General features: G+C 33.9%; 4 protein-coding genes, 1 long non-coding RNA gene and 1 other non-coding gene across 8 annotated transcripts; 4 read left to right on the plus strand and 2 right to left on the minus strand.

Moving 5' to 3' along the window:
- Positions 1–4754: 4754 nt before the first annotated feature.
- Positions 4755–5598, plus strand: LOC120173397 (VQ motif-containing protein 9-like). The gene has a single exon (XM_039180583.1). It carries the CDS (start codon positions 4969–4971, stop codon positions 5509–5511), a length of 543 nt encoding a protein of 180 aa, XP_039036514.1. The 5' UTR covers positions 4755–4968; the 3' UTR covers positions 5512–5598.
- Positions 5599–23397: 17799 nt separating this feature from the next.
- LOC120173375 (elongator complex protein 4-like) lies at positions 23398–26492 on the minus strand. The gene is made up of 9 exons (XM_039180568.1): positions 26293–26492; positions 25705–25933; positions 25388–25614; positions 25207–25282; positions 24809–24965; positions 24482–24560; positions 24151–24310; positions 23969–24060; positions 23398–23830 (listed from the first exon to the last, which is right to left on the minus strand). Exons 2-9 carry the CDS (start codon positions 25835–25837, stop codon positions 23663–23665), a joined length of 1092 nt encoding a protein of 363 aa, XP_039036499.1. The 5' UTR covers positions 25838–25933; positions 26293–26492; the 3' UTR covers positions 23398–23662.
- Positions 26493–29781: 3289 nt separating this feature from the next.
- On the minus strand, positions 29782–30233 carry LOC120173373. The gene is made up of 2 exons (XR_005521051.1): positions 30079–30233; positions 29782–29985 (listed from the first exon to the last, which is right to left on the minus strand). It is a non-coding gene; the product is annotated as an uncharacterized LOC120173373 (long non-coding RNA).
- Positions 30234–45106: 14873 nt separating this feature from the next.
- Positions 45107–45879, plus strand: LOC120173371 (basic leucine zipper 4-like). Its single transcript, XM_039180565.1, has one exon. It carries the CDS (start codon positions 45212–45214, stop codon positions 45770–45772), a length of 561 nt encoding a protein of 186 aa, XP_039036496.1. The 5' UTR covers positions 45107–45211; the 3' UTR covers positions 45773–45879.
- Positions 45880–52248: 6369 nt separating this feature from the next.
- Positions 52249–52344, plus strand: LOC120173430. Its single transcript, XR_005521057.1, has one exon. It is a non-coding gene; the product is annotated as a small nucleolar RNA snoR8a (small nucleolar RNA).
- A 1882-nt stretch (positions 52345–54226) lies between these two features.
- Positions 54227–56186, plus strand: LOC120173366 (prostamide/prostaglandin F synthase-like). 3 transcript variants are annotated; one of them, XM_039180562.1, is made up of 8 exons: positions 54227–54508; positions 54878–54963; positions 55046–55092; positions 55198–55312; positions 55411–55455; positions 55537–55596; positions 55679–55774; positions 55872–56186. In XM_039180562.1, the coding sequence occupies exons 1-8, from the start codon at positions 54304–54306 to the stop codon at positions 55989–55991; spliced, it is 774 nt and encodes a 257-aa protein (XP_039036493.1). In that variant the 5' UTR covers positions 54227–54303; the 3' UTR covers positions 55992–56186. The 3 variants fall into 3 exon arrangements, with proteins under 3 accessions (XP_039036493.1, XP_039036492.1, XP_039036494.1); XM_039180561.1 differs by lacking the exon at positions 54227–54508 and having other exon boundaries at positions 54597–54963; positions 55872–56184; XM_039180563.1 differs by lacking the exons at positions 54227–54508; positions 55411–55455 and having other exon boundaries at positions 54597–54963; positions 55872–56185.
- The last annotated feature ends 15903 nt before the right edge of the window (positions 56187–72089 follow it).

Genomic DNA, 72089 nt, shown 5'->3' on the forward strand with positions numbered 1-72089 from the left:
TAGACTCTATATTTCCTTTACAAAAAATTAGAAGGTCATCAGCAAAAGTAAGATGAGTGAGCCCAATTTTTTTGCATTTTGGATGATAACCAAATAAACCTCTGGCAACAACAAGGTTAAGGAGCTTAGAAAGAATTTTCATAGCTAGAACGAAAAGAATGGGCGAAAGTGGATCACCCTGCCTAAGACCTCTTTCACCTTTGAAATATCCAATCAAAGAACCATTGAAAGAGATTGAATATCTTTCTCCAGAATAACAAGCTTCAATCCAAGTAATGAATTGAGGGGGCAGATCAATAGCTTTGAGAATGGAAGAGAGGAAACCCTAGTCCAGAGAATCAAAAGCCTTTTGAAGATCAATCTTGATAGCACACCTTGGAGAAATGAATTTTCTACCATAGCCTTTAACAAGATCCTGTGCTAGGAGAGTATTGTCAATAATATTTCTCCCCTTAACAAAGGTTGTTTGATTAAGAGTAATTAAGTCAGGAAGAATGTTCTTCAGCCTATGGAAAATAATCTTAGTTATTTCCTTATAGACCACAGAGCAACAAGAGATGGGTCTATAGTCTTTGACCTTACTAGGATTAGTGATCTTAAGAACCAGAACAATTATAGTGGAATTAAAAGCTGGTAATATGGAAGAGGTCTGAAAGAAATATTTTACAGCTTTAATCACATCTTCCCTAACCACAGACCAAGTAGTTTTAAAGAAGAAAGGAGTGTAACCATCCGGGCCAGGTGCCTTATCATTACCTTGGCTGAAAATTGCATCCTTAATCTCCTCTTCAGTGATGTTTTTTTCCAAAACTGCTAGAGCCTCAGGAGACAGGTTGAGATGGAGCAGATTTTTCAGAACATTATGATCACTTCTTTTAACATTCGAATCAGCTTTCCCCAGCTGATTTTTAAAAAATTGGATAACTTCAGATGCCATATCGTCGAAGTCCTCTAGTCTACTACCCTGATCATTCAAAATGACTCTAATTATTTCTCTCTTATTCTTAGAAGCAATTACATAGTGAAAATACTTAGAGCATTTATCACCCTCTTTGAGCCATTGGATTTTAGCCTTCTGTTTTATGAACAATTTTTCAGCATGCTCAAGAGAAGATAGCTCGCTCTGAATAATAAGCTCAGAATCAATAGAAGATGTTCTGTTAAGGGTAGAGAGCTGAATTTGTTCAAGTTCTGTTTTCTTTTGATTGGCCCTATCAGAGATGTTGCTATAGCAGTCCTTGTTTAAGTTTCTCAAGCAAGTCTTAAGAAACTTAAGTTAAGAAAGAGAGACAACATTGGATTTCCTTTCATTGGATGCTGCCAAGAATTTTGAACTTCAGTAAGGAAGTTAGGGTTCTTGGTCCAGAAGTTAAAAAAATTGAAAGGTTTGGGCCTATTAGCATGTGAGTCTTTGTTGAGCCAACCAATAGCCATACAGTGGTCTGAGGGCCCTGGAGCAAGAAATTTCACAAAGGAATTTTGAAAGGAGCTGACCCAATGAGAATTTACAAGAACTCTATCTAGTTTCCTAGCAAGATAGGAATCTTTTTGTTTATTGCTCCAAGTGAAAGTAGTGCCAAAGAAAGGGTGATCCTGAAGGAGAAGGTCATGTATAGTGTCTTGGAAATCCTTCATTTCATTGGAAATATAAGAACCCAGGTTGTCATGGTCAGAGCTTTCAAATGAGTGGAGAAAGATATTAAAGTCACCCCTAAGATCCAAGGGAAAGAGCCAATGCTAGAGTCAAGGTCTTTTAAGTGATTCCAAATATGCTTCCTTTGAGTACCATCATTGCTGCCATAGATGGCAGAGATAAAAAAAGGAATTCCATTTCTAAGAACTTTAGCAGTGATACTTTGGGCAATAGTTTGATAGAGGGTAAAGTCCAAGCCCTTTTTCCAGAGGAACCAAATCCTACCATTAGATATACAGTCATAGTTTGTGAAGCAGTTCCAAGATATTTAAAATTATAATTAAAGTTTACAACTATAATCATAAATTAAATACATAATTAAGATATTTTTATAATTATTGATACAAAAAATTAGTCACTTGAGATCGACTATACAAGAAAAAACTTAAAACTTAATCAAAAACTCAACTAAAAGATATATACAAATAGATCAATATTGAGCGATGTGAAAAACTATTAACAAAAGTAAATCGCGTATCAAAATCTTATTCGAGGGCCCAAAATAGGAAAAATCAACAAGATAACAAATAAGCGTCGATACATATTAAATTCAACCCTGAAAAAAATATAAACAAAAATAATGACCAAACGACCGATAACGTATCAGAGGTAGAAAAAATTATTCCATAAAAATAGAGTTAATACAAAATTTAAAAAAAAATAAAAGAGAAACAAAGATGTGATATAAAAATAAAAAAAATAATGAATACAGACAATCGACAATAACCCTAAGATTGATATTGTCACTTATTAACGATAACTCTAAATCAATATGCCTTTATAAGGAAGAGGAGCATTGTTGATAATACTTTGTTAGCTCAAGAACTTGTAAGAGGGTTACTCTAGGAAGTCTATGTCTACTAGATGCACTATTAAAGTTGATTTGCAAAAGGTATTTGACTCAGTTGATTGGAGATTCATTCTTTGTGTCCTTGAGGCTATGGGATTACTCTCTGTTTTTAGGAGATGGATTGAAGTTTGCATTACCACCTATCGATTCTCGGTTTATTTTAATGGCATTCTGGTGGGTTTTTTTTTCAAGGGTGTGAGGCAAGGGGATCCTTTGTCCCCTTACCTCTTTGTCCTTGTTATGAACGTTCTTTCTCATTTGCTTAATGTTGCTACCCATAATGGTGTACTTAGTTTTCATCCTAAGTGTAAAAGGATTCCCCTTACTCATCTTTACTTCGCGGATGATTTGCTTATTTTCTGCCATGGTTCAATTGATTCTATTAGGACGTCTTAAGTGTTCTTGATGTTTTTTACAAAATATCTGGGCTGAATCTAAATTCTAGTAAGACAGAGTTATTTTCTTGTGGTGTTGGGAACAATGTCTCTAGTGAAATTCAAAGCATGACAGGTTTTAAGCATGACAGACTACCTGTGAAGTATTTGGGTATACCGCTTGTGACTAGAAAGTTTACTGAGAAAGAGTGTTATCCCTTGATTGTTAAGGTTAAAGAGAAACTTGGTGTTTGGTCGAGGAAAAGTTTCAGCTATGGTGGTAGGCTGCAACTGATTAGAGATGTTCTATTTAACATTTCGAACTTCTGGTGCAGGCAAGTTATTCTTTTTAAGGGGTTTATTAGAAGGATTGAGCAGATGTGTATGCGTTTCTTCTGGAAGGGTCAAGATGATCATGCCTAGTGTGGTGCTGCGAATTGGTTGGAAGCAAATTCGCTCGTTAAAAATAGAGGGGTCCCTGGGGCTTAGGGATTTACTATGTTGGAATAGTACGTGCAGTTTTCAGCTCATTAAATGTATCTTTGCTGAGGAAGGCTCTCTTTGGGTGGCTTGGATCAACATGTATATTTTTAAAGGTGTCGATTATTGGCAGGTTAAGAGCAAGTCTTATTTTAGTTGGACCTTGAGGAGACTACTGAAGATGAGAGATGAGGCTAGAGTTTTGTTTGGAGGTGTTGTGAGTTGGGCGATTGTTTCTAATCGGTGGATTTGGGATAAGATTAGAAGCAGGAGGCCTAAGGTGCAATGACATAGGGTTGTTTGGTTTTCCCTCCATATTCCCAAGCACTCGATTGTGGCTTGGATGATCATCTTCGATAGGGTTCCTACCAAGGAGAGACTTGCAAGAATTGGGGTGGCAACGAATAATATATGTAATCTGTGTGGGGTTCATGTTGAGACTCGGGATCAACTTTACATGGAATGCCAATTCTCTTGTGAAATTTGGACCAGGATCTTGCAACTTTGCAGTCTGCAGTGGAACATTACTGATTGAAGTAGTGCTTTGCAATGGATTGTTGAAAAATTGAAAGGTAAGTTGCTTATAGTTTGTATCCTCAAATTGGTTTGGGTGAGGTTTTTGTATTTTGTATGGGAAGAACGTAAGTTTAGGCAATTTCGAGGGATTTTTAGATCTATTGAGAAAATTTTTGAATGTGTTAGAGGGGTTGTGAAGATGCGTTTACAGGTTTGTTCTATCGATAGGCTTGATGGGGTGAACTTTGTTCTATGTAATAGGTGGGAGATCTGATTTGGATTTGCTTGACTCTGTCTGTTGTAGCAGCTTTGCTCTTTCTTTGGATTAATCTACGATTGAATTATCCAAAAAATATAACAAGCGACTTAATAGAAAATCTATAAAAAAATAGAAGAAATAGTTAATCATTATATAAAAGTAAATATGAATAAATTTCACGTATGATGATATTTAAACTTAAACCCTAATAAATGTTTGAATTAGTTAACACATACATAAATATGTGTAAAAAATAGCTAGATAATCACGATTTTATCTTTTAAAACAAGGAATAATGCTTTATTTAAATAAAAATAATTAATATTACAAAAATGAAAAGATTGAGGGATTTATGAAATTAAAATGAGTTATTTTGTACCGTTGCGTGTTTACCATTTCAAAGCTTGTCCTCCTCTCCAAAGGGACAATAATGCACGCACGAATGGGCCCGAAACAGAGGATTATTTAAAACTGATTTCATTTTTTAAATGAAGGGAAATTCGGTCTAAAGTCAGGCAGCTTGACCAGGCAGCCTCTGTAATTTGGAAGCATTAGCCGGCTGCTAACGAAACACAGTTTGAATTTCTCTTATCATCAGCCCAGCCCCTGCGGATTCATCTCACCGTTGTTTGCTTTTAGTTCCTTCATTTATTTCTTGACCCCATTACTCGTATCTTTTTCCTATATATCCGTGTCTCCACGTTCTAACATTTCAGCTCATCAGCTTTATTCAAAAAGCTCTGCAATTTGCACGCAGGCAGGAGACCATAGTTTTTTCTATTAAGAACCTATCGCTATGGAAGCTTACTCTTCTTCTTCTTCTACTGCTGCTTCTGCTTCTGCTTCGGGTTGGGAAGAATCAAGAGGGTTGAAGGCACCACAGGCTGGATCACTCCATTCCGTGCGTAAGCCATTGTCAAAGCCCTGGAAGAAGCCAATTGCACCATTTCCTCCAACTCCACCTAAGGTCTACACGGTCGACCCTTTAAACTTCCGGGACTTGGTTCAAAAGCTAACCGGTTCACCTGAGTTCATGTCCCCATCTCATATCTCCACGTCCACAACTCACTTTGAGGTGCCTCATCATCAGCGTCTCCAAAGAGTGGCACCTCCCCCTCTTCACGTTTCAGCACCTCCACTGTCCAGAGCTGAAGTTTCTGCACCATTGAATATGTTCTCGGGATTAGATCACAGCAACCACAATTACTCTAATACTTCGAAGGACACCTTTACATCAAATTCACTCGGAGTGAACTTGTCGCCATCTTATAATTGGTGCACTTTCCCCATTCTCAGTCCCGGTACACTGGCCAGCTTGGAACAAAGCACTGTTCCTTAGATTACATACATGAAGCTAGCTAGCATCAACACTTGATTGCTTTATTATATGTATAAGCTGATAGTTTAAATCATGCTTAAAGAGTGTCTGTAAGATTAAAACTACATTGTCTTGTTATTTTGGTTTACGTATATGTCGTAGAAAAAGCTTCATCTCTTGATCTTTCTAATGTATGCTAGTTTACCTAGTCGTAAACAAAGCTATTTGCTTATATTGGCTTCAAAAACAGTCTCCCAAGAATATAGTTTATCGCATTTTGTTTTTGATGGTGTGCTACTTCGTTAATCAGTTTGCTAACGTTGCACCGAATATTTTGTGAACATTGAAGAATTTCTGGGGTCATTCGGGTAGGAAATATGGTGTAAAAGTGCAATCCTGCATGCATTTTCTCCTCGAGAACTTGCAGCCTGCGCATGGAAAATATGGTGCAAATGCAACATTTTTTTATTTTTATGTTGAGAATCCATCTAAAGGTTGTTAATGATATGAATTTTTTATTTTTGAAAGAATGAAGAGCCTCATTAAAGATCCCTTCTAGTCCTGTAAGGGGAAAAGAATACCCGGTAGATGTATTACCCAAAATCAATGTCATTGGATACATCAAATAGGATGACCTCAGGATAAATCGAGTCAAAAAAATAAGGTACGCCAATAACTAAGAGCACAAGAAGCTTGTAACATCCCAAAATACGGGTTAGTGACTAAATTGTAAAACTTTAGATTTTGGTGATTTAAATTGGATATTTGAATAGTTCAATGATTTGTTCAGAAATATTTCCTAAAAGTTTATAGTAATTATCCAAAGAATTAAAGGGCAAAATGGTCATTTAGCATGAAAGATATTTTCCCCCAATTATATGAATGAATCACGTGGGATGGGGGAAAGAGTTATCTGAAAACTCTTTCTTCTTCTTTTCTTCTTCTCCCAACCGTGGAAGCTAGGCAAAGGTAAGGGTTTTCTGATTTGTTGGTTATTTGTTAAATTAAAGGTTAGGTTTTGATCATTAGATGATAACTAAGCTTAAGGAAAGCTTAAGTTGTCTTATAATCAAAAGATGAAGAAGTTATAAGAGATTTAAGAAAACGAGTTTTTATATGAAATCATGGAAAATAGTTGATAAGTCGAATTTGAAGTTAAATTTGACTTGTCATCATGATAATTAAGGAATATGAAGTGTTAGAATTGTATTTAGAACATATTGAAATTTGAGTATGATTCTTGAATTTCATATGAAGGATAGGATTTTGAAGTTTTAGATGATTTTCATGGATATAAGTTGGTTTAAGTAATGGTAGTTGAGTTCAATGACATGATAGGGGTTTAAAATAGAAGAATTAAGTGAAGAATTGATGATTTTCGGGGTTAAAATACAATTTCTGGGTAGAGGGAACCGATACCCTATGAATGGGAATCGATTCCCCCTCTTGGACGAAATTTCCAGAATGTCCAGGGGTATCGATTCCCCCTGGGGGGTATCGATTCCCCCCTAAATGAAAAATGGAATTTGGTTCTTTAATCTGGCTTAAGTTGTTAACATTAAGTTTAAGGTTTAGGCTTCTGATAGTTGTTTTGAAATGTTATATTTATGTATATATTGAGTCTAAACAAGTTCCGGAATAATCAAAGGATTAGGATCGAATCAAAGAAAACAAGGCTAAGGTGAGTGCAATTTTAATTGTACTTATATTATTGAACGGACATTGACTTGCGATGAGTCAGTGATGGAGTTATTATGGTAAGAAGTGACTCCTAAAATGTTATTTAATTTGTGATTCTTATATGTGCATGAATACATGAAATGAGTATAGGTTATTATATATGTTGCATGATATGCATAAACATAAGAGCATAAAACATAAGATATATGATATGATATACATGATTATATGCATATGTGATATATGCTATGAGACATGACCAATGTGAAATGAGATAAGTTATGTGAATATATGAAATGATATATGAATATGCAATACGTGATACATGTGATATGATATGAAATACATGGTTACACATACATGTGGTATGTGACAGAAAAGAAAGAACAAGTGATGAGAAAAGTATTCATCGTAAATGCCCATAGTATATGATACGAGAGCTATAGGTATAGTTGGCATGCCAAGAGTCGAGGGTATTGTAGTCCTTCGGGACGTAGTCCTTCGGGACATAGTCCTTCGGGACGTAGTCCTTCGCAACGTAGTGGTCCTACGGGACATATATAGCAGTCCTTCGGGACGAATACTGAACAAATGTTCGGTGCCCCATGAGGGAATTTATACGAGCTGTGGTGACAACATTGGTGCACAACCTCAATATACTCACATACCTCTATTCTCAATAATATACATGTGCAATACAATTGAAAGATAAATTAAAATGAAAGTGATACAAGAAGGTAAGTTTCATGTGTGCATGGCATTATTATATATATGTCATGAAATATATATATATATGCATATTGAAATGTCATGATCAAATGGTAAGAATGCATATTTATGAATCTATTGTTACATGTTCATTTATTGTCTCACTAAGTCTATGACTTAGCGTGTAAGTGATTTACACGTAGGTACCAAGAAACAAGAAGAGCAGTAATAGAAGTGGCAATGATATTATCACTACTAGAAGATCAGATCAGAAGTAATCGAAAAAGTATGTATTTTGTTGTGTATAGAGTGTTGGCATGTAATAAGTCGTTAATTATGAGCACTCTGATCGAGTTTGTATTTTGTAGTCTCTTATATGTAAATTAAAGTATTTTGTTTTAAACAAAGTTTTTTTTTTAAATTCCCGGGGATTTTCTTTAAGTGTCAAGGTTTTAAAAGTCAATATGACACCACGGACTCGTATTCGGGTCGGGTACGGGTTGGGGTGTTACAGTTAATGGCATCAGAGCTAAGGTTTAGTCGATTCTCGGCATAAACCGGAGTCTAGAGTGTTTTATAAGGTGTACATGCCAACAAAATAGTGAAAACTTCTGATATGATGGAATAGTAAGTGTACTGTCATGCTAATAGAATTAAAATACTATGTTATATTAGATATATGATCATAAGAGTTTCTAAAGTGAAATACAAGGTGATAGACCTGAAGGTAATAGCATTCACCTGCCCTGGCCAGGCAGGGAGAAGAGCAAAAACCTCAGGGAATGCCTATATAAGATTAGAGAGTGATTCATGATGTTGAATGATATTATGATGTGTTTAAATTTTATACTTCTATAATTCATAGAATTAATGTATTGAAAAGAGTTGAGAACACCCGAGTTTAAGGGGTGAATTTGAGAAATGTTCCATTGTTATGGAAATTTGATTAAATGGTAGGAAGATAATATTAGAAAATTTTCATTTCTCCAAAGTGGAGAAGTTAAATTGAGTAGTTTTATTACTACGTAGGTAAGCTAGAAGTATGGTGAATAAATGTCACCATAAGAATGTTAAAATATCAAGTGACGTGGTTATCAATTGTAGAAGAATTTATGAATAAGTACATGAATGATCAGTTCATAAAACAAATGAAGATCGAATATATGAGATTAACAAAGAAGTTACACATGCATGTGTATGAGTATAAGTTTAATAAGTTAAACAGATTTATTGTTGTGTTAATTTTGATTAGGAAGGATAAGGAAGAACATGTGATTGGTTGTTTAGGGCTTACGCCTTAAATTAAAAAAAAGTGTTATTGGTTTTGAAATTGTTCTCATTTCTAGAAATGGATAATCGTGTTAAAGCTCTAGGGAGAATTAAGAATAAAAGGATTGGACAACAAAAATCTCAGATGATTAAGAGAATTAGTGCTTTATAGAGTTAAGTACTATCAATGAAAGATAGAGATTCTAGCTTTCAACTTCAAACCAGATATGAATTAGTTGCATTCTCCGCCAGAGAATCAAATCAGATGAGAGTCAGACATACTAAAGCGGTAGGGTCTGATATTTGAATATTAAATAAGGAGTTAATTGATAATAAGTCAGGGTTAAAGACAACCTTTGTGAATTAGGTTAAAAGCTCTGTTAGAAGTTATGAAAATTGAAGCAGGAAAATAATTATTTTAAAGGAATATAATGATTTTAAGTATGTGTATGTGAGATAAGGATTTGAATGTTCAAGAGAAGATATAGAGTAATAGAAAAGTTTGAGAATGAGTAAGTGGGTGAACAATTTATAAGATAAAGGAAGTTATAACGTTTGATTTTTTTAAACAGAAAAATAATATTGCGTGTGAGTAAAAGTCCGAGTTTGAAAAGATAAGTAAGATATAAAAAAATTGATTGAAAATATGGTATATGATTGAGTGGATAAGGGTTGTACCCTAGATTAAAAGTTAAAGATTTCGTTTAAAAATTGAATGTGATATTAAATAATGTTAAAGGATATCCACTATTCTAAAGTGGAGAATTTAGATGAGATAATTTAGTTGCTATGCGGTTGAGATAAAATATGGTAAATAAATGTTATAATGGGAATAATGGAAGATTAATTGATGTGAATATTGTTTCGGAAAAAGTTTAAGAAATAGATATGTCAGTAATTATTGTATAAGATGGAAGATGTTGAAATGTTGATAGTGAACAAATAAAATTTCATGATACATGAGAATGAATGTGGATTTGATAAGTTAAGTAAACTATGGTTGAGATAATTCTGATTGGAAAAAAAAGGGTATATGATTAATTAATTAATTGGAAATTGTGCACTAGATTAAATAGTTGTTATTGACTATTTGTAAGAGTAAAGGTGATAGAGTTAAAAGATTGGAAGAAAATATAAAGTGAATTAATCAAGTATGATATGGATTTGAATATGGTTAGGTATGTGGATCATATATATATATATATATATATGATTAAGGCAATGAGAAGAGTATTTACAGGTTTTAAAAGGCGCTTTGAGGAATAAAAATAATGCAAGTATAAGAAATGATAAAGAATAAAGTTATGTGAAAATAATGTTAAATATTAAGATTATGAAAATGTGATAGATATTATTAATCAGATATAAGTACAAGTGTTATTATGATGTTTTTCATATAGATATGGAAAACGTAATGGAGTAAAAAAATGAATGAAATGATTTATATTGCAAGGAGATTTTAATTTGTGAAGGAATTGTAGATGCTTAATTTGTCTGGGAAGTTAAGAAACCAGAAAAAACTAGAGGGAACGGTTTGTAGAGAGTGGGGGGTATTGTGAGTTATCAAAAAAACTGTAAATGGAGGAAATGGTCAGTTTTGAGGGGGGTTTTTAACCACTAAAAACTATCAATCGGGGGGGGGGGAAAAAGGAGACCATCTTGTAATCAGAGGAAAAAAACGATTCCTTCTACATCTATTTTTCAACAAATAAAAAAACAAATTTCAGAAGCAATTAAATACTATTACGAAAACCAGAGAACAGTTTTATTTATTTTTTATTTCACACAATAGAGCAAGAAGGAAGAACAAAGCAATCTTGGAAAGTAAACAGAGGTTTCCATTTTGATATACAGAGCATACAAGGGAATATTCTTCGACAGGTATTCAACCATTTCCATATTTCAGTAACTATTTTCATTTATTATTAACAGCATGTTCCAACCAAACAAAATGAAGAAGTAGAGAGATTACTTACCCTTAGTCTTAGAGACCATTCGTTCGTGTCGTCGGGATTGAGAGATGAGTAGTTGAGATTTCTGTTTTGAGTGGTCAGAGTAGAAGACCGTGTTGAATGGAGAGTGGTCATCGGCGAGCGGTGGCCGGTGTGAAGAACTTGAAGCGTTCATGGGAAGAGAGGGATGGGATCGAAGTTTAGTCTAGTGCCGAGTTTAAGTGGGCGTTGAACTTTGGAGTTATACTGGGTATCGAACGGAGTAGAGCCACCAAGACGTGGTGGCCGAGAGATGGAGCAGCGGTAGATTTCCTTTTCTGGTTTAGGCAATGTGCGAGCGTGGGGAAGAAGAAGGGAGAGATAGAGAAGATGAGAGAAACGGCTGAGGGTTAGGTTTAATATGAGTTTAGGATTAGGTTTAGTTTAAAGTAGGTTTTATGTTAGGTTATTAGGGCTAATTACTTTAAGGTCACTGCGTATGCTGTTGATTTCCATTTTAGTCCTGAAGTCGAGTATTGTTTGCTTCGTAATTTGGTCTTTAACTTTTATGCACATTTGATTTTAGTCCTAAATGCTAGGGTATTTAATTTCCCTTGTTTGCATATTCGGTCTTCTAGTTTTGCATGTTCTATTATAGTCCATTTTGTGTGTTTAATTGAATTTTGCAATGATTGTGATTCTGGCTCATTACTTTAAAAAGTTTCTATTTTGACCCCATTATTTATTCAAGTTAATATCTTGTATTTTTACGTTTGGTATGTAATTATGTTAATATTTTTATTTTAGTCCATAGATTTAATTTAGTCATAATTTAGACTTTTTTAAATTAATTCTTTAAATTTAAATTTATTTTAACATAGTCCATTCTTAGATTTGTTTTTAAGTTAGTTGTTTATTCCTACTTTGCATGCTTAGTTTAATTTTATTTTATTATGGTCCTTCATGGTAATTTTGAATGTGAAATCGAGTTATTAATAGCATGTTTTATTGTATATATTGTTTTATTCTAATGTATGTTAGTGTCGTAAATACATATGAATTTTATTGTTTTTTATCTATAAGAGTTAGAAGTTTGTTTGAGTGCATGGCATATTTTAATTAATTTTGTTTTTGCATGACATTATTTTGTATAATATGCATGATAGCTTCATTTGCATAACTCGACCATATTCATAATTGGATTAAGGGTAATATATTTTTAATTTAAAATTATTGAAGTGGGCAGTCATAACTGATTTGAGGTCCGCTTTTAATGATTTTAAAATAAAAGTGTATCCCGAAAGTGAAACAAAAAAATTGATTTGTCACCTAAAATTTGGGAATGAGAGAAAAAGAAATGTTCGTTTATTTAAATATATCGAGAAAAGGTTGTTATATCTTTAAGATCTGGTCTCGATATTTGTAAATAATCGAACATCCTTTATCTTTCTAAAATGACTTGGTAATTTTAATTTAATTTGTTTGAGTGTTTTTGAATGTTTTAAATTTACATTTTTACTTTATGGGATCAAGAATCAAAATAAACTCGAATTTGTAAAGTTCATTGCAAAGACGTTAATTAATCGACTAGGTACCGATTTAGGGCGTGGTGGGGGTGCTAATCCTTCCCTACACGTAACTGACTCCCGAACTCGGATTTTGGTAACGCAGACCTCAATTTGTTGTTTTAATTAAAATTAATTTTTATTTAAAATGACATCATTTTTGGGTGCCCAATCACACCCTAATCAAAGATTGGTGGCGACTCTTTGAATTGTATTTTTTCGATCGTAAAGGAAATCTAAAAATTTTCGAAACGAGAGGTCTTTTAAATCGCATTTGTTTTTAAATTAAAAAGAAATAATTAAGAATTGATGTGGTTTTTAAAATCTCCTTTTTTTCACCTTTAAGAAAAAATCATTTCGACAGGAATAAAGAGATAAGGAAATTAAAGGATAGAGTTTAAAGGTTTAAGAATGAAAAGGGTTATGATGAGGTGTAAAGTATAAGTTTGGTATAAAAGTAAGAATTTTTTTCAATTCTAAGTGGAAAGGATAAAGAGTTATGAATTTTGTATCAGAATTTCAGTAGAGACTAAATTTGGAGGTTTATGAAGAAACTGATTAAGTTAGTATCCTTTATCATACTGAGGTAAATATTTCTTGGATAAGTATGTAAGGTAATATGAAAAGATTGTTGGATTTTGTAAATTGTATGTCTTAATTATATCTGATGAAGATTTAAGATTATCTCAAAGCTGTAGAAATCTTTGAAAATGTCTTAGGAATTTAAATTAATTGTAGCATTGATATCTATGCATAGACAAATAGTGAGTTTAACATATGATTCATACTTTAAAAAGGGTATGTATGATTGAGTTCAAAGAATCATGGGAAAATTATTTACCTTTAGTAGAATTTGTCTATAATAATAATTATCAATTGAGCATTAAGATGACTCTGTATGAAGTTTTATTTGGGAGAAAATGTCGGACATCATTAATTTGGTTCAAGTTAAAGGATCAGAATTTTATTTTCCAGGATTTATTGAAAGTGGTTGAGGATAAAGTAAAGATAATTTAAGATAATTTCAAGATGACATCTAATCGACAGAAGTATTAGGCAGACTTGAGGCAGAAATAAATTGAATTTTATGAAGACGATAAAGTTTTTCTTAAAGTATAGTATTAGAAAAAAAATTATTATGCAAAGGGGAGAGTATAATAGAGTTTAAAAGATCGGAAAAAGAATGTCAGACTAAGTTAACCAAGTGTAACATGTATTGGTTTAAGGTTGTGTTTCTTAGCCATGTAAATATAGTCAAAGAGATAAGGATTTATTTATATGTATGAAGGAAACTTGAGATATATTTGAATGATAGTATTCTCTCTAATCAAGTTGTTAAAGATAAGTATGTTACTTTTGAGATGATAAAAAGAGTATTGACATCAATTTCAAGATTAATATGAGTAAAATTTAGAAAGAAATGTGTATAGTAATTTGAATGAAGATGGTATAAGAATAAATGTTTGGTTTATGTTGTAAGTCATTAGAGATGGATGAAAGAAATCAGTGGACTCATAATGTTGAGTGACAAAGATTGAGATTACCGTATGGATGGAACCTTAATATTTCCATGATGAGCGACATTATATTTATACGAATTTATAAAGATTAAAAGGTGTAGAATCGAATGAGTGAAAAGATATGAATGAATGTAATTCCTTGTTGATTGAAAATAAGTTTAGTAATTGCAACCACGAAGGGAAAATTAAAGACTTAAAGTCGGATGAATGTTATCATGTCATAGAAAGAGTTATTATTGAGTTTGTTTAATGAGTAATAGGTCCGCAAGTAAAGAAATATATCAAAATAGCTTTTTGTGAAGTTGTGTAAAAGAAATGCTGGACCCTATTAAGTTAGTTGAATAGAAATATTGAGATTTTGTATGGACAGATTGGATCAAAGAAGTTGAAGAAAAGTGGGAAAAAAATTACATAATGGATAGTTAACAGAAGTTCTACACTTATTTTAAAAAAAATTGGAATTTCTAGATAAGTGATAAAGTATTTCTTAATATCTTGTTCTGAATAAGATTTTCTGTTTAGTATAGCTCAATCCTACATTCATTGGACCTTATGGATCTTTAAAAGAGGTGGATCCATAATATAACAGAGAAATGCAAATAAGAATGAGTATATAGTTATCCATCTATTTGTACAGTGAAAATTCGAGGACGAATTTTTTTTAGGGGGAGAGAATTGTAACATCCTAAAATACGGGTTAGTGACTAAATTGTAAAACTTCAGATTTTGGTGATTTAAATTGGATATTTGAATAGTTCAATGATTGGTTCAGAAATATTTCCTAAAAGTTTATAGTAATTATCCAAAGAATTAAAGGGCAAAATGGTCATTTAGCATGAAAGATATTTTTCCCCAATTATATGAATGAATCACGTGGGATGGGGGAAAGAGTTATCTGAAAACCCTTTCTTCTTCTTTTCTTCTTCTCCCAACCGTGGAAGCTAGGCAAAGGTAAGGGTTTTCTGATTTGTTGGTTATTTGTTAAATTAAAGGTTAGGTTTTGATCATTAGATGATAACTAAGCTTAAGGAAAGCTTAAGTTGTCTTATAATCAAAAGATGAAGAAGTTATAAGAGATTTAAGAAAATGAGTTTTTATATGAAATCATGGAAAATAGTTGATAAGTCGAATTTGAAGTTAAATTTGACTTTTCATCATGATAATTAAGGAATATGAAGTGTTAGAATTGTATTTAGAACATATTGAAATTTGAGTATGATTCTTGAATTTCATATGAAGGATAGGATTTTGAAGTTTTAGATGATTTTCATGGATATAAGTTGGTTTAAGTAATGGTAGTTGAGTTTAATGACATGATAGGGGTTTAAAATAGAAGAATTAAGTGAAGAATTGATGATTTTCGGGGTTAAAATACAATTTCTGGGTAGAGGGAACCGATACCCTATGAATGGGAATCGATTCCCCCTCTTGGACGAAAATTTCTAGAATATCCAGGGGGTATCGATTCCCCCTGGGGGGGTATCGATTCCCCCCTAAATGAAAAATGGAATTTGGTTCTTTAATCTGGCTTAAGTTGTTAACATTAAGTTTAAGGTTTAGGCTTCTGATAGTTGTTTTGAAATATTATATTTATGTAGATATTGAGTCTAAACAAGTTCCGGAATAATCAAATGATTAGGATCGAATCAAAGAAAACAAGGCTAAGGTGAGTGCAATTTTAATTGTACTTATATTATTGAACGAACATTGACTTGCGATGAGTCAGTGATGGAGTTACTATGGTAAGAAGTGACTCCTAAAATGTTATTTAATTTGTGATTCTTATATGTGCATGAATACATGAAATGAATATAGGTTATTATATATGTTGCATGATATGCATAAACATAAGAGCATAAAACATAAGATATATGATATGATATACATGATTATATGCATATGTGATATATGCTATGAGACATGACCAATGTGAAATGAGATAAGTTATGTGAATATATGAAATGATATATGAATATGCAATACGTGATACATGTGATATGATATGAAATACATGGTTACACATACATGTGGTATGTGACAGAAAAGAAAGAACAAGTGATGAGAAAAGTATTCATCGTAAATGCCCATAGTATATGATACGAGAGCTATAGGTATAGTTGGCATGCCAAGAGTCGAGGGTATTGTAGTCCTTCGGGACGTAGTCCTTCGGGACGTAGTGGTCCTACGGGACATATATAGCAGTCCTTCGGGACGAATACTGAACAAATGTTCGGTGCCCCATGAGGGAATTTATACGAGCTGTGGTGACAGCATTGGTGCACAACCTCAATATACTCACATACCTCTATTCTCAATAATATACATGGGCAATTGACGCCAGACAGAATAGTGATTATCCTGTAGGCTAGCTCCGAAAGACGATTCACAAGAGAAAATTCGCCCAAAATCCAGAGAAAAAAGTCTCTAGGGTTTAATAAAATATTATAAAATCAAAACAATCCAAAAAGCAGTCCACAAGCCGGACTGTTATAGCCAAAAATCGTCTTTATTCGAATTTGGCCAAAAATAGAAAAATCACGAAAATCACTCTAAATTGAAATTCGAAATAAAATAAGCAATCTCCCAAAAATTCGGCCTAAATCGGATTTAAATTGACTTCCTAATTAACAATCGAAATATTACCATAAATAGTAAAAAATAACTAAATCTAGTGATCCGGAGGGGAAAATGGCAGAATTTGAGGTTGAAAAAAGGTCACATGGAGCATATCTCAATGTGGAGAGTGTGCGCGTCGAAAAGAGCTTTCTGGATTGGGGTCTTATGCGCGATTCTGACACCTGTAGCCAAAGTTATGGCCAAAAGACTGAAACATACTCAAAACGACCCCAATGAGGAACATGTCACAATCAATTCCCGCCTTTGCGCTGATCTGCCAACTCATGGTATCTCAGCGCCATCAACGTGCAATCTGACAGCTCAGCATCATTTGTCTCGGATCCCCCTGCATCAGCAATACAATTGAAAGATAAATTAAAGTGAAAGTGATACAAGAAGGTAAGTTTCATGTGTGCATGACATGATTATATATATGTCATGAAATATATATATATATGCATATTGAAATGTCATGATCAAATGGTAAGAATGCAAATTTATGAATCTATTGTTACATGTTCATTTATTGTCTCACTAAGTCTACAACAGTATCACTACTAGAAGATCAGATCAAAAGTAATCGACAAAGTATGTATTTTGTTGTGTATAGAGTGTTGGCATGTAATAAGTCGTTAATTATGAGCACTCTGATCGAGTTTGTATTTTGTAGTCTCTTCTATGTAAATTAAAGTATTTTGTTTTAAACAAAGTTTTTTTTTTGAATTCCCGGGGATTTTCTTTAAGTGTCAAGGTTTTAAAAGTCAATATGACACCACGGACTCGTATTCGGGTCGGGTACGGGTTGGGGTGTTACAAAGCTAATGTGTGAGCAACCTTATTACAATTACGCTCAACATAACCAACAATAAACGAGACATTAGTAGCTAATATATCTCGCACTTCTTGCAAATGAAAACCAAAAGTGGATAAGTCATCCATACCACAATTAAGCTTATTAACAACCATAGTGGAATCTAATTCAATAACCACTTAAGCCAATGGTTCTCGACCGAGACGCCATCACCATACCTCCTAAAGCTAACCCAGCAGCATCACGAGCTATGACTCCAATTACAACAACTAATTCATCTACGAGGGTCGAACGCTCCGTCCACATTGATCTTTATAAAGTCCCGATTTAGCGGTCTCCGTCTATCTGCAAAGGTACCTACAAATAAAGCTAGTTGCCATGTCTCCTTCCTCCGACCGTCTTCGTCAATGTTTCTGGCCATTGGGTCATCCTCTGATCGGCGATAGCATATGGTAGTTGCTCCACTAGCAGCTTGATCTATGGCCGAAAGGTATTCCCGTTGAAGCGAAAGAGTGTTGTCCGCTCTTGTGGGTACTATAAAATGAGTGCGAATATATGTGCAAGTATACACAATCGAATAAGTAATACAGTGATAAGTTGAGTATCGTATCCACATGGAATTGGGAAAATCAAATAGGTTTGTCAAGGCACTTTACTTTGTCACCTAAGTAAAGTTAGTGATGGTATGTACAAATGAGAATATTGTGGCAAAATGAAATGACTGATGTGATAATGGAATGGTGGTAGTGTGGTTGCAATTGAATATGTCGTGGCAAATTGAATGAAATGTCGTGGCAAATTCAATTGTGATAAGTGCAAACAAATAGAAATGTCAAGGAAAAATAAAGTGCAATTACTGGATTTAATATATATATATATATATATATAGGACTTTAGCTTTCTCACACGACAAGCTGCTATGGGAATGAATGATAGGAGTCACCGGGAAAATCTAAGTCTATTTCACCAAATGATATTTCTTCTATGCCTAACCTGCCCGACAGAATCTACTAAGGTGCCCTATGCTATCTCTAGTAAGGGACTCGACAGATTAAAGATGCCATGACAAAACCGATTGGCGTAAATCCCTGCAGTGATCCTATTGGTTCAGATAACATGATATGTCTCGGCAATACCTTTTTGCGGCAGCATTAACATCTAACATATCTCTCATGCACAACTCCTTTTAGTCGAATGAAATCCTAGCCTTATCTCTAAGGTGGATTAGGCTTGGTTACTATCTAGAACCCCTTGCTTATGTGGTTCCTCCCTAGTTTCTCTCGAACACTAAGGATGTGTTACCTAGATATTCTCTCGAACCCTAAGAATCTCCTAAGGAATGGCTACTCTCGTAGCTCCTACAACCTTAAGGCACTAAGCTTCATAAACAAAACAGATTATAGCATAGAAAAATAATCATTCATTGAAATAAAACTTAAACATCCAAAATGAACTCCCACCAAATAGGATTAGTTCATGGTGGGGTTCGAAATAAACAAACACAAAGAAAGTTTTATCCGTTCCTTACAACCCAAGTGATAAAATATTAAAGCAAAGAACAAAGGGAATGAGAAAAAGCCTTCGACGTGCACTGCCGAAGCTTCCCTCGACCACCACGAACTGCCCCCAGCGAACTAGCTTTTCTCGGATGTCTAGAACGCCACTCCCTCAAGCTTGTCACGGAGAAATGCCACGACAAGTAGGATTGACGAAGAAAGATGAGGCATTCTCTCTCTAACTTTTTAAGCTCAAATCTGGGTGGAACCAAAGTCTTCAACACTGTGGCTTTATCCTCTATTTACAGGGGAAAATAAATCCTAAGACTTGATATTAACTTTCCTAGGAAACCCCAAAAACCATGGTTAAGTGCTTAAGAGCTGAGCAGAACAGGCTATGATGCAGCCTGGGTAGCTGACTGATGGACCGGCAAAATCCCGTTGCAGGCGCCCAAGGACAATCAGGATCTGCAGGGTCAGGCAGGGTCATCGGCAGAACCAGCGGTTGCAGTGTCGGTCCCTCCAGGCGGATCTTCGAGGTGAATTTCTCGGGCAGAGGACACAGAGAGTTGAGGACAACTGGCTAGAAAATATCTTTTTTCACCTTGTGCGCTCTCGAAATGCCAGTCTAACTTGGCATTTTTTTTAGCTCAGCAATCTACTTATGTCACGGCATTTTCTTTCCTCTTTTCCTTGCTCTCAATACCTGCACATCATCAGACAAATACCTTTCCCATAAAGCAGCACCGCTGTAAAAGTAAAATGCCACGGCAAACCAAAATCCACCACATGCAACTAAATGCTTCTAAATGCATCTACATGGTCCTAAATGAGCCTTTAGACATTCAATAACTTAAGTTAAAAGGTCCCAAAATGTGGCCTTTTACGAAATTATCAAGCATTAAGGGCCACAATCCATGGGGGTTAATACTTAGCATCATGAACCTGAGTATTACGCTCATTCCATATTTTCCATAAAAGGACTATAAATAGCGAATATGTTAATCCTAACGACTCTCATACATACACATAATCTTTCAGAACCAATGCAAAGGAGACATACAAACAAAGGACCCAACCGAACCAATAAATCCCGCCAGTCCTAAGGACTCTCGTGCATACACATAATCTTTCAGCACATGAATGGTGGTCTCCTTTGCTACACGATGCATGGGACAAAACCATCGCCTATGTCTTCTTCACGAAGATGCTTTTCCACTAGTATACCATCATGTGCCACACGCCATGCAAATACTCTCGCCTTTGGGAGCACCTTTAATTTTGCAATAGCCTGCCAAACCTTTGAAACTGGTTTCACTGAATGTAAAGGCAGCTGTAACCACCAGTATCCTTATCGGACAAAATTTGTGCCAAAGTCGTGAAATCCCTAAATTAGTACCTCCTCTGAGCAAGGTGTGATAGTCATTGCTAAAATCTTCCCAATATCCTCAACCGTGAACATAGCTCGAACCCAAGACTCAAACCAAGTATTGTTACCTGGATGCATAAAGAATGACGCCTTAAACCGTTCTAGAGGGAAATCAGTATAATCACCAGAAATGGTTACTCTACCTGACCTACCCCATTGTTCCTGCAAAAGGTTCACTTTGCTATAAATTCCGATATGCTAGAAAAGAGCACTAGACATAGCTTGAAGTGCTTTATACATCCATTTCCAAGCATAAGAACTTGTAACTCTTTTTTTAGCATTAAGAATATCCCTGCTAGGGAAATATTTTGCTCGTAACACACAATAGAGCAAACAATTGGGGTATCGAATAAACCTCCATACACGTTTACCTAACAGTGCCAAATTAAAGGAGTGTAAGTCTTGTAAATCAAGTCCTCCTAAACGTTTCTGTTGACAAATCTTTGACCATGCAATAAGAGACCATCCTCTATCTGTAGTCTTTCTCGCCCACCAGTAACACCGCATTACAACAGTCGTGTCATTAAGCAACCACTCCGAAAGCTTGTAACAAGACATAGTGTACTGAGGTAATGCCTGTGTCACAACTTTAAGGAAAATCTCTCTACCTCCATAAGATAACATTCGTTTGTCTATCTGTCAACACGGTCAAACACTTTGGTTCGCAAATATCCAAAGGCGTCAGTTTTGTTCTTCCCAATGTATAATGGTAAAGCCCAAATAGTGACTGAGAGACTCAACTGATTGAATTTCTAAGTATGTTCTTTAATTGTCGACGATGATCATCAATGATCTTGGGGCTAAAATAGATAACCGATTTATCCAAGTTCACCCTCTAACCAGAAGTCTCAGCATAGATTTGAAGAATTTCCTTAATGTGTCACGCCTCTAATGTAGAATTTTTCATGAACACCAAGCTATCATCTGCAAATAATAAATGCGAGACACGCGGTCCACCTTGGCAAACACGAATGCCCTTGATTGTACCCTCCCTTTGCGCCTTGTGAAATAACGCCGATAATCCTTGAGTCACAAAAAGAAAAAGGAAAGATGAGAATGGATCGCCTTGCCGAAGTCCCCTAGATGGGGTAAATTTCCTAGTGAGTGATTCATTAACGCATGCCGTAAATGTAACAGAGGTGACACATTGCTTAATAGTGGCCACAATTTCACTATTAAAACCAAGTTTGACCATGACTGCTTGGAGAGAAGTCCATTCAACCTTGTCATAAGCCTTCTCAATATCCAGTTTAAGTGCCGCTTCTTTATTTGTACCATTACAGGATGAATTCAGATAGTGCAAAAACTCATGTGCACCAAAATAGTATCTGCTATTTGACGTCCCGAAAGAAAGGCTGTTTGGTTATCACTTATACATGAAGCCATGACACTATTTAATCGATTAACCAATACCTTAGAAACCACCTTATAGACGACATTGCACAAGGTAATGGGTCGGAGTTGTTTCATGTAAATCGGCTCTTCTTCCTTCGGGATGAGCGCCAGATCGTCTTCTTTACTGTTTTCATATCCATTGTGCCATTTAGCAATTGTAAACAAAAGCTAACGACATCAGGACCAACCAAATCCCAATGCAAGCGATAAAAACTCATTGGCAATCCGTCAATGCCTGGTGCTTTCACAGGATTGATGTCTTTAAAAACGATTAGCACCTCAATTTCAGAGTAAGGCTTGTTGAGTTCGGCATTCATAGATGTTGTAACAACCTCATCAATTGCCACGATAACGGAAGTGGCCATAATTGGGTTAGAAGACATAAACAGGTGAAAGTAACCGACAACTGTATCCTCCAAAGCAGCATTATTAGTCGTCCATAGCCCATATAACTAAATTAACTATTAGTAAATTTACTGTTTATAGTGAAAAAAATATCGAAACATTGTTTAATTTTTTTTACTAAAATTAACGTAATAAAGTAATTAGACATATTGCATTGAGTAATATTTTTAACCTTGTAATATTATATATGTGATAGGTTAGAGACTCTAAATATAAAAATTATATCAATATATAATTTTAATCCCATCGGTCATATTTAAGAGTTATAATCATATTAAATTTTTTTATATTTATTTAAAAATTCAAATAACTCATTAAGCGACTAAGTAATAAAAGGAGATTGTTATTCTTAGAGATTTCGAGTTTGAGCAGTTATTTCTATAAGCAATGTACATTATCAATGAATAAAAAAGATTCTGAATCTTAATTATTCAAATGAAAAAACATCACGAAGAAAATTCATAAAGATCGGTTTACTGTTTACTGTTTACTGTTTACACTAAAAAACTAATTTAGGGATGAATACCGAACAATTCAGCATGTTTGTTTGTTTGTTTTACTCTTTTCAGCCACCGTTACTAGGAGGAAAATGAAAGAAGTTAGGTTAAATGATTAATATATACAGAAAAGAAAAATCAGGGTTGATTTGTTCCTATTCTTTTCTCGCCTTTCAGCAGACAATGCCACCTGCCGACACGCAAGACGGTGAGCAGCTATGTATTGAAAGCAGTTGTCAGAGTTTCGTACTAAAGACCAAATCAAACATGGAAGACTTCACTACGATGAGTTTTGATTTGAAGAATATCTTAACTGGGCTGAGTTGTATTATTCTAAACTGTTATTGCAATTCTATTTTATTTTAATCAAACTAAATAATGCATATAGTACGTAATTGATTTAGCATGTCATATTGATGTCAAATTCACTATTCTTCCATTTAAATTTCTGGCCCTTATAACAAATTTTGAATAATTTCATGCAAGTTTGAATTTTTTTATAAATATTATTATAAATCTCAGATGAGATCTGGTCCATTTGTAGTAAACTACTTCGTATCACATGAAAAACAAAGCATCAAATAATACTCAAACTTTAATTAATAAACATGTTTTGCATAAACTTCTAAGCTGTTGTGTGGTACATGACCATAAATTCTTATATGGAAAAATGTCAATCTACAATTCCAGCAATACTCAGTGGTGTTCTGTGTTGGCATCGCTGGTTGGTTCTCAACTGCTCTTGGGCTTGCTTGCTTTTGGAAAATCCTTGGCAGCAACAAATTGTGTTCTTGATTTCCGACTGTTTCTCTTTTCTTGCTATCGTGTTCGATTATTCTGAACTATGCAGTTAAAAATCGAGGTTCCCTGTTTTGGAGGAACTAGAGCAACTACCTGATGTGCCGTACGAAGTTCCACTCGAACCATCGACAGGGGCCTGATTTAAGCATTCTAAAACCAAATACCGACGCTTCTGCAACTTGATTGAGAAGGTTGTTGCCTCGAGAATCACAGGAACCTGAGAACATTAAGGAAAAATAAGGTATAAGATTAATTGTGCAAAATTCGAGTAAAACTGACAGTTGCATTGTTATATATCTCTTAAGGAATTTGATCAAGCTGTACAAGACTGGGATGAAGATTAATGCTTACGAACCTGTGTGTTGATGCGTGCCACTTTGTGCACATTCAGAAAGCCAACCATATCTTGGTAACCAGTGAGTAGTAGTGCCAACTCCTTGTCTTCATCTGAAGGAAGAATCCAAAAGATTAACAAGTCAGTACAAACTAGGAACCAATAAATGCAAACGATGAGCACGAGGTAGTTTGACAATAAACCTTGAATTGCTTTGACTGAAAGCAACGTGTCTGCCATGTGCTGCCATCTTTTACAGAAGGATGGTGAAAGAAGGGAAGGAGTAAAGGTTATTATGGCTACCGAATTCAAAGACTGTACCGTGCTTTTGAGAGATCTAATAAATGAAAGTATCTCCCACTCCTGCAATAGTTCATATTATGACCCTTTAAAAAATGCATGCCATCAAAGTGAGTTCCAAAACTGCGACTTCTACTACTTCAATGCTCCAAAAACATCTTATATTTAAGCACTTGAAGGAAAAGAAACAGAAATTTATAATAGCTCAATAAATCCAAAAAATCTTCCACTAACCATGTTGGAATACGCACACTGTGGAGAACAAAATGATTGAATAGCGATACGACCAGCACAAGAAATGCTGCCATCATTTCTACAAGATTGCCGAAAAAGAGGAATGACTGACAAGTATACCAAATGGAAAGAAGGAAAAGAAAGGTAATGACAAGTTAGTCAAAGACACTAAAATTAAGATTTTGGAGCTTCATACAGGATTCTTCATGCAGCCATAAGGGAGACGACATAACAAGTAATAATAAAATCAAACACTAGCAAATATGCCAGAATGATCAAATAATTCCAACATCATTAATATATGAACAAGAAGGCAAACAATGATACCGCGGGAACTGAGATAAAAATGTTGCACATCGATCCTGAAGAGTGGAAAGGTCAGAAAAATCTTGGATGCTAACACAATCTATGCGCTGGCCATTGATTAAGTGCCTCTCTAGGGGCTTCCGCAAGTCAAATTCATTAGAGTACTCACGTTTTCCATCTGCAAAATGATCACATAAAGAGAGACCACAAGTACATTGGAAAAGAAAATAGCATGAACACTGATTAAGAACAGGGCATTTTTCAGATAAGTAACTGAAGAGTGATAGCATGGACATTGGTTAAGAACAGGGCACTTTCAAACAACAATAGAAAAGTTACGGTAGCTTGAGCATTGGTTAAGAACAGTGCACTTTCAAACAACAACCGAAAAGTGAGGAGTGTAACGAGGGATAAACTACCTCTTTGGCCATCAAAAGTGAGCTGATTTTCACCAAAATACTTCTTATACTGCCAAGCAATTCTCAGACCTTTCTCCTGTAATTTTTTTTAATACAAAATTCACAATCTGAGCATTTAAACACAAGATAATTCAAACAAACTTAAGAAACCAAAGAAAACAAGTGTCAAAGATAAAGAGACCTGATTTGGATCAGGTTCCCGGGATTTGTCATCTTTGGATACAGCAGGACTGGGCAAAGTACCCAAAAATCCCCTTGGATCTCTGGCTGGACTAGCATAGAGAAGAGGTTGACCGTGAACAAGTCCCTGAGCCATGAAATTCCTCAACAAAAGCATGTGATGTGGTGCTTCTGCATCTTCCATCACCATAACCAGGCTTCCCAAAGGGAACCCACCACCCAGTACCTCTGCATAACAAGTAAAAAACAATAGAATAAGAGAACACATCACTCAAGTCAGTGATAAGAGCATGTTAGGCAATTATGTGCATGCATTACTGTCAAGGTCGGGTATCCCAGAAGATAGAAAGACCGTGCCATTAGGCCCACACATAAGTCCAGGGCCTAGAGATGGGGCTGCAGTGGAAAGGTTTCGAGAGAAGCTACTCCTCCGAATCTTGGCCGTAGCCATAGCAGTAGCAACAGTAAAAAAAACGCCAAGCAATGCAGTGATCTAAGACTTTCCCGGTTCTACTCCAGCAAGATTGTTCAGACTTCAGACAATACCCTGTTGCACACTTAGTCAAAATAAAATCTAAAAAACCAACAGGTATCACTAAGAATATCAAAAGCAGCAATGAAATCATATAAAACAAAAGGCATACTTCTCATAATCACGTGATTAGAACAAAAAATTATTAAATTTATTTCAAATTTTAGCTCTTTCCATACCGCCCATCTTTGGCAAAACCAATAAACACGAAAAAGTCTGAAGTTTTCTTTAAGAACCCATATTTTGTTTTTCCGTCTCTTTACACTCAATCCTTACATAAAATAAAAGGAAAGCAGTTATGGCAAACATGAAAAAAGCTCCAAAGGTGTGTCTTTCTATCTAGGTAAGGAAACAGAGATGAATCAAATTCTCACCTGTGGTTCCAAAAGTGCGACTTTTTAGTAAACTCCTCCCTCCAAGTTCACTGCCTCTGAAGTTATGGCAACTTCTTCCAACTCTTCGCTTTCCCGGCCTCAGATTTCCGCCATTCTCAAAGCAGTTATGTGCGTTTCCGTCGCGCTTGTTCCTTTTTAAACCCCAAATCTGGTTGATGTTTGTTTTTAAGGTTTAACGCAAAGCGCTTCGCCTCATCGGGATTTTGGGCTTAGTCTGTTCATAATTTTAGTGGGCCTCATCGGGAGTTTGTTCTTTTTTTTAATAACATTTTAAATAAATATTATTTAAAATATTATATTAGTTACGTATAGTTAAAAAACACTAGCATGACTAACGTAACGGTTTGAAAGTAACAGTGAGCAGACCTAACTTCATTTTATTTAGGATAATAACATTTTTAATCCTTCATATTTACAGATTCAAAATATTTGGTCTATTTTCATTTCCTAAATCAAAATTAAAATGTACTTATGATTCAATACATATAATGGATGGTCTCTTATAATGGCGATGTCTGATTCGAACGTTTCAAGCCTTGCCCTACAGCATTGAACTATACTGCTGATCCTTCCGCAATAAGGCTACTGCTTTGAGTTTGCTTCTACAACCAGAAGAAGCAATGAAGCACTAATGGCTGCCCCTACCACAGATCAACCGTAAATTTGTTGGATCTAATCGAAACTAGATATCAAGACGATGCAGACAATACAGCTTTCCTACATTCAACATATAAACCGCTACGCAGCATATATACTATTTTTGACAAGTTATGACATTTGAGTAACGAGTAGTTAAAGCTAGACGAGCAGCGGAACAGTGCAGGCATAGGCAAAAATTATAATATAAGTCATAACAGGCAACTCCATTGAATATTGCTAGTGAACCTCAGGGAAAAAAGTTGTTTATTATTTTCATTTCTCAACAGCAAAAGCAGTATAAAGAAGGAACCCTTCACAGAACAGTGAACAAAATACTTTGATGCATGCCAGCTTTTCCTCCATTGATATCTGGCTCGAATAGCACCAAGAAGAGTTCACAAATGTTTGAATACAGGTTCAGCATCTTCAAAAGGTAAATGGATGAGAAACTTGCTTCTCTCCTTTGAATGACCAGACTAGACAAATTTTAATAAAGACATTCGGCTAACTTGAGTTGGTCTCCTCCTGTTTTGTAGCGGCATCTTCCTGCAGCTTCTTTTTCCGGTAATCATCAAGAGGAGGCCCGAATATCGCCTTCCCAGAAACAACTCCAATTCTGCGAAACACCAATAGTGAACTTGTCTATACCATTTGAGAATCATAAAGCTCCAACACCAAGATATCATTCAAAAACAAGAATAATCTATCGAGACGGTGCATTTAACGAGATGTATAATGTTTCAGAATTCGTTTGTAGTGAAATTATCTACCAGGTAGAGTTCGTGTTTAGGGTGTCATTGTACTGAAACTCGTCACGTGTTTGTAGCTATAGACATTTCTACCACTTCATGTTATTAATGGATTCTCCCCACCGGCTAAAATTTCAACACTTCATCCCTCAAGATCAAATAAAACAAGAAAAATCAGCACCAAATGGGTTTTATTTGATTAAATTTGATATGGGGAGAAATCAAACATTTTTCTTTGGGCCTTTTTTAGGTACAGACTCAAAGCAAGGTAATGAAACTTACATGACTGCTCCGATGACCATTGGGAAATTGAGAAACTTGTTGTTATGGACGAGGTTGAAGGAAAAGAAGGAAGACGAGAGAAAATAGGAGAAGAGAGATTTAGGAAAGGAAAACTTCATTCATTTCATACTGAGAGATGAAAATTCCATAATAAAAAATACGGTTTAAAGCTACTTTAAAGAATCTAAAATGTTATAACCGTAATTGGAAACATCAAACCATGTAGTATATTAAACCTTAAATAACTATATACACATTCACAAAATCATCCAATTACAAATTAAATTGAGAAAAAAATTTAAACATCGGCTTACATCAAAAGAAAACATAGCATGCAATATCGACTGTCTAGGGTTTCGAAAAACAAAAGAACAGGATTTATTTCTCCAATTAAAACGAAATAAAATAATGCTTAAATCTATGTACCGATTTTCATCTTTATAAACATACGATTAATAAAGAAATAATTAAAAGATTTTTACAATCTAAAGTATACACATAAACCCATTGGAATTGCAAAACTTTAGCCTTTCCAAGGAAGAAACCAAACCAATAAATAAATTTATAACTTAATAGCTATTCTCATGTAATTGCTTTTCAATTGTGCAGAATCGTATATACACTAAAGTAAAAAAGAAAAATTGAAACCGTAAAGTTTATTTCAATCACACCAAAAATCAAAAGTAGAATTTGAAGAATCAATCGCACGAAAAAGAAATATAAACCCTAAATTTTATACTATCATAACTTTTAAGAATTATACTACAATTTTATAGCAGAATTTTAATCCTATAAAAAATAATTTTAAAATCAATTAATTCTTAATGGTTCAACATGGCGAGGTTCTAATATCACTTGTTAGAACCAAACCATAATAAATATAAAAACAAATCAGGATCTAATCATGTCAAATCATCATAATAAAATACTAGATGCAAAATCATACTTGAATTAATCTATAAGTTGAAATCTTCGAGCATATATTTTGTTGCTATCTTCTAAGAAGTTAGAATTCTCTTGAGTATAAACTCTCTGACAAGATAATAGAAAATTGAGATGATGTATTTCTTGGGGACTATAATCATTTTATATAGCTGATTTAAGAATCAATTATGATATGTATTTATAAATTTATCTCTCATCAAATTATAAATACAATGTTAATAGTATATAAACTTTTATTTTCATTACAATTGTACTACGTTATGACTTTATAACATAATTGGTTAATCAACTTATGTCATATTTTATGATAATAATATACATTAAAAATATATGTCCATAATTATGAATTTTAATCCAATACAAATATTTTTGAAATTGTAAAAAATATTAAAGTTTTAGAGACAAGGATTACGGGAAAAAAAGCTTTAATGAAAGTGATTAAGAATTTATCCTTTAAATAAGTTGACTGAATGATTGTATGGTTTGGATTTTGCTTGGATTGCTGTCTTTGTGTATATTTGTTGACTGTTTCTTTTGCTTTTTGGGTAATTGAATTCAACATTTATTCAAAATAAAGAATGTTTTTATATATTTTTAAATCATTTATAAATTATATTTACATTTAATATACATAAAATTCTTGAAAAATCAAGCACTTCTGCTCGTGTTTTTTATATCCGACTGTCACTTAAAGCAGTGCAAAAATGATTGGTGTGCATGAGTTTTCCCATCATGATTTATGCATATTTTCCATCATAGAAGAACTATGAAATATTCACTAACCAATGAAATAATATGTACCAAAATCATTAAAGAGAAACTCAAAACCAAACCAGAAGATGGAAGAAATATATAATCAAGAAGAATATGATATATAACTATATCATATATAATAATTAACAGGGACAATAATTTCATAGTTTAAAACTTAAAACAAGAGAAAAATTATCATGGCTTGTGCTTCTGAGTATAGATATAATCGACATGAGCGGCAAGAGTTCTTCTCATCAGACACTCATCTTCTCCAACTCCATCACAGCTATCTTCAACACCATCACTCGACTGCTCAGTTTCAACAGCAAGACCCTATTAAAAAACCCAAAACCATCAAATATAAGTTTGAAGGGAGCAAAAATCAGTCAAATTTAACTAACCTCAGCTTGGGGCTGGCTAGGCGAAGCAGGGCCAAAGCGAGCGGCAAAGGATACAGTAGAAACGAGGAGAAGGGTTAAGATGAAAAAGGTGGCGACTTTAGCCATGTATATCTTTGTTAGATAATAAAGGGGAAACTGAAGAGGATTAAGGATTTGTGTAGATAAGGAGATGATAGGTGTGTGGTGATTGTGGCAAATATATATAGAGAAATGGAAGGCTAAATGACAGTGTGTGAACTTAAGAGGTGGAAAGGGAAGACTTGTAAATTCTGATCAATATTGCAGATGAAAATATAGATATATAGAATTATGAAACAGAGAATAATGTTATTAGTTTGACTTTTACAAAATTAACCAAACCCCACATCTGTCTCTTTCTAAAATGAGTTATTGACATTCTAAATATTTTTTATCTTGGAAACATATATAAATATATTTTTTAGTAATTTAGAATATTTATAAGATATTATATGTTTAAATTAGGGATGGACATTTAAAACCGACCCGACGGGTTCCGATCCGATCAGGTCGGATTTTTCTTAAAAAAATTCGGGTTTGGATCGGGTTTTTTTATGTGGTGTTCGGGTTGAGTTCGGGTTTAGGGTGAAAAAATTCGACCCGAAAAATATATATAATTTTATCCTATATATTTAGGGATAATTACAATAATACCCCTCTATATATAATTTTTTTCAATTAAGTCACTGTTTTTATTGAATAAAAATATTTTTTTATTATTTCGAGTCGGGCCGGGTCGGTCTCGGGTGGAGGCTCTCTTATTCTCGGGTCGGGTCGGGTTGACCAAAAACCCAACCCAACCCGACCCATGCCCATCCCTAGTTTAAACAATTTTAGCCTATGACAAAAAAATTTGTTTTTATTATAAAATTTTTTAATATTAGATTCTGATTAGTCAAATATATGAAAATATAAAAATTTAATAGAAAAGATATTAAAAAAATAGCAAAGCCTGAATGCAGGCGTAAAGTAATATATGTGAGAATGTAATCACATGATGTTATGCGGATGATGATTGTGGCTTAACCCAAATCTGATTGTCGAATTAATTGGTCAAAAAATTCGCATAAAAGGCATTTCGGTAGCTAATGAAAGGCAAAGTCCACGACTTAAACAAAGTAATTATGCGATTATTCTCCTTAATCGCATTATCAAAATCCAATTATATTATCTGAATTGTTTCCTCTGACCTTTTATATATAAAGCAAATTAAGTCGATTCTTCGAGAGATGTCAATATTTATTTTTCAAAAGAAGAGAAAAACTTTGGAGATTTGATTTACTAAATATTGTTATTTCATTACAATTTGTTTGCCACGAGAATCGGAAACCTAGACATGACATAGGTACAGCTAATTCAAATTCGAGCTTTTGTTCTTGGATTTTCATCACACTTATGATGAAATGAAATTTCAAAAGAATATTCTGTTACTTTTAAATTTTACGTTTTTTTAATAACCTTTATAATAATACCAAGTATCATATTAAATAAAGTTTTAATCGTAACCAACGAATTGTGCTAACAAACGAAACAGTGCACCCTTTAAGATTTAAATCAAAGAATTGTGTTAGATTTTGTTTCCTCGATAAGACTGTGAAGAGAGAAAGAAATGTCCAATCAAAGCCAGCAAGCAAGCCGATATCTTATCAGTAGGACAAAATTTGACGAGTGATCTTTCACTGTGAGAATCCATTCCAAATCCCATAGACTTTGCTGTCAAAGCATGCATGTTTTTTTCCCCTTAAATAAGTTTTCCAATTCCGTGCTTGTATTGTTTGAATCCCCTTCATTCATTCCTCATTTCTTTTCTCACCATTTAGGCACAGTGGGCTCCACGAAGAAGAAGAAATTGTGAACCAAATTTAAATAATCAATCAATTATAAAATCCATGCAAAGATCTTTGTTTCGTTTCTGTCAAAGCAAAATGTTGATATGCAAACACAAACATGCATGGCTGCAATGCATCGTTTTGTTAACCTAAGTATCTATCTACAATTCAATTGATTCATTACACTGAAAACGATCTCAAGATTTATGGACGATGAAGTGCAACGTCCAGAAAACAAACAAAAAAAGAATCGTGTATCCATTGATGCAGTTGTGTCTGTGTAATATGAAATTGTCGGTGGCAACAGTTTTTATTCGTGTCTATCGATTAAGGCGTTAGCCTTAGCCGTAGGGCAACTGCAACTCGAAATGAAAAACAGCATGCATATCTCTTCCCCGTGATAATAATAATAATGTCCATTTACACAATACCGCATGATTGAGGTTCTAATTAAAGGTTTTTTTTCTTTTGTAAAGAGTCTCCAAATTCAAAAGGAAGAAACTAATGTACTTCGCAGTATGAACATAAAACCTCAGATGTTTATGCCAAGTGAAGAGAACAAAGGATAGCAATAATTAAAGATGTTGAGGAATCAAACAAAATCGAAAGTGGGGTTAATTTTTGACATAAATTTCTTACCAAATGAGTCCCACCAACATTAATGCACACAAAAGTCTAAACCGACTTTTGAAAGGACAATGCAGAATGTTGAAGTTGAACTGAGAAGCATTGGTCTTACCCTACTATGAGTGGATGTTTTCGAATTCGACCACAAGTTCCTGACATGCATAGCCGCAATCCATCACTCATATCAGTCGAAACCAAAGCAGTGATGAGGCTATTATTAGGGCCTTAGTCAAACACCATTTCACTTCACTAAATTCATTTGTTTTGGTGTAGCTTCCGGACTAAGTACGTTATGTTGGAAAATGAAAGAAAGGGAAAGTTGAAATTGAGAAATAAACCAATCACAAAACTGTTCATGATTTTTGTTATAATGTGCTCTGTGACACATGATGGAACCACAACATCAGTTTAATTTACTTGAAAAAAAGAGAGAATAATTCATAATTAATCTATAAATTTATTATATATCTATTCAGGACATTTGATAACAGAAACTGAAAATGATTACTCGTTCTCATATATTTATCACGTCATAATTTTTTAAATTATTTTTATAAAGTTATTAATTTTTTTAAAATAGGTTTGTTAAAATTAAACGATCACAAGTGAAATATAAGAATCAGTTGGACTAGAAACCCTGAACTGACAATGTAGCCATAAGGTTTTATTTCTTTTTACAATAGGGCAAACAATTTAATTAATTAGCTTGTATATAAAAGTTTATTTATCGATCTACAACATTTACTACATTGACTTAGAACTTATCACATTAAGGTACCGAGTTCTAAAAAATATTTTCTATTCAAGTTTTTTATCCTGATGTGATAAATTTTAATAAAGAATTATATTTTATTGGAACTCATCGTTTTGATGTGACGAGTTTGAATAAAAAAATATTATTTAAACAAACTTATCACCTCGAGATGACGAGTTTTTTTAATATTGTAGCAAATACCCTAGATCCCACAATAAACTTCTATATGTCATATTAGACTAATTAATAAAACAGTTTGCCTTGTTGGGTAAAAAAAACCTGTAAGATATGATTTTGGAAGAGGCGAACCCATCCCAATAAGTGGCCCACAGTAACAGAGTGGGCTAGCAGTATCAGATGGGTAAAAGGAGTTGATCAACATAGGGTTAATCAATATCGATATAAATAATCAATACGAAATAAAAATGAATTAAAAGAGAAAAAATGAAACTAATATCGATATAAATTTATGAGTTTCTTACATTTTATACAGAATAAATAATCAACGTATTAAAATTTATATGAATGTATAATATGTTAAACACTTAGAAATTTTAGGGTAAAGTACACAAATGGTCCCCGACTATAGGGTATTATCTTATTAAGTCTCTCGATTATAAAAGTTATAAATATTCCTCCGGCTATAGAATGTTATTTTGTTATGTTCATCGACTATGAAAAGTTACAAAATGGTCTCGCAACTATTTATTATGTTCCAAAACACTCATCATTTTTCGTTAAAAATTGGCGGTTGTCTAAGCTGGACTTTAACATTCCGAATGAGATGTGATAATCTTTGAGATTCTATGATCAAATTTATCATATCACAGTCAACATGTTAACGTTCAACTCAGATTACTGTCAATTTTTTAACGAAAAATGACAAATTTGGAACACAATGAATACCGGGTGACCATTTTTAATTTTAAATAATCGTTGGAATCAACAAAGCAACACTCTATAGTCAGAGTGTCATTTTATAATTTTAATAGTCGAGGTACTCAATAAAGTAATACCTTATACTCGAGGGACCACTTGTGTAGTTTACCCTAAATTTTAACAAATGAAACGAAAACGAAAATAATATATGAATTTAATAAATACAATTGTCTTTGTGTCACTCATCATCCATTACATAAGCAACATCACTAATTAGAAAGATGTGACTTTATATGCATAATTTAATATAAAAATACACTATTTCACAATCTTATTTTAACATTAGGTTAAAAAACTCAAGTATCATCATTTAAATAATCCAATATATAAAAATGTCCTCTTCGTTGTAGTTGGTGAAAACTATTTTGGTACAATAATTGTGAAAATATAAGATAGCCACATAACGTGAAAACTTCCACCTAAATATTTTAATTAGCAACACAATTGTATTTTACATAAATCATATATGATCACTTCAGTTAGTATTAAATAAAATAATAAAATTCAGGGTTTTATTTTTTCAGTGGGTCTATTTTAATGATATCGAGGTAGTTAATTAGCCCTAAGTGATGGTTAATTATGATAATCTCGTTAAATCTTTTTATTCTTTATTATTCCGTTAAATGGTTTCCTGCTAATATTCCACCATGTATTCTTTTTAAGCATGGCTGCAATGCATTACTTGTATATATATGAAAGTGATGCTATCACATGTTGCAGAAACTGGTGTTCTCACAAAAGGGATTCAGATCTCTAGGTGAGTAGAGATGAATATAATTTTATATTAGAGATGAATTTATAAAATTTTAACTGAAAATAAATTATCGTAAAACTATCTAAAATTATTTAAATTATATAAAGATTAAAATTTTAAAAGACAGCCATCACCCGTATCAACTCCCTCGATCCGTCCTTGGTCTCTTGTGTTCATGCAGAAAAGTGGATAGTTCCGTGGCCGCATGTCACATGAATGGGGTTGCTTCAGCTTTCAATACAGGAAATAAGAACTTTATTGATCATTTAATGTCATGAAGAATTTTTAGTAGGTTATTTTTGATAAAATTATTTTTGTAATTTTTAAAATGTATAATTGTGAATTATTTCATTTGGTTAATGATTAGGTAATAATTCTGATAATTTTAAAGTACATCACTAATATTATTTATTATGATTAAAGTAAATTATCATTATCAATTAGTCACTAATAAAATATTTGAATCGGTGTCAACTTATTTTTTGCAGGGAAAATTGTAATAATGATAATATATTAAGTAGTCACTATTATTATTTATAATTGTGATGGAAATATTTTATCATAATTGATGATTTGTGACAACAATTGTTTTTGTCATTATTGAAATGAATAATGGTGTCCTATTTTTATTTGATGACTATAAACTTTGAGAGTGACTTTTAATATTCAATTATGATTAATTTTATATGTAATTTATGATTTTTGTTGAGATATATGTGAATTTTGCAAACAAAAGTTAATTATTATTACTTTGTTTTTAAGTTCAGGACTTCCACTACAAGGAATTAATACATTGTTAAATATTTTATTTGATTTGATTTTATTAAATAAAATTTAAAGGCACTTTGTATTATTTTTTTTTAAATCTTAATATTTATATGTTTATGTTTTAAAATTAACATAATTAATTTTTATATATTTCTTCTACGAATATTTCATATGAGAAATCTTAGAATATTTAATTAAATTATTATTATAATAATAAATATTAAAATAATAATATATTTTTATAAAATAAATAAAATTAATCCAACAATAGTTTAACTTAAATATAATTTTTTTGTTAAAAATAAATATTTCGTTTTTAGTATAGTGGCTAGGCGTTGCACTCTTCTCCTGAAGATCCTATGTTCAATCGTCTTAAAAGTTATGTATTGTATTAGTTTATCAAAAATAACATGTAGTACCTAATCCAGTCAAATGTTTATTATAACTAATTGATGACAATTATAGCAATTCAAGTTCCTAAGGGAGATGAATATAACTAAAAATGTAATATCTATTGATTTCGTAATGAATTTCTTAATTAATGAATTTCATCATGTAATTGTGATAAAATATATGTACTACACTACAGCAAAAAAGAGTTTTAACGGCGTTTTTTGTTCTATTGCGGCGTTTTTAAGTGTGCTAAAAGTACTTGCGGCGATAGGAAAAGCGCCGCAAGAAGCGCCAGTAATACCAGCGCCGCTAAAGTTAGTGGCATTTGAGAATAGAAAACACTGCAATAGGTCATGATCTATCGTGGTGTTTTTTTGGAACAAACGCCACAAAATGTCGATATCTATAGCGGTGTTTTTGTAACAAACGCCGCAAAAGGTCAGATATATAGCGGCGTTTTTGGATACAAAAGCCGCAAAAGGTCAGACCTATAGCGGCGTTTTTGGAACAAACGCAGTAAAATGTCAGTCTATAGCGTCGTTTTTTGGAACAAACGTCGCAAAAGGTCAATATCTATAGCGGCGTTTTAGATCAAACGCCGCAAAAGGACAGATCTATAGCGGCGTTTTTATATCAAAAGCCACAAAAGGGCAGATCTATAATAAATTAAAATTTATAAACATTAAAATTAAATATAATGTAGTTTGACATTGTTCTCTAGAATTTAGTTTAGGTTCTTTCACTTTCAATTTAAAAAAAAATATTGCTCACTAGAATTTTAGTCTTCATTGCTCCTTCGTATATCTTGCATTTTCCAATCAATCTTTACGACGTGAGCATCATAGTAAATGATTGATCTCTCATCTCCTAAATTCCAAAAGAAACGCAAATTAACATAGAGATGGAAGATTATTGAGAGATTTAAGAACAATGCGTGTATCTATTAATCACCTGCAAGCACAACACGAGATATCCAATGGTCACCTTATTACATTCAGAATGCTCAAATGGGATGATCTCTCTCGTACTGCCTTCTTTACATTAACCCATTGATCCTCCTCAACCCCATATCCAACAAATCTGACCTGGACTTCCTTCAACAAATAATACAGATGGAACTAAAGTGTCATATAAAAATAATACAAATAAATGTCAAAAGGTAGAGAAATGCCAATTATTTATTTTAGCAGGCCATATCTAGCATAAATTTTGTGCTAGTAACCTAACATCCCTTATTTATGATCATAATATCTGAAAGTATGGACTCAGTACAAATTTCTTCATAATTACAGCAAGAAAAACATCGTATCAATGTTCATAACACAATAGCATTATTGATCTGTTAGTGACAAGAAGAGAGCTAGTAAAATGTATCTCTTGCTTTCTAATTAAAATACTTGTACCTGATGAGATAAAGAAAAATTTGCAAAAAGATATCAGAATAGAAATTATGGAGAAGACTAATATTTGAAAATAATCAGCCAAAAGTAAAAGTTGATGTGAGAAAATCACTAATCTCTGCCTTGAATCTGAAGAACCCAGGACCAATCACATCACTATTGCAATCATATAAAGCATCTAAAACCTGCAGAAATTTCATACCCCTCAAACTTCTCAAGAAGGATTATAAATGAAGTGGATTTCAAGTTAGACAATTCCAGTAGAGATATACCGAATCATTCTTCAAGAAATGGAGAACTTTCTGCATATCATTGTCATCTATTGCTCTCCCGATCAAGGCATGCCGGTTGCGCTGGATGAGAAATACTGCGACCTACAAAATTGATATGCTCCAATAAGATATACCACATACCCAAAGATGCAAGAAATTATAAAACTATAGTAACACAACCTTTAGACTTTTAACTCATTCTAACTACATAATTCCCCCTCCCTCCATCTTTCTCCCACTCTTTAACTCACATTCACATGTGTACACGTTCAATGTCTTCTCTTGCAGAAGCAATCTATCCAAATAAACTAGCATAGTAGTCATAGCATCAAAGATCAACTCAGTTTTTTCCACTATCATAATGTCAAATTACATTCATTCATCCCCACAAATATTATATGATAACAATTAATTCTGAGGAAAAAAAATATATATTGAAAAAGAAAAAGAAAGGAGGAGGAAACAAGGCAGAAAGATGGTCCAACAACAAACATACATTATATATAACATTTTCATCCAAAAGAACCAACTAGAATTATGAAACTTAACCGTTAAGATTCAATTTCCAAATTTACCATGCTATAGCAGTGCATGGTATGACGAAACAACATGTGATACAAAGTTGAGAACCTATGAGCCAATGAAAGGCAAAACGTGAAGAAATCCTCTTGTATTAATCACCCATGAATCTTACTCAGCAACTTAAATTGTAACCTGGTTACTAAATAAGTAATATTTTAGCAACATTTGGCTATGTAACAATTCACGAAGGCAATGACTAGAAATCTAGGGTCATCATCAAAGTTGCCGACAACCGTGATAGTATAAAACAGTACCCAATCCTCCATTTCATAAAGGACATTCCAGCCAAAGTTAACACTGCTATATGGCAACTTGAAAAAAAAAACTGCAGTAGCTATGAAAAAACAAACTGCAGTAGCTAAGAAAAATCACAGCTATCATCATGATTCTTATAACTTTTTTAAGGAAAAAATTGAACAAGTAGAAAAACTGTGCATAAAGGTCCACTAACAGACTAGATAGGTGCAGTACTCAGAAGAAGGGAATTAGGGAAAGATAAAACATAGAGATTATTCAGTCAAACACTCAACATCATCCTTAATGTGTGCAGAAGAAAGAGAATGCATAAAAAGATGGCAGGAGGCAAAAGTAAACAATAACAACAATTTAAGAAATAGATTTCTAATTTAGACATCCAGTTGAAAGTTTTACTTTTAGATCTTTCAAAACAATAACCAAATCAACCCTATTAAATATTTTAAAGACAAACAAGTCCTCAATCATTGCACCATGCTTCTACAGTTCACTAGTTTAGTTGTCTGTTACAGAATATGGACGAAGAGGTAAAGGAAATTACAAATAGTTCTTCTCATCTATGGCTGGTTGTTAAATTAACTATGTCATTAACCTAAGCTCAGTCCCACCAGGTTGACAATAACCTTTCAGCAATTCTATCAGATTACTGGTAAAATATTTCATCTTCCAGAGGGGAAATGCAAACTGTAAAATCACAATAAAAACAGTGGAAACTCCAAAAATATTATTCAACCAGCTCACCTGTATGTAAAATATCAAAATGCTCCACAAATCCCACAAATATTGCAGTATGTCTCAATAGTGCAAAATATGGATGCACTACGGAATGCTTACCCCTGGGAAGCAGATGTGCAATGTAACTGAAGATTAGTGCTAGTGCTTCCTTTCTCTTCAATTTTATTTTTTACCTTTGTAAGGTTTAAGGGACAAACATGTGAAATTCAATGCTTAAATTAGCTAATAGTATATTGATCAAAATTAGGCTATTCTCTTCACTAAATTAATAGATCTATCCATAACTTTAACAATTTCAATTTCAAGTACTATACAACGCAAATAAGATAAACTAAAACATCATGTCTAGATATCATATCATCTACAATTATACCTTCAATTATAAATGAACCACCTATCACCAGAGCTGCATACTCGATATTATCTGGTGGCTGAAGAAACATAAAGTGTAATAAGATGTAACTTGTTGAGAGCTTAATATATATATAAATATAAATATATGGGGGGAGGGGGGAATAGTCAAGTACATGTGCTATCCATAGGTTTTGAACTCCAAATTGTAGCGCCGAAACCAAGATAGAATATGCCAATAGCAGATATCAAGGACCAAATAAATCTTTCCTTGGAATAACCATATCTGAGAAAAAAAGTAGAGGTTTAACCTATACTTTAACGTATGAACTTGCATCTTGTGTTTACAAATTATTCCCTGGTTTAACATGTATGCATCACATTAAAACATAGGAATTAGCTTAAAGATAAGGCATGAAGATGCTTACAGATTAGGATGATTAACACACAAAGTGAAATTGAAACAAACACAAGTTAAACCACATACACCAAAGCTCACAGTCAGCAAGCAAACATAAGAAAATTGTATGTGGTCAAAAAGATAAAAACCACATCTGTATACCAGCTAGCTCTCTCATTTTTTATCTTCACACCATGGCAAACAAGTAGATAGCATATTCAACATTGAGTGTAAAATGCTCGATACTCCATGAAAAAAAGATGAAGAAATAAATCATAATGTCGCGCATCCTAGATACGTTGAAAGCTAAATTCTCGAATCAACAATTTTGGGTGCAACACTTGGGTAAAATCCAAATTCAATATCTCCATAATTTGTCTGCATTACAACGAATAATTCTTCTACTGTCATCAACAGCAAGAAAATCCCACTTATTATATAATTCACAGTATATAAAACACAAGTGATGAAAAAAATAACCCAATTCATACAAACGAAAAGGGAAAGAAATAAAATATTGAAATTAGTGGAGTTAAGATACATATAAGGGAAAATGAAGTGAAAAGGAAAAAAAGAAAGAACCTGGAAACAACACGATGAGAGCTTAGTTGGGGATTCTTCAGAAAAGCACTGACACTAACAATTACAAACACTAAATAGAGCCAACAGAAGATCTTCATCTCTTCTTCTCTTTTAGTCTTAGATTCTTGGCGCTTGATCTAAATTTCCGTTTGTCAACTCCAAAAATGCATATGCCTAAAAGGGTAAAAACCATTTTAAAAAATCCAGAACATTTTAAAAAGAAATGAAATTCATTAAATAAGTGAGTGAGAAGAAATGGGTAAAAACCAGATTGGAGGAAATAGGCAAAATCTCATCTTCTCCTCTTGGGTCAATTGTATCGAATAACCCATTTATCGATAAATGAAGATATATTTGTTGAATTTGATAATAAAAGATGAAATTTTGCCTGCGAGAAAATGTCAGCAGATAGTAACATAAAACAAAAAAAAACCATAAAAATTGAAGTAAAATTTATAATCATTAGAAAAAGGAGAAGCCCTAGCAATAACAACGAACAAAAACACTGAAAGAATATATCGATTTTCCTCCAAAGTTTAAACTGAACATATCGAAGTCACGTGAAATCAAATAAACTAAGAATGAATTTAGGGTCACGAAATGATCTAAAAAGAGTGCAAGAAAAGGAAATGCAGAAACCTAAGTTTTCTAGAGTAAAAAAACATAGAGAAAGTTCGAGCAAGAGAACGAACTAACCATGCCACCTCGGCTGGCAAGGGAGATGTTGAACAGATGGTCGTCCGTCATAGCGGTCGTCCCTCTTCCTCTTTTCCCTCTCCCTCCACCACCTCCTCTTTCAATAACTTCGGAATGAAAAAATAAGTGAAGTGGGAAAAATGAAAAAGGGTTAAAGGGGTGTGGGATTTAAAATTTGTAAACTTGCGCCGTTTGTCCTAAAAATGCCATAAAAGTACAGTCTTTAGCGGAGTTGTTGTATACAAACGCCACTAAAGTACTAGTCTATAGCGACATTTGTATAAAAACGCCACAAATGTACTAGTCTATAGAGGCGTTTGTTCAAAAATGCCACTAAAGTATAGTACTTTAGCGGCGTTTGTATAAAAATGCCACAAAAGTACTAGTCTATAGCGGCATTATTTCAAAAAACGCCACTAAAATATTCTTTAGCGGCGTTTGTATAAAAACGCCACTAAAATACTAATCTATAGCGGCGTTTGTTTTGAAAACGCGACTAAAGACTATACTTTGGCGGCGTTTGTATAAAAACGCCACTAAACCACTAAAGTACTAGTATTTTAGCGGCATTTGTTCTAAAAACACCGCTAGAAATGCCGTTATAGACCCATTTTGTTGTAGTGCTAATAAGGATAATACTAGTGTCTAAATTTTCATCATTGTTACTAATTTTTCTGTGCCAAAAAGCATAGTCACAAAAAATAAATAATTGTGACAAAATTCATTAAATCCGTCATTAATATAATAGTGATAGAATTATTAGTAACGACTCAAAATTTTGTCACTATAATATTCTATGCTTAAGTTTGATACTTTTAACGATCATTGATCTTAGGGTTTGTTCTTCACCTCTCGACAGTGATATGTTGTTGCATTCAGATATAGGCCAAAGATGAGATTGCTAATAATTTCCAGTTACTTGCCCCATAAATCTGGGTTCCCATTTTCATAAAGGTTAATTAGTCTCAGCAAGATAAGAGCAAGGCAACAAAAGTTTCATGGAAAACCAGATGTAAAGCTAAGCCTGATGGTTGGCTTACCTGTAAATGTTTAATTAAAAATAAATAAAGCACAAGAAAATCCATAGGTGTGAAGGTTACATTTGATATTCGAACGACACTAAAAAAAATATGAGATGGGTGTGAAGCTGACACTTGTTATTCGAACGATACTTTTAATCCATTAGAATAGATGTAGGCCGCCCCCTTTAACTCATCTTTTAATGTGGTTAACAATGACTTGAATGATCTTTCCAAAAAATACGACTTATATGGATTTTGTCTTTTGTTTCCATTTTTTTCCTGACCTCAAAAATGGCTCGAGAAAGCTATGAATTCCTTTAATATGTATTAATAATGAAATAAATAACCTTAAATAATATTTTTATGATGAAGATCCAAAGTCAAAATTTGAAATATTTTTTCAGTGTTCGATTTAAATTATAATTTATAGATGAATATATTGAACAACTTTAGTTGTTGAAAGTTTTGTTGTTTTATTAGAAAAAACTACTACTTATGTACAAGTGAAATCAAGATTTAATAATAAAAAAAATTATTAAATTTGAATATTTTTTTATAGAATCAACTAATTTTATTCAAAATAGGAAAAATCCAAAATTACAATCAAGATTTACAATTACAATAGTAGATTAAGCACATAATTAAGAAAATTTCCTATAGCTATTGGAACAAAACTAGTAACTTAAGATCACATAAGGACCATATAAGGAAATATTAAATCTAACCAAGAAGTTCAAACAAAAATAGATACAAACATATCTGATCGCATCGGCAAACGAATCGCAAATCAGACTCGAGCAACGTGAAAAACTATCTACGAACGAAAATCGAGTATCTAAATCCAATTCGAGAAAAGATCAACAAGATATCAGATAAGAACCATCTCGATCAGTCGTGACGATGTCAAATCAACCCTTAGAAAAAAATAAAAAAACGACCAAAGAACTTAAAAACATGCCAAAAAGCATAAGGAAATGTTTCATAAAGCAGATGAAAATGTGCAACATAGGCATACTTATAAAAAAAAAATAAAAGAAAATAAATATAAAAAAAAGACAATAAAAATATTGACGTTCGACAACCAATATTAAATGCTACTTCCATCAATAAAGACAAAAAAAAGAGATGCGGCACATTAATAAAAGAAAATAGGTCCTTTAGGTTTGATTCACAATAGTTTAAGTCTTTTAAATTTAAAGTTTTAAAATCAAAATATAATAATTAAATTTATGAATATGTAAATTCTAATCAAATAAACTAAAAAAATAAAGGTTGTCCCATGATCCAACTTTTTTTTTTGTTTTATCCCTACTCGTGGTTGTGGGTGGGTGACATAGGCTCTCTTTATATATGTAATATCATTATAACAAATATTTTTTCTGTCCCCATTAAATCTGTTTAAAGTTATTTTTTTGTTTTTTTTTTTAATTTTGATTTATTATTATTTAAAATTTATTATTAATAAAAATATAAAAATATATTTTTAAAAACTTTATATTAAATAGTTTTTAAATATATATATATATATAATAAAAAAATTATTTAAAATATTTAAAATAATTATGATTAAAATTTAAAAATTTTAACTTTTTAAAAATTAATAATAGATAGGAGATAGATAGAGTAGTAAGAATTAAAATTGTAATCTTCTCTGAGATTTTTTTTTCTTTTGTGGTTTTTTTATATAAAAAAAAGAAGTGAAAAAAGTAAAGTAAAACGTCATTATGATGTTGATATCCGGTTTTAACAATAGCTATGTTGCCTTTCAAATTTTCATTTAATCAAAGGCCGGTTGAGCACCATCCCCACTAGGCAAATTACTGCCCAAAGCGTCCCATCCATACGCGTGGATCCACGTCATCACCTTCCCAACTATTGGCTACTCTCCCCTACAGTAGTCGCCACGTGTTTCCATGACCCCACACTACTTTATTCCCTTAGTGACTAAGCAAAAATAAACAAAATAATAATATTTTTTAAGGGCATATGTGACCCCCATTTTCTCCCTCTAAAAAGTATTACTGAAGCCCCCAGATAGTGTGCCACCTGACCCTAAAGTTGTTCAGACGGACTAGCAACGTAAATACACGGGTACCATCTTTTGAATTTGGTATAAGGATCCCTAGACTATACCACATTGTCAAAATTTACTATCTTAACCATTCTTGTCAATAAGAAGATTTGACCATGTAATATCACGATGTAATGTATAATGGTTTACATGTCCATATTAAGAGAAATCAAAATTATATTCATAAATTAATTCAAAACCAACTAAAGCAATGACCAAAGAAAATGTTATACTAAAATAAATCATCATTTATAGTAGAGATAGTTAATCATCACAAAAGCACATAATTAAAAAAAAATCTTTGACAAAACTCATATCCCATAATTAAAAAAATCTTACATGCTCCACTTTTTATATATTGATTTTTACGTATTTTTTACTCCATCACGAGGTTATTAAAAAATACATCTCAAGGACATGTATCACTTTTAAACCTGGCTTTCTGAAAACTTAATTCATTTATGGTTTATAATAGGTATGGAAACTTTACCAAAATATGATTGAATTGTATTTTCATGCCATTAGGGGGAGCCCACACCAGTCCTCAAGTTTGTCAATAAATACGAGCCCCCGACGCTGCATTTATTCCCTTTTCTCCTCCTCATCTTCCCCATATAATACTTTTAGAAGTTTTACTCTTTCTTTCTTTCTAGCTATTTTATTCCAAGTATTACTAAAGCCATGCTGTTCACTGATCCGACGATGTTTTGCTCCAATCCGATGGTCGAAATTGATTCATTTCCGCCCCCGGAAAGCGGGTGGGATTGCTCCCAACTTTTTTCCACTACCCAACCAGTAGGACCCGCCGGTTCGGCTTCCGCTTCAAGTGGACCAAACCGAAACCAAACCCTCTCCAATTCCAATTCCGGTTTGGATGAGTCAAGCCAAACGATTTCCATCATCGACGAGCGAAAGCGCAGACGAATGATATCGAACCGGGAATCAGCCAGGAGGTCACGGATGCGTAAACAGAAGCACTTAGAAAACCTAAGGAACCAGGCGAACCGCCTTAGAATGGAGAACCGACAACTGACCAACCGTTTGAGGTTCCTTTTGTACCACTGTCACCGTGTGAGGACCGAAAACGACCGCCTCCGATCTGAACAGAGTATGCTCCGACAAAAATTGTCGGACATACAACAAATATTGCATTTCAAGCAACTGCAGCAGTTTTCATCATCCGCATGGCCATGCAATAACGTTACAGTCATGTCCGAACAAACTACACCATTAATCATCTAAACGTGTACCTACATAAAACTTTACAATAACTTCATCAAAATTCTCTCCAAAAACAGAAGCTGGCTAATCTCTATCTATCTTCTACCTTTACGTAAATTGAAACAGGTGCTAGAGAAAGAAAATCGGTGGGGTTTTCCCCCTCTATTGAGGATGAAGGAACTAGGTATTGTAGTGTAAACAAAGTTAGTCGGTGTTTGGGTTTATGTTGCGTTCTTTCTTGTTGTCTGCATTGAAAAGTCGCCTAAATTATAAGCTCCCACTTTACGTTTTGTTTATATTTAATGCAACAAGGCAAATCATTGAAACTTACTTTTCTCTTATTATACAAATAGTCCAAGTGTTGGCAATGTCTCCAAGTTAACATTTGAATTTGCGACTTTAACGACTCCATTGAATTTGGAGAGATATGAGAAAATCTCTAAAATGCCCTTATTTTAATATATACATTATAGTACCATATTATAACCAAATTAAGATTATTAAAGGAATGGCTTTACTTGGTTTATTCTATCTGGAATATAATTATAGATGATAAGATTAAAAGTATGGTTTTTATAAGATGTAATAAAATAACCATTGGTTTGTTGCGGCGGGAAGATTAATCAGAGACGAAAACGACGATTGGGTTTATGATTTCATGGAGAACATCGGACAAACCAACATTGAAATGTCAGGACTGTGAGGAATATAACAAGGTTTGAGGCCCGCGAAGGCACTAGGTGCAAAGAAGCTCATGGTTGAGGCGGAAACAAAGCGGGTAATCGAATCCCTAAAAAACAGTCCAGAAAGACCTCAATTGGAACGTATATTGAAAGAATGCGAAATTTTCAGAAAAGAGGGATTAATGGAGTTTAGACACACCTGAGGGAAGCGAATCGCTACGCTGATCGTCTGACAGTCTGGCATTTGAGAATGGGAGAGGAATAAACTACTGGCGAAATCACAGGAGGAACTGTTACTCCTGAGGACGGATAGAAATGGGGAGTCGGATTTGGAAAAATAAACTACGAAACGTAGTCGTTTCATATGTACCAATAAAAATTAAAAAAAATTCATATAAACTAATCTAATTTAAATTTTGGACACTGATTCCCTACTATATATATAAGCTTGGCCACTGAACAATTGACAAAATGTTCATGAAATCGCATATGTTATGCAAATTTATTCATAAACAAATAATAAAACTCAACTAAAAATGATAGACTGTAATATTTTATATTAACCAAAACGAGAATTTTTTTTGTATGCCAAAACAAAACACAGTCCCTCTTTGTCCTGTTTGTCTTTTGTAGAATTAATTGGATTCCGATCGAGAACAAAAAATGGAAACTTAAATACTAATGACTTTTAACATTTTAATTTAAGCCTATCAGAACCCTAATCTTCTCTCATGCTTTTCTAGTTTACTCCCATGCATGCATGTTGCTAGCATTCACGAAGAAAGACCATGGTAATCCATGCGATATATTCTGAAGACGTAGGATGGTCCATACGATTTATCATAGACGTATCGAACACAATACGTCTCTCTCTTATACTGTAGCAAACACGCCATTCAAACCAATAATCACATCCATGCATTATTTGGGACGATTTTTTTTTCAATCACAATATTATAAAAAAAATTATTCATCTGTTACTCGTACATGTAATCACCTCTCTCTCTCTCTCTCTCTCTTAGTTCTAGGTTTTTTCCCAGAAACAATGTTTCTTTTTTTCTTGTTGTCATTATTTATAAATCAGATTAATTTTTTTCTCTAATTTTGTTTAGCAGATGTTCATACCAATTTTGATATTGATTGTCGATCGTTGGTTTTATTTTTAAAATTTTTTTGAATAAAAATAATTATGTTTTTGTGACACTTTTTTCTCTTTATGGAACATTTTTCGTATTCTTTCTTGGTTGTTTGGCCATTTTTTATTTTATGTCTTTCAAGGGTTAGATTTGATGACGCTACGATTGTTCAAGATGACGATTATTTGTAACCTTGTTGATCTTTCCTGCTTTGGATCTTCAGATTAAATTTGGATACATAATTTTGCATTTGTGGATAGTTTCTCACGACATTTGGTTATGATTTACTATTCTCGGTAATCTTTCAATAGTTTAATTATCTTTTTTAGTTCGTTTATCGATACAACCAAATTTGTTAGTATCTATTTATTATTCAAGTTTTTTTAGTTTGGGTTTTAACCTTTTCCATACATGATCCTTGTATGATCTAAAGTAGTTTGTTTCTTGTTTCAATGTTATAGAAAAAATTTAAATCATATATTTAAATTACAATATTAACTATAACTCTTATTAAAATTTTAAATATTTTCATATTTTAATAAAAGTAACTATTTCTATAAAAAAAAATTGATCGTACATATACATAATATTTTCCAAAAGAAATGGTCCACTCATTATATAAAACTCTTCTAAATCGTGATGTACTTAAATCTAATAATTAAAATAATTGAAAGAAAAAGGGCCTAAAATTTGTGACCTTGGACATCATCCAAATATCCAATTTAATAACAAGAGTAAGCTTTCATCATGTACAGTTTGTTTAATTATTACGTAAATTTTTTTAAAAGTTTACTTTCATTTAAAAATTAAAAGGTTTACTTTTTTATTCACTAATATATTATTATAGTTTTAAAATATTTTTTTAATTTTTTTGTTTAAGCTATCTTAGATAAAATTTTAAGTGTGAAAATTCAATTAAAACTTTAGTGGTAAAACCCAATCAGACATAAATTAAGTGGCAGAATTTAATATTAAGTTAGAGTAATTGTAAATTTATCTTTAACACAATAACAGAATGGTAAAAGTCATTCAAAATAAGGTAAAATGACAAATTCCAATTTTCAACTAAATTATAGTGAGAAATTTGTCCATTATCTTTTTTTTTACATTATTTAACTTCCAGCTATACATAGGACAAGATAAATCATAATATGTTATTAAATTTAGTAGTGGATATTCCTCACATATTACTTTCCTAAAACATACTGATTTTAAATTAATATTATTAACATCAAAAGAATTTAAATTAAAAGAATATCTGGGGTCGTTAACTTTTGCTTGGTATGATGATATGGATCAGGTCGTCAATTTGCCGTATTATAACCGACGTTCGGTACATTTTTTATTTGTTTATTTTTGTTATATAGTTTTTAGGCTTTTAGCAATGATTTAATTTAATGATAGAAAAATAAAATAAAAACTTAATAGTTTATGAATTTATTTAAGCACAATAAAAATGAGTCAATAAAATAAAAAATATATTTTAAGGAAAAAAAATGTCAACGTAAATAAACATCATTTCAGTTACTTAGCGTGGCAGACGAGTATAATTTCGTTGATATCACATTGTGTCCGCTCCAATTGGGGTAATGATGGGTATAACTTTAGTAGATAATAGACAGGTGTGGATGTAAAAAGTCATACCCGTCGTGGGTAGTGGATAGGTGATAGATTTGAGATCTTACCGGCCTAGCTCCCGCTCGCCCACTAACTACCCACCATATAAATTTTGGACTATTATGGATTTAGGTTTAATTTTAGAGATTATTCTGTAAATCCTACGATTTTATTAGAAATGACTTATAATTTAACAAAATGTTAGGTATAAACACTTTTAGAATTGAAGATGTTACCGATTAGAAGAGAGCATGTTGCTTCCCAAATGCCCCATTCATTCACAATAAATTTGATATTCCTAAAACCAACATCCATCTTTTTATCTTCTATACCTAGAAACGTCTCTTGAAAACAATCTGCAGAAGAAGATACTTCCACTTTTGCCACTTTCAACCCACATGACATGTAACAAACCAAAGCCAAACGGAATGTCCCATAGTTTCATCCTCACTCGCACAAATCCTCCATCAACTTGAAAGGAAGATGGTTGTCTGGTATACCCAACAATACCTTGCTGATATTTCCCTACAAAGAAAGGATTCACATATTAGTATTTATATTATCCCTTCCCCCTATCTCGGGCTACAACCTTTTTTTGTACTAAAATTGTGTGACCCCCAAAAAAGAAAGTTACTCCAATGACATAAAGAAAACAGACAGTAGTTCAACTTTACAGAGTTTATAATCTCAAATAGAAGAGGTCGAAGAAATTAAGTTTGTGTCATTTTATCAAGTAATTTAAGACATTAACCTCATCTTCCTTTTTTTGATGCTTGTTAGTTGGTAGAAAGCTGATATAACAAGTAAAGTAAGCAAAAGTTGCAGAAATCCGTATGTTAATCCATCCCCATTGCAATTCTTGAATTAATTATGACCGAGAAACTAGGCATTTTTACTAGCCTTTCAACATTTGGCTACAACAAACTTGAAAAAGCAATAAAAAAAAGAGTTGACCACAACTGGTGATACATAAACCAGAAACTCCTTGTTAAGAAACCAACACCTTATTTATGTATTTCTATTTCAGCAATATTCTAAGCTGAACTTCACACTGTTTAAGCATCCCTACACAGATTATATATTGGGAATTATTTATCAACGTAATGCTCTATTTCTACATACCTATATACTTCCACGTTCTTATCAAATAAGGCTATGTTGTTTCAGCAAGACTCTCAATGGATAAACGAATTCTCGCTGACGACGAATTCCATCTTTTGGAAGAGGAGGGAGATTGGATAATCTCACCAAGTTATCATCTCTAACATCACATGATTCCTTGCAAGAAAACCCAATCTTCTTCTTCCTTGCTGATTTGGAGCCACCGTTTTCGCTTGACAGCTTTCCATTTCCCCCACTTTTGGTACACTCTTTATAAGCAGCAAGGAAAGGATCTTGCACCCACCACCTCAAGCCCTTCACCGATGTGCTCCTCTTCGGGAACGGAGGCGGAGGCGGAACTTTCTTCTCATGAACCAAAATCTTGGACGGGGCAGCACCGGTAAGGGCAGCACCGGTAAGTGCATACGACCCTACATCAATAGGGCAGTAGTGATGGTCACAATGGATGACCTTGGGCAACTTGGACACCCCTGGTTTGTCCTCCCAAGAAAAGGGTACATTTCCTTGTGAATGGACCTTTTATGACTCATTTTTTCTCCAACACTGATCAATGAATCATTTGCAGGTGTTGCTTATATATATATATATATATATTGAAGGCGGATATCATCTTTAGAATTAATTGTTTGTCACACAAGCCATTCTGTCAAACTATATATTATCTATATCAGAAGAGGATGCAAAAAGAAAGAAAAAAAACGTGAAAATTAAGCAGCAATTTGCTTTCAAATGAATTTAGAGAAAGAAATGATGAGAGTAGAGAAAAACATACTCTGATTAACTTAACAGCCTTGGACTGTTAATCCCTCCCAGTGCTTCAAAGTTCTGGTAGGTAAAGTTGATCCTTTTCATTTTAATAACTAAAAATAATTATTGAGAAATTAGGTTTTTTAGTTACCAACTGAATTTGATTACTGACAATCTAACAATAATAATACAAAGTTCATTTATCCTTTAACAAATTCATTATTATTATCAACTTTCTACTCTATCAATGCATATTTTTTTAACTTAAAAAATGGATTTGAAATCATGAGCATCTTTTATTAAAATATATAAAAATATCAAACAATTTGAGTTTGATCATGACTTAAAATATCATTAATAAAGTTGGTCAAAAAAATTTAATTTATCGGTACGAATCACACTACCTCAATGGTTAAGGGACTCGTTTTTATATCTTGAGGCCCCAGGTTCGAGTATCACAAATACTAGGGGTATGAACTTCGTTGTTAAATGGTTGAGAATATTTAAACAGATACTACTTTATATTTTACTCTAGATGAATAAAAAAAATCAATTTATTGTCTTAAAAGTATAAATTCAGACATATTTAAATGTTCAATAAACTTTAATTTAATTTTTTGGAGGTTATAAATGATTTATAAATTAATTATCATTACATAAATCATTAGAAAGAATATAAAAAATAATTATCACTTTTTATTTTCTGAGTTAATACTTAATAGGGAGTTGGGCTTGGGAAAATACGTATAATCCATTCTAACAAAGTCGGATCGTTGATCCATCAGACTGGATTATATATATTGGGCCTTTCGCTTAAAACCTCCCAACTATTTAAGACGAAGGACAACATCGTCATTTGACCAAAGCCCTAAAAACACTTAGATTTAGGGTTTCACGCCTATAAAATGCAAAGGAACTCTTCCACCATCGGCCGCTTTTCCGTCTGTCTTCTTCTCTGCTCTTCTAAACTAATTTTTAATTTGTTAGGTTATTGGTTTATTGATCAAGTTTTGATTAAGTTATGGCGGTGATGACTGATTGAAGTTTCTCGATTCTGAATCAATTTTCAAGTTCCTAAATTTGTTTTAATTTAAGGACCAAACAGCTCTCTGGTGACGGCGTTTGTGCGTATCTGAACCTTTCTTTCTTTTTTGTGCTTTTTTTTACATTTTTCTGAGGCTGGGGGAATACGGAGATGGCGATGATTATAAAAATAATTCCTCGTTCTGATATTTGCTCAAATCGGGCATGACAGACTTCTTATTACACCCGTAGAATCTGAGCTCTCCCCTCTTTTTTTTCTTCATTATTTTTTAGTTATTGAATCATTTTTTTACCCATTTTAGTTTCTTATTTTTATCAATAGATTCGCTTCAAGCTTTAGATTTTTTTAGATGAATTGCATCTGTATATTCCAATCAAAGAACGAACAAAACTGTACAACAAACCTATACAAAACAAGCCAGCACCCAACCCACTATACAAGCAAATATCAGCTTTCACAAAGAGCATTATGCCTAAGCAACTGCTGTTGCATGACTCTACACCTGAGTTTTAGTTTAACTATCTCCCGAACACGCAGAAAAACCTCTTCCACAGAGGAATCAGTTCGACCAAACACCCTCGCATTTCTTTCACTCCAAAGCATATAAGTGCAACCATTCTAAGCAAGCCTCAAGACCAAAGCAGGTAAGGAACACCGTTTCGCTGTGCAATGCATTTAATCCAATTCGTGACCCCAAATAAAGACTGACCTACGAAAACCACAGGCACTCAAAGAAACAACCCACAAGTGGCTCGAAAATTCATACCCGAAAAAAATGATTTCTTGTTTCCTCCCCTTTTGTATAGCAGACACAAAAAATCTACATTCAAGTCAAAAGAAATCACTCTGCTCCTAGTAGGCAACCTGTCAAGTACAGCCATCCAAACAACCATCGAATTCCTAGAAACATGCCCCGAATGTTTAATAATCTTATCCCAAGGCACCTTGGGTTCCTGTTCTCACAGCTTTTTTTTTCCAAATACATGCAACAAAAGATAAGGAAGGCTGAACCAACTCAGGCAAACGAAAGCTTTAGATTTTTCATTTTAAGTGTTCGTTACATTTCAATTTTCTGTTCACAACATTTTTCTTTTCCCCGTTTATTTGGCCTGTTAACACCATAATTTTATAGTATTGTTCTATTAGATAATCATATTGATTATATTTATTAGTTTTGAAATTAATATAATTTTTAAAAATGTCGGTAAATTGTTGGTAATGCTTAATCTCACCTATTATTGGAAATACTATTGGGAATGAGTATTTAAGGTTTGGATTCTTCACTCCTTTGTTGAGTGAAAGAGAACAAGGGAAACTCTTGCGCTCCGCCGACGTCTGTCTCGGGCCATGGTCGTGGTTTACCAAGGTTTTTCCTTACAATCAACAAGATCATTTGCATAAACCCATAAATTAAGCTGCAATTTGCTTTGAAGTTTCTTTATACAGCCAAGAGTATGTGATTTGTGAGTTTTAATCCCTCTCAGAAATTTGAGTTGAAGTTTTGACTGAAAATACCAAGAGCGGAGATGTTTGGCACTTCGGCTTACTAAAATTCAGCGTCCTATTAGGTAGCTTTCGCAATTCTCTCATGTTACATAAATTGCTTAGTGGAAGGTACAAGTGGTTTTATAGTCACTTTTAATAAATAATGTAAATTCTCTGTACCACCAACCCTACAAGATACATATATGGATACAAGTCCTAAGGGGAAAAAATTAGGTACCAAATTGAATTTAAAGGACGACTTTAGGGACTTGATTGAATAAAGTAGAGCTTCACTTTTACTAAATAATGTAAATTCTCTGTACCACCAAGGCACCAACCCTAAAAGATACATATATGGATACAAGTAAGTCCTTAGGAAAAAAAATCAGGTGCCAAACTGAATTTAAAGGACAAGTTTAGGGACTTTATTGAATAAAATAGAGTTTAGTATCAAATTTCTCCTTGAAGCTAATTTCAAGTATCAAAATGTAGATTTTCCCTTAAATAAATAGAAGGTTGAAGTAATCTAAACGAAAACAATTCATAGCCCACGCAATCCAAACGTTGATGTTCTCTCAACCACCAATTCAGCAGCTTGAAATTCCACCCTCCACAAATTACATGAAATAAATAGTCCATGGATTTCAACAATCAACCAATTCTTTTTTCTCCTGGAAAGTTTCCACTTTCCCACTCCCTGTATTGCTTGAAAGTGCAATGGCCACGTTACCTTCACAAAACCTGCAATCAGGGCGGCCTCTGTGTTTTCCTTCATTGAATTCTCCTAAAGTTTCTTCATTGAAATTCCCCATTTTCTCTCCTAGAAAACTAAAACCACTCGAGCTTTTCACCAGAAGCGATGGCTTCAGCAACTCTCGGCTCGTGGGAAGAGCCTCTGCCTCTGCCTCTGAATTCAAAGCAGATATGCCTGAGATCATGTTCTCTCAACCACCAATTCAGCAGCTTGAAATTCCACCCTCCACAAATTACATGAAATAAATAGTCCATGGATTTCAACAATCAACCAATTCTTTTTTCTCCTGGAAAGTTTCCACTTTCCCACTCCCTGTATTGCTTGAAAGTGCAATGGCCACGTTACCTTCACAAAACCTGCAATCAGGGCGGCCTCTGTGTTTTCCTTCATTGAATTCTCCTAAAGTTTCTTCATTGAAATTCCCCATTTTCTCTCCTAGAAAACTAAAACCACTCGAGCTTTTCACCAGAAGCGATGGCTTCAGCAACTCTCGGCTCGTGGGAAGAGCCTCTGCCTCTGCCTCTGAATTCAAAGCAGATATGCCTGAGATCCTTGGGGATGTTAGCATTTTCACTGCTGCTGGTCAGCCTGTCCTTCTAAAAGATCTTTGGGACCAAAACCAAGTAAACTTTACTCTATTGTTCTTGCTAAAAACTTGCTCCGATCTCAACTCAGCCTCTTTCTAATTTCTTCTGGTTTCCCCAGGGAATTGCAGTTGTTGCTCTCCTACGTCATTTCGGATGCCCTTGTTGGTAAACACACAAGCACCCACCGGCTTCAGGGTTTTTTTAGTGTCTACCTTTTTCTGTATGTGTAAATTTACTAAACAATTTTTTTCTTCTTTTGTTTATTGTAAGCTGGGAACTTGCTTCAGAATTGAAAGAAGCAAAGGCAAGATTTGAAGCCGCTGGAGTTAAACTGATTGCAATCGGAGTTGGTACCCCAAACAAAGCACGCATGCTTGCAGAACGTGTACTTCCTTTTTCTGTCTTGTTTGATGTTTTTCTAGGAAAAAAGTTGTTGATTATTGCTAACAATTTGCATATAACGGATTACTAAAATTGATTCAGCTACCGTTTCCAATGGATTGCCTTTACGCTGATCCAGAACGCAAGGTAATACTATCACACCATTAATGGACTCATACTCTAGTTTTTCTCTCTCCTTCAATCACCATTAACGTCCGAAAGTCTCAGGCATATGATATGTTGGGCTTGAATTATGGTTTTGGTCCTACATTCTTCAATCCAGCAAGTGTAAATCTCTTTTCACTCTCTGCCATACAAGTTGTTGGGTCGTAGGGTAGCGTATAAATTGAACGGGGGTAATGTTTTGCAGACTAAGGTGTTTTCAAGGTTTGAATCATTGCGAAAAGCTGTAAAAAACTATACAGTTGAGGCCACTCCAGACGAAACAAGTGGTGTCCTGCAACAGGTAGCAAAACACTAAGTTCATTTTAGCTGTGTAAACTTTAATGGCGCTTTGACATAAGAATCCATACAAGTTTTCTTTTTTGGTTGTATTGTATCAGGGAGGGATGTTTGTGTTCAAAGGTAAACAACTTTTATATGCTCGAAAAGATGAAGGGACCGGCGATCATGCTCCTCTACATGAAGTTTTTGACATATGTTGCAAAGTTCCAGCTTCATGAATATTAAATCGGTACCTCCAAATTATGGTGTTGCTAATCTACTCAATATCGGACTCCCGGTTTCAGAAATTTAATTCAAAATTTCACAATTTTTAAGGGTCAATATTTGTAAGTTCTCGATATAATGTGTACGCGCTTCCTGTTTTATTGTATTTAGAAACAATATGAAATCGGATAAATACGAGAGAAGATAGTTTGAGTTGAAGAGATAAACTCTCTTTTAAGTCATGGTTTAAAATAAATCGAAAATAGGAAAATAATTTTAGGTTATTAATTTCATTAAACATAATATAATTAGTTTTACTAAAATTACTCATTTTATCTTCATCAAAGCCAACAAGTCCAATCTATATATGCCACGTAGAATTCAATCTGTTCAGCTTATGACAATATACCATGTTAGCGCCTAAATTTGATGAAAGCTGGTGGGATTAGTAATATAATGATTTTTTTTTAAAAAAATACAATTAAATTTAAATTTCTCTTTCGTGGCTCAAAATGCTCTTAAACAAGAACATATTATTCTTGATCAAAAGGTAAATTTCTCTTTTTTTTTTTTACATTTATTAATATTTTTTTTGTTGATAGAACAGGACATGTTAATGTTCTATTTGTAAATTTATTGTAGCAAGATTAGGTTTCTCATTGGAAAACTAGGAACATGTTTAATTTGCTGTGTAGAGAAGTATAGAATCTATAGAAGCGATAAAAAACCGAGAAAATAAAGTTTGTAGGGTTTAAGGTCTTATTGTTCTTTGTATAAGTGACTAAAAGTTTCAACATATTTGATTCTACAAATTAATTTAACATAATTCTATTAAATCAGGTTGAGGCGGAACCAGCGAAATCAAAAATACCACTTAGCGATAAGAAGATATTTGTAGGAGGATTGCCTCATGCAATAACTGAAGAACTGAGGCAATAGTTCAATGTTTACGGTACCATCACTGATGTGATTGTAATGTACAATAGTGTAACCGGAGTAGTGACTTATGATTCAAAGGAAGCGATGACACGAGGTCTACAGAATAAATTTCACTTATTACAAGACAAAATGGTTGAAGTTAAGAAGTTCATCCCTAAACAACAAAAGGGTGCAAAGCCGGGTGGATTTGTACATAATCAGAAATATGAGATTGTCGACATTTATGATGTAAATTCTCAGCCATACTGGAATCCACCACCATATTGGGGGAATGGATTTTTGAATAGTCGGAGTTATGAGATTGTCAGCATTTATGATGTAAATTCTCAGCCATATTGGGATACTTCCTACGGGCCTGACTACTACCAGCCTTGGTATGATTTCTGTGGAGGAGGATATTATTATCAGCAGCCAATGTATGATTTCTATGGAGGAGGATATTATTATCAGCAGCCAATGTATGATTTCTATAGAGGAGGTTATTTTTATCAGCAGCCAATGTGTTTTGATCACCCATTTCCTTGCGCTGATCCTTCTAATTGCCAGCATCCTCACTGTAAAAACGACCGGATGTAGATGAAACTTTGGTAAAACTTCTTCTTTATCGTGTCTTATGCATTTTGATTTTGATTTGAACCTTATGTTTTACCTTGGCTATCGTCAGGTGCTTTGGTCTAGCCTGTGAAGCCCAGATTCAAAGTTGAAATAAAAGGATAACATTGGGCTTCAAAATTAAAATGGAGGGTTACATGTGAAATAGATAAATGCCAATGAGTTGCTTTATTTTAGGTGATCTCTTCTCCTATTATAAGTTCTGAAATTGATATCTAATAACTATGTAATCATTTATTGTAGGAGATATGTATATATGTCCGAACAGCAACCCAAGGCAGAAAATATGAGGAGAAACTGAAACGGAAAAAGAGAGTATCAATCCTGATCGTTGGAACTTTTTTTATCAATTATGATTTGGTGTGAGTATTTTATTGAGTCTAATTAAAAAAAATTGTTAGTTAAGTTAACAAATCTTGTTGTATTATTCAAATTTTTATCTTATCGAATCGAGTTAAAAATTCGTATTAGTTAAATTAACAAGTCTTTTTGTATGAATCAATCTTTATTTTAAACTTTCGAGTTGAGTTATTTGAGTTTTTTTCCTACTGTAATTTTATTTTTATAATATTATGATACATATTAGTTTAATTTTAAACTATGTTCTTTATTCGTATAAAACACATATATTTCTTCGTCTTTTTAATGTGCAAGTAACCTTTGTAATATTATTAAAAATACTAAATATACCTATCATGTTATATTTAAATAAAAATTGTTATAAAATATACCTATAATGCTATTTCTCCATCTTTTTCACATGTACAAGTAACATTTGTTATTCGATTTTTTAAAGTAGAATTTATTGCATTTTGTCAAAAAAAGATAAATAAAGATTTGGAATCAAAATAATGGAGTTAAAAAAATTGATAATTGTCCCTTTCAATTCATTCTAATTTCTAAGTCAATTTGTGTTGCACGACACGTCCCTTTTTATAAAATACCACTAAATGGCCTTCTCTTTAGTCCATCTCGATCTCTCACATTTCCCTGGTCCTTTTAGTGAGGACAAAGTAAAAGTGGAAAACTACAAATAAATCCAGATTCCCGGGACCTTGTAAGCAGGCACCCATTGCACCCAAAGTAAAGAATTTTTGGATGGTTTGAATGAAAGCAACCCTACCAACAAACCCTTAACAGGCATTTCGAGGTTGTCTTTCTTCTCCACCATAATTTTCTCTGTTTGCACTCTCTTTCAGACATGTAGCTGTCCTAGGAATGTGGGTATTTTGGTGATCAAGGTCCTTTTAACAATGTAATGGTTGCTTTGCTTTCTTTGTAGGCATCTTGAGGGCTTTCCCTATTATGATAGCAGTCTCTTGGAGGGTATTCTCTCCGTCACAGGCCTACTTGCCAAATACCCACAAGAGACTGCTATTTTCCAATCCAAAAGGGCAAAATATGCTCTACTTGCCAACTGCTAAATGTTTGCAGACCCGGAGCAGCTGTCTAGAAAAAGAATCCAATGTGTGAATATGACAACACCAATTTGTCTTTCACCATCACATCCGAAAGAAAACACAGAGAGGAAGTTAAAGCAAAGTTGAAAGTAGAGTAGCGATATTAGAATCTTGGCTAAAGTGTATAAATGGAATTCTGAGTGTCCGACGATTAGATATTACAAAATAATTAATGAAGTATAGATTATTGTTTTATTCAATATCTCGATTATTAAAATTTATAAAATTATCGTTTGATTATTTATGTATTTTAATTTCATCATTTCATGTTAAAAATTTAAACGTAGTCTAAGTTAAATGTGAAAATATTAACTGAAATATGATGGTCTTTTGATGTAACGTCTAGCTTAGGCTGCAATCAATTTTTGTCATAAAATGATGAATTTGAAAAAGATTATTAATAAGGTGACCATTTGAAAAATATTATAAAAATCAAATGTTTTGAAAAATGATATACGAGTACAGAAGATTGTTCTAAGATATTTAAAAAAAACCATTATTTATACCAAATGTAGTAGTATTTTTTATTGAATTTTTAAAAATAAAAATAAGATACAAACTTTTGTAAATATTATTTGAAGTCCGTCGTAATTGTCACCTACAAAGCATTTTTCTTAAATTTATAACCATAACAGTCTGCCATGTTTCCCTTATTTTCTTATGCCTTTACTTGTATGTCTTGCTTTGTGATCAAAGTGCTATTTTTCCCCTTTCCTTTTCAATTTTCGCCTTTAAATGGCCTAATTGCTCCTGTTTTACCTTCCCAGCAATTATTTTTTTCAATGCCAGAGTCCCTTATTTACCAACATTTTTTTTCTGCTTTTTGCGTCTCTTGATAAAAGAAAGAAGGGAAAAGAAAAAACATGTTTTGTCGAATAGAGTTATATCTCTAAAGTTCATATATGATTTCAGACCAAACATTTCTTGCTTTTCTTTTTGTTTTTTAATGGCAACCGAATATGCTCTGTTTGCTTTTTCTTTTTGTTTGCCAGATTGATATTGAATTTGCGCGACCATGTAAAGTAGATTATCCCTGCTAATTAAGCCTTTCATTACCCAATATCAATCATTCATTAAATCATAAAAGCAGGATTGAACTAAAGAGCTGCTGAATTGGCCCAAGAAGAATACTAAAGATCTAAATAAGTTTGTAATTAATTATAAATTTGTAAGGAGTAATATAAAGGGTTAATGAGAAAACCTATTTTAAGCAGAGAATGGAGAGAGAGACAAGAAAGAAAGCGGCACAAAGCCAAAGCTACAAGCCCTTCTCCAATCACCATCATCTTCCCCGCCAGAAGGAAAGAAAAATCTGGAGAGTGCAGTGCAGCAACACAGCTTTTCAATAGACGTTCCCCATTCCCATGCACTATTTCTATTGAACACTTGTTAGTCTCTAGTGCTTTGTATTGGTGGACTCTCATCATGGCTATTTGCTACTAAAAAAAAGAAAAAAAAACTCCCCATCTCACTGCTCTCTTTTCCAACCAAATCATTCTTCCTGGAAATTCTGTCTCCATGAATTTTGGCCTTTTAATCATGCATATTTTTGCACGCACAATGTTTTATTACTGTTAGGAAATAAAACGAGTACAAGTAATTTTTCTATAACCAGATTAGTGAGAATACGAAATAAAAGCGGAAAAATAATACCCGAAAATTGATAACGGAGTTCAGCCAATTGTGCTTACGTCTCCGGGCTGCTGCAGATCTTTTACTAAGAGAAAAAATTTACAGATGTTTACAAAACACTCACTACTCACAAGAAAACTCTCTAGTATAGGAAGAAAGAAATGTTTTGGGATGATTTTGAAGCTAAATAGGCTAGGGTATTTATAGTTTAAGTTTAAGGACTAATCTTGTAAATACCCTAAAGTGTGCAGTAGCTAAAAAAGTAATTAACCCATTTACAATTTTAATTAAAAATTGGGCACCGAATTATGCCTCCCTTTGTTGAAAATCCTGCGCCTTTTGAAGAAATCATGCGCCCCTTTTGAATTCCTTCAGGCAGTGGTGGTGCCCACCCCCTCCTCAATTTTTGACTTTACAATCTCTCACTTGAAGACTGATTTTAATCTGTCTTCACACCTTGATCAATGCAGCAGTATTTCTGGTCTTGTTACTCTAGCATTCTAACTGAAGCTGAACACAACTTCAATTTGTCCGTAGTCACCGTCTTTGTCAACATGTCTGCCGGATTTTGAGCACCACTAATTTTTTCAAGTTTCAAAATCCCATCTTCCAGAAGAGACCGGATAAAATGATATCGCAATTGTATGTGCTTCGTTCTGGAATGAAAAGATGAATTCTTCGCTAGATGGATAGCACTTTGACTGTCGTAATACAAGATATTGTTTTCTTGTTTCTTGCCTAACTCTTCCAAGAAACTTTGGAGCCAAACCATCTCCTTGCTGGCTTCTGTAATAGCGATATATTCTGCTTCAGTTGTGGAGAGAGCAACTATCTTCTGTAGTTGAGAAACCCAACTCATTGCGGTTCCTCCTAGAGTATAGACATACCCTGTAGTGCTCCTTCTGATGTCGACATTTCCGGCTAAGTCAGCATCTACATAGCCTATCAGTGTCGTATCTCCACCTTTGAAACAAAGTGCTTTGTTTGTGGTACCCCGCATATATCTGAGGATCCATTTGACTGCCTCCCAGTGTACCTTGCCCGGATTATTCATGTAACTGCTAACAGCTCCCACTGCTTGAGCAATATCTGGTCTGGTACAAACCATGACATACATTAGATTTCCAATTGCTGAGGCATACGGCACTTTCACCATGTGTGCACGTTCTTCCTCCATCTTTGGTGATTAGTCTTTGGAGAGTCTGAAATGAACATCTAAAAGTGTACTTACTGGTTTAGCATCTTGCATGTTGAACCTGAAGAGTACTTTGTTGATGTACTCAGCCTGTGATAACATCAAAGTCCTCGACTTTGTGTCTCTTTTGATCCTCATCCCAAGAATCTGCTTTGCAGTGCCCAGATCCTTCATAGCAAACTGTTTCGACAATTTTTGCTTCAAGTTTATAATCTCTTGCATATCTGAGCCTGCAACGAGCATATCATCAACGTACAATAATAAAATAATAAAGTTGTTGTCGAACCTCTTGATGTAGCAACAATGATCTGCATGGCATCTGGTAAAACCACTGCTACTCATGAAGCTATCGAACTTCTTGTACCACTGTCTAGGAGCTTGTTTTAAACCATACAAGCTATTCTTCAACCTGCGTACCAGGTTTTTCTTGCCTGCCTCTATGAAGCCTTCTGGCTGCCTCATATAGATTTCTTCCTCCAAATCACCATGAAAGAAAGCTATCTTTACATCTAACTGCTCAAGATGTAAATTCTTTGCAGCTACAATTTTCAACACCAGTATGATTGTAGACAGTTTTACGACTGGAGAGAAAATTTCATTGTAGTCAATACCTTCTTTTTGCTGAAAGCCTTTGACAACCAATCTTGCTTTATAGCGTTTTCTCCCATCGTGCTCTTCTTTGATCCTGTAAATCCATTTGTTATGGAGCGCTTTCTTGCCTGGAGGTAATTCAGATAATTCCCATGTCTGATTTGACATAAGCGAGTCCATCTCATCTTTCATGGAAGACTCCCACTTGACTGAATCCTCCACATGCATTGCTTCATCATGGCACTCGGGTTCACCATTGTCAGTCAGCAACAAGTAGTGCAAAGAAGACGAATACCGCTGGGTTGGTTTAGGAATTCTGGAGGAGCGTCTCAGTTCTGGTGTATGTGGTTCTTCTTGAACTGCTTCAAGATTGATCTGAACATCATTTCCATAAATCTCCTCGAACTCAACAAATTCCTTTGTTTCAGCTTCGATATTTGAGCTACTTGATTCTATGGTTGACCTGTCTTTGTACATCACATTCTCATTGAAAATGACGTCTCTGCTTCAGATGATCTTCTGATTTTCATAGTCCCAAAACCGGTAGCCGAACTCATCACCGCCATAACCAACAAAGGCACATTTGTTGGACTTGGCATCAAGTTTACTTCTTTCGGCATAATCTATGTGTACATAAGAAATACAACCAAACACTCTTAAGTGTGAAAGATTTATTTCTTTCTTGCTCCAAGCTTCCTCTGGTATTCTACCATCCAAAGGAACTGAGGGCCCATGGTTGATCAGGTAAGCTGCAGTATTGATAGCTTTATCCCATAGAAATTTGGGCAATCCGGCATGTATCCTCATGCTTCTGGCACGTTCATTCAGAGTTCTGTTCATGCGTTCTGCTACGCCATTCTGCTGCAGTGTTATGGGAACTGTTGTCTCCATCTTGATCCCATTGTTTGCGCAGAAATCTCTGAATCTACTGTCTCTGTACTCTCCTCCATTGTCAGACCTCAACCGCTTGACTTTCAAACCAGTCTCATTTTCCACCATGGCCTTCCATTTTCTGAAGGTATCGAAGACTTCTGATTTCTTCTTCAGAAAATAAACTCACACCTTCCTTGTTGAATCATCGATGAAGGTGACATAATATAGTGAGCCTGCAAGAGATGGAACTGGGGATGGTCCCCATACATCAGTATGAACCAATTCTAACATTTCTGCCTTGGGTGTCTTGCCAATCTTTGCAAAACTGACTTTCTTTTGTTTGCCAAAGATGCAATCCTCGCATAGTCCGACATCTACATTCTTTATATCTGGAAGCTTCCCTTTTGACAGAAGTATCTTAATTCCTTTCTCGCTCATATGGCCAAGCCTTTGGTGTCATAGGTTTGATTTTCCATCAGCATCTGCTACTGCAATGATATTCTCTAAATTTGAGGTTACATAGAGAGTATCAGTCTTCTTACCACGAGCAATGACGAGTGTTCCTTTGGTAATCTTCCATTTACAGCCTGAAAAGGTTGTACTGTATCATTCTCCATCAAACTGTCCTACAGAAATCAAATTTCTTTTGAGACCAGAAATATGTCTCACTCCTGTCAGCTTCCAGGTGGTCTGGTTTGGCAGCTTTAGTCGGATGTCTCCTTTTCCGACAATCTTCAAGGTTTCATCATCAGCAAGATGAACCTTCCCAAAATCACCACTGACATAGCTCTCCATGATTTCTTGGCATGGCGTGGAGTGGAAAGATGCCCCTGAATCCAAAATCCATGATTCAATCGGACTGTTGACGCTTAAAATCATGGCATCACCTGTCTCCTCCGTCATGTTGGCAGATTCCTGTGCGCCGGTATTTTTCTTCAGTGCTCGACAATCTCTTTTGAAGTGACCCTTCTTGCCGCAATTATAACAGGTAAAATCTTTATTTCCTGTTCTTGATTTTCCCCTTCTGGATTTCGACCTGCCACGATTTGAATTTCTTTCTGAAGTTCTCCCTATGGACTCCGTGTGCAAGGCTGAGGAGGTTGATGCTTCACCCGATTCTCTCCGTCGAATTTCTTCGCTCAGTACCAGATCCCGAACATCGTCGAATTTTAATTTGTTGTTTCTCGACGAACTGCTTACTGCTGTAACAGTAGCATTCCAACTGTCTGGTAAAGATGATAAGAGAATTAAAGCTCGAACTTCATCATCGAATTCAATTTCCACTGAACTCAACTGGGTTGTGATTGTGTTGAGTTCATTTAGGTGTTGTGCCACCGATGCCCTTTCCGTCATCCGCAAATTGAATAATCGCCTCATCAAATGAACTTTGTTTGAGGCGGATGGCTTCTCATACATACTGGAGAGAGCCGCCATAAGACCCGCCGTGGTATTTTCCTTTGCTATGTTGAAAGCAACATTGCGGGATAACGTCAGTCGGATAACTCCGAGGGCTTGTCTGTCGAGAAGAGCCCAGTCTTCATTCTTCATGCCCTCTGGTTGTTTTCTTGAGAGGGGTTGATATAGATTTTTCTGGTATAGAAAATCTTCAATTTGCATCTTCCAAAATCCAAAGTCCGCACCATCGAACTTTTCAATTTTCATCTTCCCTTTGTCTGCAGTCATCGCTCCTACTCGAATCTGGATTCGTTTGGATCGTTTCTGACAATTTCTGCGAACCGTCGTGTATTAGAACACCCCCGTCGACAAACTCGTATCGCCGACCGAATTTTACTATTCACGAAATTCACTATTCATGTGAATAGTAACCCAAATAGTAACATCGCAAAAAATTGACAGAATTCACAACCAAAAGCTCTGATACCAGTTGTTAGGAAATAAACCGAGTACAAGTAATTTCCCTATAACCAGATTAGTGAGAATGCAAAATAAAAGTGGAAAAATAATACCCGAAAATTGATAACGGAGTTCAGCCAATTGTGCTTACGTCTCCGGGCTGCTGCAGATCTTTTACTAAGAGAGAAAATTTACAGGTGTTTACAAAACACTCGCTACTCATAAGAAAGCTCTCTAGTATAGGAAGAAAGAAATGTTTTGGGATGATTTTGAAACTAAATGGATTAGAGTATTTATAGCTTAAGCTTAAGGACTAATCTTATAAATACCTTAAAGTGTGCAGTAGCTAAAAAAATAATTAACACATTTACAATTTTAATTAAAAATTGAGACATCGAATTGTGCCCCTTTATTAAAAATCCTGCGCCTTTTGAAGAAATCATGCGCCCATTTGAATTCCTTCATGTGGTGGTAGTGCCCACTCGCTCAATTTTTGACTTTACAATTACTTCACCCTGCAGAGTTCTTCTAGGACCCTACTTTTGTGGTTTACGCGTTCTTAAATTATTGGGGTTATTTTCATGGTTTTAATAATATTTATAACATACTAATAACTCATGACATATATTCAAACACATTCATAAATTTGTATCATGTTGAGCTTACTGTATTTTTGCTTGGCATTGAACTTACTATGAAACATAGTCCTGACACAAGCTGCCGACAACTCCATAAAACTATGCATTTGCTGCCTGGAACAATAATGTGGGCATTCAAATGAGAATCTCGTGGTGAATAATAAATGTTCATAAGATAATCAGATTAAATATTTAAAATTATTTGAAACCCCATGCAACAAATTCAACAATACAAGTAAGATGCACTTACTTTTAACGACTTCCCTCATGCTTTCTCTAAAATAATTGCCAATAATCCAATACTTCAGTCAGCTACAAAGAACATCAAGTGTTTCAACTTCGGAGTTGCTTTGTGTTTTTGTATTTAAATTATAGTAGCCCTGCCTATTTCAGAATTTTTTTTCATTTCTTTTTGTTCCTTAACGAGAGATTCACCAAAAGTAAATGATAAACATTGTGTGCCCTTCCCAAAAATCTGTCTACTGATAGACTTTTCTGTTTAGTCCCTTCTAAGTTTTATTTGTATAGTTAAATGAGTCTACTTGGATTGAATTAAATATAAATATAATTTTTATATATTCAATAATAAGTTTAAGTTTTATATTTAGATGACCGAGTCAAATTTTTTTTTTCACTATCTAGATTTAATGGGATTAAAATGCTGCTGAAGTTTCCTGTGGATAAAACAAGGTGGAGTTAGAAATATTGTTTCAGGGGTTCTAAATTTTGAAACTATCTGAAGAATTTTCTTTTAGATGGGTGCAAATTTATATTTAAAAGTATCGATATTTTTAGATAATATATTAATTTTATTTTTTAAAATATTTTTATATTAAACCTATAAAGAAAATTATTTTCTAAAAGAATTTTGAGATGTCACATAATACCTCTTATTACATGTCTGCTCCGCCAGCGGAATAAAGAAGACTTGAAAGGTGGATTCATTTAATGCTGCAATTATAGAGAAAAGAAGAAATGCCAGTGGGCAAGGCTAGTCTTTATCGACTAAAAAAAAAGGTTCTTGAACAACCAAACTTGACTAAGCAAATAATCTCCACTCTTAAAAAGTTTTTGCTCAGACAATCGGATATGAAGTATGTTCCCCTTAACTCATCATTTGCAAAATATCAACTTTGACACAAGTTGCCGTGTCTCCTAATTTTTATTTTCGAAATGAATTTACACTTTTATTTTATTTTATTATTTTTTTTAGTATACGAAAGTTTAGGTCAGGGGTGACTCCCCCAGTCTAGGGTCAGGATATACCTAAGACCCAATTGGGATTTACATAGGACTTTACAGATTACCCACCAAGAGTGGCGGTGGTGAGATTCGAACTTGGCCTTATAAGCTCAAATTCATAAATCTTAACCAATTATACCAACACTCATTGACATTTGCACTTTTATTTTAAATGATTATTTTTTTATTTTAAGGATAAATCTCTCTCTCCTATTTTCCTCACCAATCTCTCAATTTCTCTATTTTGCTCACCGAATTTACAGATTGAATTATTTTGCTCACTTCCCCGTTTTCTTTCTAAGGTTGAATTATGTGACATTTTTTAATATAAAATAATTAAAAAAATTAAATAAAAATAAAAGTAGGTCGGGGGCCATCATCGGCCACTGTCGACCCTCGTAGATGATGGTCGTTCGGTACTAAATTTCAAGGCTCGCTTCGCCTCGACATCGTGAGTCCGAATTCGACCTCCATTTTGTCGGAAGTTGCTCAGAATTCCATGAATTTGAGATTGAAAGTGAGGAAGCCAAAACATTTCAGTCGAGATTCACGAGTTTTGGGACATTTTTTGGTGAAACAACCATCATATTCGGACTCATGGGGTCGAAATGAATCGACCCATGAAATTTGGGACTGAACGGTCACCATCGTCGATGGTGGACAGTGGTCGACAGAGAGAAAATGACATGGTGGTCGGCGGAGAGAAAATGGAGAAGAAAAGGAAAAAGGGTAAATTACACAATTGCTTAATGAACTTTAATCCCTCTCCTATTTTAGTCATCGAACTTTCAATATAACATTCGAAACGATAACGATTTGGTGTATATTTGAGTTTTTTTAAAACGACATCATTTCGATGCTTTTGCCACATCATAACGTCGTTAAATAGTTAACGTCGTTAAAATATGAAAATTTTAAAGACTAAAATTATTATTATATTAGACTATATCATTATTTTATATAATATTTTATTATAAGGTAACATGTTTATAATTTTAAAGGAAAACTAATATATTTATTACTAAATGATATTTAGTGTAATTTATCACATTGACACACACCTCTCACTTTTTCGTTTTATTTTATTTATCTAAAAGCAAAAGTTAAAGCAACAAAATAAAAGATCATCTTGTGCTGTATGCTCATTTTCAGAAATTTTATTTAGTTTTTTGAAAAATGATAATTTGGAATCGGATATTGGTTTGCACAATAAATCCCATTGGGCCACACTTGTAAAAAAATTTAATACTACTATATTGGGTGAATTCACGAGATAATGTTCTCGATTTTTTTTTTCACGATATGGTGCACATCCCAGATTAATTGCTGGAATGGGGTGAATTCTACAGTGGTCTTGGAGGTCGCCATGGCATCCGGGCGACCTTGGAGGTCGCCATGGCATCCGGGCGACCTTGGAGGTCGCCATGGCATCCGGGCGACCTGTGTGTACAGAATAGGGCCATGCAATCAACATGGGACGTGGGAATGCATTGGGGAGGGGATGCATGCAATCAACATGGGACGTGGGAATGCATGGGGGAGGGGATGCATGGGGTGGGAATGCATGGGGGAGGGATCAACATGGGATGTGGGAATGCATGGGGGAGGGGATGCATGGGACGTGGGAATGCATGGGGTGGGAATGCATGGGGGAGGGGATGGTGCATTGGACGTGGGAATGCATGGGGTGGGAATGCATGGGGGAGGGGATGGTGCATTGGACGTGGGAACTGTGCATGGATATGCACGGCGAACTGTAGGTCACGGTGGTCGCCATGGAGTCTCGGCGACCAAGGTCCTGCTGCATGCATGCGTTGCATCATAGCTCATAGCTTGCATGCATGCGTTGCATCATAGCTCATAGCTCAGAGATTCCTGCACCCGTACCTGTATGTGTTGCATCTATAATTACGTTATTGCAGCGTTAATTTAGCTGTGAGCCTTTCAATGCTCAATAGTTACGCTCAGTTGTTTATATAAAGGATATGGGGTATAGGGTAGAAGCACAAGCAGAACCAGCACATATAAATTTTGCCGAGAGAAATAAAAGGAAGAAGAAGAAAAGAAGATAAAGGCTCAAACATAGTTGAGGTAATTTTTTTATTGTTTAATTTAGTTTATTATATGAAATTATTAGTTTGTTAGTTTCGGGTGCAACTTAAAACTAAAATCTAGTTAATTAGTTTGTTAGTATAAATTATTAGTTTGTAAGTTTAAGTTATATTATATTAGTTTATTAGTTTAAGTTATATATTATATATATAAAAAATTAGTTAATTAGTTTCTTAGTTTAAGTTATTAAATATAAAAATATTAATTAATTTGTTAGTGTCTTTAAACGTATATTAGGTTGTTCGTTGAAGTTGAAGTTATATTATAATAAAATTAATTAGTGCTTAATTAGTTTGTTATTTTAACTAAGTTATATTATAATAAAGAAATAGTTTATTACTTTAAGGTATATTATAATATATTAGATTATATAAAATTAATTTGTGGGAGCTATTGTTGTTTAAATAAATATTTTGTTTACACATACATGACATTATTTTACAATATTTGCCCACGTACAGATTGATTCGAAGAAAGAAACAAGGCAGAAAAAGAAAGTAAAGGAAGAAGGCATAAAGACGTGAGTAATTTATTATTTTTTGTTGTCCATTTTTTGTTGTTGTGTATGTGTAAATTAGTTAGTTAGTAAGTTTATATTAGATTTATATAAACTAATTTGTGCGAGATAATTTCCGTTTTAAAAAATATTGTGTTTAAAAATATTTAGTGTTGTTTTAAAAATATTTTGTTTAATTTACATTGTATGTGTATATTAGTAAGAAGTAAAAATTAATTGAATGAAATAATCCGGACAACGCATTATCTCGCGAAATAATTATTTTGAGAACATTATCTCGACAGTTTTGCCTAACAAATTTGTTTGATATTTTTAAAAAAAATATTATCAAACTAATCATTATTATTAGTAATAATTACTAAATGATTAGTATCAAATCTAAATCATTAAATATTTATAATAAATAATTATTAGTGATTATGACTAAATCATATTATTATTAAATCATTAAATATCAAATCATTAGATTAATAGTAATTATCAAATCATTATTAGGTTATTAGTAAGCAATCAATCAAGTTAAATAATAACTTTTATTTGATCATTAATATAATAGTATATTATATATTTAATAATTTATGAAATTATCTTATCTAATTTTTTAATCTAAATTAATTTATTTTTTATTTGTAGAGAAAATGAGCAACAACTTTTTCACGATTGTCCATTATAATGGACAGATTATGGAAAATGAGGTCGGAGTAGTTTTTCAGTCTGAAAAACCAATAAATATGATGTTCAAAAAGACATCACATTTATAGAAATGAAGCATAAGATAGAAAGAAAAATTCGAGCTGCAGTGGATGGTTTGAGGTATAGGTTTATGATATGCTCTAACCCAGTCAGATATGCTGCAGTTCCACTTGAAGAAGATGATGATATTGGAACCATGGTTGGATTACATGAGTCAACCAATATAGCAGTTATTGAATTATTGTTGATGTGCGTAACATATGTGATGTTCCTGGGTCATCAAGAGGTGTGGCTCAAAATCCATCTGAAATGGCTTTATATAGTCAGTTTGAGGAGCCGACATACAGGTTCCCGAACAGTTTTATGGCACTATTGGAAAGTGTAAATGAAGTCGGGGGGACATCTATAGCAGCAGAGTATGAGACGAGAAACATACCGGAATTGGTTGTTGATATTGACGCTGAAAATCGATGGGGAGAAATTCATGATGATTCAAGCGAAGATGAAGAAACTGAAGAACCCGTTTTGGGCGGCGACGAAAATATTTTTGGTGGAGGTGCAATTGATGAAGTTCCGACACCGTATGAAGCTACTCCTCACATGTACGAGATAGATTATGATGCAATGAGGGCACCTGAATTCCCAGACATGCCACATTTACCTCCGTACCAAATGACTGAATCATTCGATAATTCTGGTGAATTTTCAGTTGGGGTGCAATTCAGAGGAAAAAATGAAGCTACGCTGGCTATTAAAGAGTACTGCATCAAATGCCATGTTGATGTCCATGTTGCAGAGTCCAACCAGAAAACCCTATACGCAAAGTGTGTAAAATATGGCCCAGAGTGCAAGTGGAAGATCAGAGTGTCGAAAAATCAAAGGCACGATGTTTGGGTCATCACGAGGTACAATGGTTCGCACACATGTTTGCGAAACTCCATCGAACAAGACCACCATCTATTGGACTCCGATGTAATATGTGAATACGTGAAGGCGATGGTTGAAAAGGATCCAAGGATATCTTGTTCAGTGTTAGCAGCATCTATTCGAAGCCAATTTGGATATCAAGTAAAATATGGCAAGGTGTGGAATGCGAAAATGAAGGCAATGAAGTTGACGTATGGAGATTGGGATACATCGTACAATGAGCTACCACATTTGCTACAAGCAATGAAGCGATTTATCCCAGGAACTATAGTGAAGTCTCAAACCATGCCCGCATATGACGAAGAAGGTCAACTTCTGCCAGGGAAGAAAATATTTCATAGACTATTTTGGGCATTCAAGGCATGTATTGAAGGATTTCCATTTTGCAAACGTATGATCCAAGTAGATGGTACGTGGTTGTATGGTCAATATAGGCATGTACTTTTGATGGCAGTTGCTCAAGATGGTGAGCGAAATATCTTCCCAATTGCATTCGCCATTGTTGAGGGAGAGACAACAGAGGCTTGGGATTTCTTTCTGACCAATCTACGTCAATATGTCGTTCGTGAAGATGGAGTTTGCTTGATATCCGATAGAGGAACGGGTATTTTGGCGGCAATTGAACGACCAGGAAGTCGTTGGATACCTCCGTATGCATATCCGACATTTTGTATCCGTCATATTGGCAAGAATAGTATCGACCAGTTTCATAACGCACATATTCGTAGCGAGATAGTCAGCATGGGTAAGTTTTATTTTCAATATTTGTGTATTTTTTACGTGGTTTTTTTAATTGCGGTTTAACACAATATATTATGGAACAGGAT

Source organism: Hibiscus syriacus, unplaced genomic scaffold (assembly GCF_006381635.1).
Source record: "Hibiscus syriacus cultivar Baekdansim isolate YM2019G1 unplaced genomic scaffold, ASM638163v2 tig00111947_pilon, whole genome shotgun sequence".
Taxonomy (NCBI): Eukaryota; Viridiplantae; Streptophyta; class Magnoliopsida; order Malvales; family Malvaceae; genus Hibiscus; species Hibiscus syriacus.

Bases quoted from the DNA above. Each gene is read 5' to 3' on its own strand.
- LOC120173375 (XM_039180568.1), bottom strand. From the start codon at position 25,837: ATGGCTACGGCCAAGATTCGGAGGAGTAGCTTCTCTCGAAACCTTTCC. The intron at 24,966-25,206 runs GTAGTTTATCCC...ATCATTTTGCAG, and splicing joins CACTTTTGATGGCCAAAGAG to ATGGAAAACGTGAGTACTCT. The intron at 24,561-24,808 runs GTATCATTGTTT...GCAATCTTGTAG, and splicing joins TTTTTATCTCAGTTCCCGCG to AAATGATGGCAGCATTTCTT.
- LOC120173366 (XM_039180562.1), top strand. From the start codon at position 54,304: ATGGCCACGTTACCTTCACAAAACCTGCAATCAGGGCGGCCTCTGTGT. The intron at 54,964-55,045 runs GTAAACTTTACT...TGGTTTCCCCAG, and splicing joins ATCTTTGGGACCAAAACCAA to GGAATTGCAGTTGTTGCTCT. The intron at 55,313-55,410 runs GTACTTCCTTTT...AAATTGATTCAG, and splicing joins CACGCATGCTTGCAGAACGT to CTACCGTTTCCAATGGATTG.
- LOC120173371 (XM_039180565.1), top strand. From the start codon at position 45,212: ATGCTGTTCACTGATCCGACGATGTTTTGCTCCAATCCGATGGTCGAA.
- LOC120173397 (XM_039180583.1), top strand. From the start codon at position 4,969: ATGGAAGCTTACTCTTCTTCTTCTTCTACTGCTGCTTCTGCTTCTGCT.